A 72,089-nucleotide genomic window follows, 5' to 3' on the forward strand; every position below is an offset into this window, starting at 1 on the left:
TTTGGATGCACTGGTAGAGGTCTGTGTGATTTGACAAGGACTGTTTGACAGTGGTAGAAACAAGATGGCTGAACAGAGTCAACAGTGTGTTGCTGAGTCAACACTGTGATGCAGCAGCTAAAAAAGTTCCATTTTAGGCTACATCAATAGAAATATAGTGTCTAGAATGAAGGAAGTAATACAGTCGGCCCTTCTTATACACGTTTTTTTTATACATGGATTCAAGCATACACGGTTTGAAAATGTTCCAAAAAAGTATAAATTTACCTTGATGTTCCATTTTTTATTAGGGACACCATTTTGCTATGTCATTATATTTAATGGGACTTGAGCATACACGGATTTTGTTATACACGGGGGATCTTGGAACCAAACCCCAGCGTATAACAAGGATCCACTGTAGTGACACAGTATTCTGCTTTGGTCAGGCCTCAACTAGAATATTGTGTCCAGTTCTGGACACTACAATTCAAAAAGGATGTTGACAAGCTGGAGTGTGTCCAGAGAATAGCAACCAAAATGATGAAAGGTGTGGAAACTTTGCCCTATGAGTATCAATGTAGGGACCTGTGTATGATTAGATTGGAGAAGAGGAGGTTAAGAGGTGATATGATAGACCTGTTTAAATATTTGAAGGGGTGCCATGCTGAAGATGGAACCAGCTTGTTTTCTGCTGCTCCAGAGACTAAGATATGGAGCAATTCAAGCTACAGGAAAAGAGATTCCACCTAAACATTAGGAAGAATTTCCTGATAGAAAGAGCTGTTCAACAGTGGAAGACGTTGCTTCTTTGGAGGCTGGTGAAATCTCCTCCTTTGGAGGTTTTTAAACAGAGGTTTGACGTCCATCTGTTAGGGCTGTTGTGATCCTGTATTCCTGATTCATGGTCAACTACTTTGCACTGATCTCTAGAGCACAGTTCTAGTAAGCATTGCTTGAAGGTGAGGATGTTCTTAGACATTGTCTAAAGAGCTCCTGAAATTATCTCGGATGCTGCCATCTACATTTCTCTCAGTACTTGGGAGCAGTCCTAAAGTTTCATTTAGCAACTCATTACTCTAAGCATTACACAGCACAAAAGGCATTGCCTAGAGTATTTCTAGCAGCAGTATTACCCATCAAAGGTAGCAGACCACCCCCTTCTGGCAATGTGAAAAGCATTGCCTAGAACAAAAGTGGGCAACTCATGGGACTGCAAGCCATCAGAAATAGCCAGCAAAACTAATACCAAACGTGAGGGGAGTTGCATTCCAACAATATCTGGAGGGCCATGCTGCCCACCCCTGGCAACATTAACCCTGCCCAATGGAAGGAAAAGGTTGATGCATATTTGTGAACTGATGTGCAAAAGGAGTTGACTGTTGTTGTTGAATGCCTTCAAATAATTTCTGTCTTACAGACTCTAAGGTGAAGCTATCATGGATTTTTTTTTTTTTTTTTTTTTTTGGAGGGGCAAGATTTGTTCAAAGGAGGTTTGCCATTGCCTTCGCCTGAAGCTGAGAGCATGTGACTTGCCAAGGTCACCCAGTGGGATTCATGGTCAAACTGGAAATCAAGTATTAGTGCCACTCTATACTGCTTTGGTCAGGCCCCACCAGGAATACTGTGTCCAGTTCTGGGCACCACAATTAAGGTGAAGGAAGCTCGTTTTCTGCTGCTCCAGAGAACAGGATCCGGAACAATGGATGCAAGCTACAGGAAAAGAGATTCCAGCTCAACATTAGGAGGAACTTCTTGACAGTAAGAGCTGTTCAACAGTGGAATACACTCCCTCAGGGTATGGTGGACTCTCCTTCTCTGCAGGTCTTCAAGCAGAGGCTGGATGGCCATCTGTTGTGCATGCTTTGACTGAGAGTTCCTGCATGGCAGGGGGTTGGACTGGATGGCCCTTGTGGTTTCTTCCAACTCTATGGTTCTATGATTCTGTGATTTTAAGAGGGTGACCAAAATGGTAAAAGGTCTGGAAATCATGTCTCATGAAGAGTGGCTTAGGGAAGTGGGTATGTTTAGCCTGGAGAAGAGAAGGTTAAGAGGTGACATGACAGCCTTGTTTAAATATTTGAAGGGATGTCATATTGAGGATGGAAGCAAGCTTCGTTTCTGCCGCTCTAGAAACTTGTACATGGAGCAATGGATTTAATCTGCAGAAAAAGAGATTCCACCTGTGTTGATGAGTCTGGTCTGATGTTGAGTGGTGTCGGTTATCTCCCCACAGCGAAGCAGAGCGAAGCCTCAAACACAAGCCTCTGGCTTGCTTGGAAGAATGCCTGGAGAAACATCTGCCAGATCAAAGAAAACAGCACTCTCCAGCTTATCACTCCTAAAAGGGCTTTATTTGTTCTTAGTTCCAAACACACGAGCTAATACTAACCACTGTACAAATCTCACACCAACCGTCACATTACACTATCCCCACACAGTATAAACAGTATCTGGGCTTATATTCACAATTACCATGAGGCCACCACTTAGCCCAACCTCTTCCTGTACATGTCGCTATGTACCACGGATACCAATTCCTCTTCTGTCTGATGACATAGCATATTTACATTTACTGTACATGCTGTCCAGCACATTCGACCTTGAGCATTCGGCTGCTGCTCAGGGCTCCAGGTGTAGCCAATCTAGGTTTCAGCAGACATTGCCACATCTGAACATTTTCCACTTTCAATACTTTGACAGCGTGAACATTAGCAAGAACTTCCTGACAGTAAGAGCTGTTCGACAATGGAACATGTTGCCTTAGAGTATGGTGGAATCTCCTTCTTTGGAGGTTTTTAAACAGAGGCTGGATGGCCATCTGTTGGGGTGCATTGATTGTGTATTCCTGCATGGCAGGGGGTTGGACCTGATAGCCCTTGTGGCGTCTTCCAACTTTATGATTGTATCATTCATTGTATAAGAGTTTTTGGTCTCTGAAATAGCTGCCGTGCAGATAAACTGTCCATGTTACAGTCAGAACATGGCAGTAATAGGTCACAAGGAAGCTTCCCATAATGAATTACTTTATTCTTGGCAATAAGTTTGATTTAAGTTCAGCATCAGAGCCTCTGCAGTCTGGCTCATCGTTAGAAAAGATCCAATGTGTGGGAGTGTCAACAGGAACATGGCCTTCCCAGCAGTGGCACCATCATTGTAGAATTCTTTGTCCTGATCTCATCCTGGGAGATCTGACAAGCTTTCTGATTTACTGTTTTATATGGTCCTTGAAATTTTACTGCAGAAAGCATTTTTATGATTAATTGTGCCTGCTGCCTGCCCCCCACCCCTTTATATCCCACCATGCTCCCAGTACAGTATACATGTTGTATCATTACACCTTTTTAAAAAAGAAAAAAGAATTACTGTTCTGTACTTAGTGTTCTATTTGATTTTTAATATTGCATTTTTCTGTGTGGTTTTCTTTCAATATTGTTAATATTCAGCATCAAAAAATGACTTAGAGAAATGGGGCATGGGCACGCTGAATAAGGCACTTGACTGTTAAGCCTTTGCTAAGGAGAACATACAGTTCTTCTGGTGCAGTCCTGTGCATCTTTGACACTGATTTTTTCCCCCTCTGCCTTCCACCATTCCTGTATCAGTATCAACTCCATTTTTGGAGCCATAGTAGTCTGAGTGTTGGAATCATAAAATCAGAAGAGACAACAAGGGCCATCCAATCCAACCCCCTTCCATGCAGGAAATCTCAGTCAAGGCATATCCGACAGATGGGCATCCAGCCTCTGTTTAAAGACCTCCAAGGACTCCACCACTCTCTGAGGAAGCGTGTTTCACTGTTGAACAACCTTACTGTCAGGAAGTTCCCACTGGCTTATAAAGCGGATCAAGATGTGGATTATGGGGGCATCATTCCCATTTGAGCGTGCATTCAATCCTCATTGTGCCGATTTCATTCCCATTGGAATTTGGATCTGATCCCCATGTAATCTTGCTATTTGATGTTCGTTTGTTGCCTGTTTTATTGAATCATTTCCTGTATTGTTATGTATTTTATATGTATTATCCTATTATTTCTTTGACTGTATGCCATAGGCAGGTTTACTCTTTTATATTTATTGTTTTTATGTACAGCACTGTGCAAATCTACAGCGATATATATATATATATATATAGATAGATAGATAGATAGATTTTTCCTAGTAAAACCCAAATCAGTGGTGGATAATCTGGGTTAATTTAACTGTACTTTTTTTGAGGTTTTTCCTGCCCCTCCCAAGTCTAATTCGGGGCAAATGAATGGGAATGACAAGGGTGTCTGATTCGGGAACTTGGGGATGAGAGGAGTAGTGCTCAAGGGGCTGGCCTGGGGGTGTCACCCGCTTGTTCTCTTTCCTGCACTGCTGGCGCCATTTCCCCCCGTTCGCATAGCCTTTCCCCCAGTGGAGTGGGAAGCAGGGTAAGGCGATTGCATGTGAAGACAATTTTTTTTAAAAAATTAAGCTTTCGATCGCCTAGGCGCTCTGTCGGGTGTCCAAACATAGCAAATTCCTACACTGACCTCCAAACACAGTAAACACATTACGCCCCCCTGCAACCTCCTCCCTGCTCCACATTCATAGATCGATGTGTGATGAGAGCCATTGAATACCATTTTTAACTATTTTTCTTCTTCTTTTTTTTTTTTACATGCCTGCTTGATCCCCCCCCCCAAACAGCCCAGAGAGCAATGGGGGAGCAAAAGGACTTGGGGGGATGGAGGCTCCTTTCCCCTTTCCCAAAGGGACTCTGGGAAGACACAGGAGAGCCTGGGAGGCAAAGGGACCTGGGGCAATAGAGGCTCCTTTCCCCTTTCCCAGAGGGACTCTGGGAAGACACAGGAGAGCCTGGGAGGCAAAGGGACCTGGGGGAATAGAGGCTCCCTTCTCCCTTTCCCAGAGGGGAAAAGTGCCTAAGCGATTGATTGGCTGTGACGTCAAGTGACTAGGCGCTTGATTGACAGCTGCTTTTTAAAAAAAGAGGTTCCGGAAGGGCAATGGGAACAGGGAGCAGAAAAGTCCGCTTCAAATTACAACCAAGAAAATTTCAATGGGAATGAGAACATGGGTCAAAAACCCCCGATTCCGTTTGCACCCTTTCGTAATGGGAACGAGGGACTGGATTCAAATACGACTCAGAAAAAAATCTGAGCCAGAATCGCAGCAATATAAGCCGCTTTTTTTGCCCAGTGGGAATGGGGCCCTAAACTACTCTCACTTAGTGTGGCCCATACAAAACCAGACTGACTGTGAGCAGGACAAGGTTACTTTTTTGGAAGCACAACTCCAGAACTTCCCAGTCAGATGATGGATTCTCAGAGCTGTTTCCAAAACAGTGATTCCCCTCCCCCTCCAAGCTTTGAACAGTCTCAAAGAAGCATGTTGTTGTTGTTGTTGTTGTTGTGTGCCTTCACTTTGTTTCTGATTTATGACGACCCTAAGGCAAACCTATCGTAGGGTTTTCTTGGCAAGATTTGTTCAGAATGGTCTTGCCATTGCCATCCTCTGAACCATGGACACCACTTTCTGTTCATAAAATTACCACAGAAAAAAAGATAAGAGCCTTCACTCAGAAGGAAAGATACAGTTGCTTAGTTATAATGGAGTCAGTACAGCATGGTTGGCAACAGAATCCGAACAGCCTTACTTTCCTGACATTTTGTAGTAAAACAAACCTGTCGAAGAGAGAATAATTTTTAATTAAACTTCATACATCTCGTGTGTTAAGGAACGTGAGCAAACTTCTTGGTGGCTCAATGTCAGACTCCAAAGTACACACACTGGTTATGCTCTCCACAAATAGACTGGAACCAGGAGGTGAGCAGCACAGACGGGTGGGTTGCTATAAATGTGCCTGAAGTGAAAACAAAAAAAGCAGTTTCGCCAGTCCTATGTTGATATCATTCTCTCCTCTCTCTCTCTTTCAGTGCCAAGCACAATGTATGAAACAGAAGCAGCCAAACAGTGCTGAAAAAATTCCTCGAAATCTCAAGGCTGGTAGCGAAACATATATAGACCTTTTGAGAGTCAGTGGCTAACAATATGAACTGAAATTGTCAGCAACTCCAACCTGACTTTCAGCCACAAGCTGACTACACTGTGTCAGGTGAGCCAAGGAAGGAATGGTGAGAGAATACCAAAACTAAGATGAAAGAGAGACGACCTCAAAAGAGAACAGGATGGTGTTTGTTTGTTTTTTACTGAAATACGCCAATGGAAATTTCCTTCCCAAGAAGTGCCAAAGGCTGGAGATGATTATTTTTTTCTGGATTCCAGGGGTGAGGAGTGTTAAATCTCTCCTCCCAGCATGCCAGAGCCTGGAAACATTCATTTTGTAGAGTTATACATCTCCCCTGCTCCAATTTCTCCACTGGCTTCTGGTCTGTTTCCAGGCACAATTCAAAGTGGTAGTTATGACCTATAAAGCCCTATACATCTTAGATCCAGGCTATTTGATCAACTCTATCTCCCTGAGCCAGTCCAGGCCCTGAAATACTCAGAAAATGGCCTTCTTTCAGTCCTACTTCCATCTCGGGTGGCAAACATGAGACAGGGCTCATGAACACCCCTCCAGGGAAAATAGAATGGCTCCCTTCTTGCTGTCCTTCCTTTGGCAGGTAAAGACTTTTTTTAATTCCTATTCTGACAGGCTTTTAGGACTAAAGGTTTTAAGAAAAGGTATTTTAAGATAGTCCAAGTCATTGTATTTCCCATTACAATGTATGGATGCAAGAGCTGAAGAAAGCCAACAAAAGGAAAATCAAATCATCTGAGATGTGGTGCTGAAGAAGAATGATGAAGATACTGTGGAGAGCCAAGAAGACAAACAAATGGGTCCTAGAACAGATGAAACCAGAAATCACCCTGGAAGCCGTGATGACTAAATTGAGACTGTTATACTCTGGCCACACCATGAGAAGGCATGAATCATTGGGGGGGAAAAACAGTGATGATGGGAAAGACAGATGGCTGTAGAAAGAGAGGAAGACTATAAATCAGACAGTTAGACTTGATCAGGGAGCCATGGACCTGAGCATACAAGATCCGAGAAGGGCACTCATAGACAGGGAATCTTGGAGATGTCTCATCCACAGGGTCACCGTGAATTGAAATCAACTCGAGGACAGCTAACAACAACGTCATTTGAGATGTAGTGCTGGAGAAGAGTGCTGAAGATACCATGGACAGCCAATAAAAAGACAAATGTTCTAGAACAGATCAAGCCCGAAATCTCCCTGGAAGCCAGGATGACCAGAGACTTTTATACTTTGACTACATCACAAGAAGATATCATTAGATAAAACAATGAGGCTGGGAAAGGTAGAGGGCAGTAGAAAGAGAGGAAGGCCACATGCCAGATGGTTGTTCTCAATCAAAGAGGCCATGGGCCTGAGCCTGTAAGACCTGAGCAGAACAGTTGAGGACAAGGAGTCTTGGAGGTGTCTCATCTACGGGGTCACCTTGAGTCAAGGTCAACTCAGGAGCAGTTAACAATATTAACAGCTCAATAGGTGTGACAGTTTTCATTCTAACATTTTCTTAAAATATACCACTTATACAAGGAACAAGGCACCTGATAGCTTGGAAAGTTATTTTTAAAAAGCAATTTATTCCCCTTACTGATGATAACATTTGTAGGACTTTGAGTGTTGGACTATGACTAGAGACCAGGTTTCAAATCTTGACTCAGCCATGTACACTCCCTAGATGACCCCAGGCAAGTTACACTATCTCAGCCTCAGAGGTTGGCAATAACAAACCCCTTTTGAAGACTTGCCAAGAAAACCTCATGAAAACTTCACCTTAAGTTCTCCATAAGCTGGAAACAACTTGAAGGTACACAACAACAACAACAACAACAACAAATTACTTGTTACAATATTGAAAAGTAACCTGTGTTGCCTGGTTTATATGTCTATTTTGGTAACTTTGCAGGAGAAGAACCCTTAGTAATGAAAAGAGAATAAAACTTGGAAAAAACATCAAAATGCCTATAAAATACCTTCAATAATAACTTTTCAAAGTAGATAGAAAAATATTACTTTTTACAAGAGGAATAGGCGAAGTCTGGCCCTCTAGCTGTCACTGAAGTGCAACTCCAAGCATTCTTCTCCATTGGTTGTGCTGACTTGGGCTCATGGGAACTGCACTGCAATAGCACCTAGAGGGATACACTTTGTCTACACGTGTGTTACACCAGTAAAATGACTATATCCCATACTTTATGTGACTTTGAAATGTAACACTTGTTACATCCTTATTCTACTCCCTATAACCTATTACAAGTTACTGTGTACCCTTTCACACCACACAATTACCACACTATGATTCCACATTAACTGCCATGGCAACCTCCTGTGGAATGCTAGGTTCATAGTCTGGTGAGGGACTTGAGCTCTCTAGATGAGAATTCTAAATAGCCATCCTTAAATTGTGAATCCAAGGATTTTGCAGAATGCTGAAATAGCTGTTCAAGTGGAATAACAGCACTACGGGTTGAGTATCCCTTATCCAAAATGCTTGGGACCAGACATGTTTGGGATTTCAGGGTGTCCTCCCCCCCCCCCCCCATTTTGGAATATTTCCATACACAGATATTTTGTCCAAATCTAAACATGAAATTCATTTATAGCCGGACAATAATTTTACATGCAGTATTTGTAATTATTTTGTGCATGAAACAACATTTGTGTACACTGAACCATTAGAAATTAAATGTACCACTACCTCAGCCACCCATGTGGATGATTTTGGAGTACAAAATGGGTGCATCATACGCAGCTTTCAGCTTATGCTGAAAGCTGCCTGCCAGAAGAGGTAATGGTGCATGCGCCCATAGCACGCATGCTGCATCACATCACAAGCACGAGCCCCATTGTTTTCAATGGGGCTCCAGCATACGCAGTATTTCCCTTATGCAGGGGCTTTTGGAATGGATCCCCACGTAAGGGAAGGGTGAAATTTCGTAATTCCAGATAAGCGATATTCAACCTGCATAACTATATAGTGTGAAAGGTCCTATGCTGATAAATAAATCAATTCATCATTAGGTCCTAATTCTGGTATTTATTCATTCCATTGGAGGGAATGATAGCAAGCAACTGACCCCATGCTGCTTGTTCTATTACTTCCTCTATCATCCCATTCTTTGTTTCTCCTCGTAAATGTTGCTCTTGAAAATGCTAAACCCTTGCACTCAGCTTTACCTTGGAATTCAGTTTTGAGTTTTGTTTCTGAAGCAAGGAGCATTAAGTTTCAACACTGCTATTTCTTCCCCACCCCTTCTTCCCTTAATATTAAAATAAAATTTCCTGTTGCTGGGTTGTACCTTTAAAGGTTTCCTCCTCCCTTTTTCATTACTTTATGGAAGATGAAAGTTAAAGAAGCCCAATTACTAACATTTTATGATAGCCTAGAATATTATGAAAGCTCTTAAGAGGTTATTAACACCTTTTCGGTACCTCATTATTTAAAAACCTGCCACGCTTAATCATTTTAACACCATTAAATTGGCATTAACAACAACCTCATGACTTTCGCTCTCCCCTCCCCATTCCAAAATGCCACACATTTGACAACATGATGGCAATAAAATATCTCAGAGGAATCTGTAGGCATCAGGTGAATTGTAAAGCCATGCATTCACACGCCTTAAAATGGTAATGTTTGATTACTTTTACTAACAGAGAGCTTAATAAAGGGGATGAAAGGAAATCACAGAAGTTTTGCCTTTTTAAAAAGAACTTTCCCCCATGAATTTCCATTATTTTCCAAGAGCTACTGTGCTTGAGAAAATAGATGCTTGGCTCTGGGACAGGCAACATTGGCTCAGTGTGAGAGGAAAGACCTTTGTATGGAGAAAATCTCAATTCCAATTTTTAGCAATTTCAGTGTTCCTAAGAGCAACATGGGTACCCCACAGGTTTTCCTTATGCCATTTCTTCCCTAGGGAGATCATTTTGGCCTTTCTCTCAGTCTCACTACCTCAGGTGGAATCACAGGATAGGGCCTTCTTGATGGCTGCATTTGAAATCCCTCGCTAGGGAGACTAGGATCTCCTTTTGGTGGCAAGTGTTTTTTGTTCTGAAACGCTTTCAGAAACTGACTACAAGAGCCTTTAAGAATCTCATCTTTTATTGGCTTTTAGCTTCCTGTCATTCATGGATTTATTTTAATTGGTTTTGAACCTATATTTTTCACTGGATTTTCACAATCACTTTCTGTATGTTTTTACTTACAGTTCTATGTGTGCTATTATCTATCCTCTTTTTTGTTGTTATTGCTGTTAGCTGCCCTTGAGTCAGCCTCAACTCATAGCAACCCTGTGGATGAGACATTCCCAAGAACCTCTATCCTCCACTGCTCTGCTTAGATCCTGTAGTGTCAGGCCATTTTGAATCTGTTAGGTGCTATAGATTCACTTACGGTATGTTTAGCCTGGAAAACTGAAGGTGAAGACATGATAGCCATGCTTAAATATTTGACAGGATGACATATTGAAGATGAAGCAAGTTTGTTTCCTGCTGCTCCAAAGACTAGGACCCTGAACAATGGATTCAAACCACAAGAAAAGAGATTCTACCACAACATTAAGAAGAACCTCCTGACAGTATAAGCTGTTTGACAGTGGAACACACTCCCTCTGAGTGTGGTGGAATCTCTTTCTTCGGAGAGTTTTTAAACAGAAGCCGGATGGCCACCTGTCAGAGGTGCTTTGATTCTGTGTTCCTGCATGTCTGGGGGTTGGACTTGATGCCCCTTGAGGTCTCTTCCAACTCTATGATTCTGTGTAACATAAATGCACAAGAAATGGTTTAAATTGGTGGTCATTTAAATATGATGTCCTGTTTAACCATGTTTAATGTCTTAACTTTTTAAAGATATATCTCTGTCTTTTTTTAAAAAAAAAAAATAATGTCATAAATTGCCTTGAGTCCCAATCCAGAAAGAAAGGTGGGGTATAAATATTTTGTTTTTAAAAAGGTAGCATGACAGTTCTTTAACCCTATGTTGTTGTTAATATCATCCTCCATATGTGGAAAGTGATGGCTTAAGGAGGAGAACTTCCACTAAGCATTGGAAATCACCACTGGATTCAGAATGGAAAATCAGCATGGAGAATCTCTGCGAATACAAGAGGCTTTCTGCTTCAAAAATTTAACCATTTCTAAGAGGAGAGCAACAAAAGGGGAGATGGTCTAGTGGTCTCTCCCTCTTTACATGCCCATACTTTCAACACAACCCTGTGGATAATTTTTAATTGTGTTAATGTTTAAATACAGAATGTCTTACAATGCTGAACATTTTGTTCTGTGGATTGTATGGTTTTATACTCTACTTTGGATGTAAATTGTTTTTATAGCTGCTTATGGTAAGATGACTCAAGACCTTTACTGGAGTACAGAATGCAAGTGTTGTTAACAAATAAAACTATAGTACCATTGCTTTGTGAGAGTCACTGTGTGTAGTACTTTGAGTGTTGGACTAGGACTTTGGGAGACCGGGGTTCAAATGCCAGCTCAGTCATGGAAACCCAATAGGCAGCTTTGGGTGATTCATGTTCACTCAGTCTTAAATGAAAGCAATGACAAATTGTATCGGAATCAATTTTGCCAAGAAAGCCCTTGGATAGAGTTGCCATAAGTTGGAGTCAATTTGAAAGCACATAATAACTATCACCATTACTTTATGGGGGGTAATTTTTAATTATCTGCCACTTCGAGTAATTCTAAAAACCTTAGAACTCTTTCAGAAAGGAAAATATTGATATCACACAGAAATATTGTGTCAGGTGCCATGACCTGGTTGAATTCTACAAACCTTTGAAAGAACTATAATGCAGAAAAGAGTTATTCCAGTTCTGGAATCTTGAAAGGAAAGAAGCTTTCCTGCCTCTATGTTACAATTAGAAAAGAGGTTAATGCATGTGATTTACAGTGGAATTCAGGATGGCATATCATCCATACTAAATATTAGATTACAAAATGTCCTCATAATGTCTTTCTCAGTAATGCAATCTGGCTTCTGTTCTAGGAGGGAGACAATTCCAGTTTCCATGGTAGTTCTCAAAAGAGACAGAAACATTATGGGACATGGTGCCAGGTATAAGTGATTAACGTCATTAACCGGAGACCTGTTCCATTAAAATGGGCATGCTAAGAGAGGATTCCACAAAGCAATTTCCTACCGCAAATGCAGGAATCTCTCAGTACAACACAGGATTCAGACATAGCACCAGCAAGGAGCTCTTTCAAACAGTAGCATGCACCTCAACACCTGGATGAAAGATTATGGGAGATGTAGTGTGAAGAAATAACCTTTCCAAACTCTGTTGCAAACCAGGCACTACCAGCTTACATGACAGTCATGGAAGAAAAGGAGGATGAAAAAGCAGATCTTGCAAATCCTTCTCCTTCTGCTCCTCCTCCTCCTCTTCTTCAACTACCTCAAATCCCCTAGTCAGTATGGCCGGTAATCATGTTGTCTGGGGATTCTGGAACTTGTAGTCAAAAAAGTAAGGCCTGTTACAGACTGCCAAAATAAAGCTGCTTCAGGTCTCTTTGGAGGTATGCTATTTAAATGATGCATTGGTCCTAATTATTCGGAAGCTGCACCAAAGCTGCACTCCAGTGCTTAGGAATGGAGTGTGGCTTTGGCACAACCTTCGGACTCTTAAGACCCATGCATCATTTAAATAGCATATCTCCAAAGAGACCCGAAGCAGCTTTATTTTGGCAGTCTGTAACAGGCCTAAGTTTTAAGTGAAGATACAGCCCTCTCACGTTAGTCAATGACTTCAGTGTGGTTCACATGCATTATCAACAGATGACTTGGGAAGAAAGTGTTTGCCCATGTGGATCCAATACAGTTGAAGATCTAACCCATTATTTACTTGTATGCCCAATTTATAAAGATATTAGGGGTGCCTTATTCAAAGAGCTAGTACTTGAATGTAGCACAACTGATTTGATCAGGGGTAGGCAACCTGCGGCCCGCAGGCCGGATGCGGCCCGGCAAGGCCTTGGGACCGGCCCCAGCCCGGTCCTGCCGCCGATTGCCGCCGGAGCCTTTGGCCTCTCACGTGAGGGCATGGGGCCTTTGGCCTATCAGGAGGAGGTGGGCATGGGGGGGCAAGCGTCAGGCAAGGAGGGCAAGCAGTGGGCAAGGGGGGCAATTGTCTATAGAAGCCTCTGAAACATGCATTTATATTAACATTTTTTAAAAAATCAGCAAATTTTTTGCGCGTCCTCCATTTGTTATAAAAAAGTGTCCTCCATTTGAAATTTTTGTCCTACATTTGTCCCGGTTTATTTATTTATTTATTTATTTATTTATTTATTTATTTTAATTATTTATTTTTTGGCTTCAGCCCCCCCAGTTGTCTGAGAGACAGCAACCCGGCCCCCGGCTCAAAAAAGTTGCCTACCCCTGGATTTGATGATTAGGTTTAGGATAGATTTGAGCCTATGAGAATTTTTGGATTATTTTCTCTTTGTGAAGTAATGTAATGTATTTGTAATGTATCTGATTTTTGTGCTTGTTTGGTTTGATTTAAACCTATAGGATCAACTTATGATGTTATTAATGTTTTGTATATATAAAAATGTAACAACATGCTATAATAATCTTTGTTGTCAAAAATAAAAAAAATGTTTTTAGATGATTTAGAAGATGTCAGCCACAGATGCAGACAAAACATCAGGAATAAACTCTTCCAGAATGCAGCCACATAGCCTGGAAAACCCACAGAAAACCATAGACACCAGCTGTGAAAATCTTCAACTTCATGTCTCATTTTTGTGTTTTACATGGTTTCTGTTTTTGTAATGGCTTATGCTACACAAATAAATTTGCTTACTTACTTTAAAAAGTAACTTTTCACACAATGTTAGAGAGTCAGTGAAGCTTCCTTAGCATGAGAGAGTATTTATTTTGTGATTGTGATATATCTTTGGCTGCATCTTCACTGCAAAATTAATGCAGTTTGAGACTACTTTTACTGCCATGGCTCAATGCTATGGACTAGTGAGATTTGTGGGTTGTGAGATGTTTAGAGAGCTCTGGTCCCACAATAAACTATTAATCACAGGATCCCATAGGATGGAGCCATGACAATTAAAGCAGTGTCAAGTTGCATTAATTCTACAGTGTAGAATTTTATTTACAAGTGTAGAAGTTGATCATGGCAGAGGAGTGTCTACCTAGAGAAACAGTACTAGTGCAAGGGTGTATCCACACTAAATAATTACAATATTTTAATACCACTTTAACTGCCCAGGCTTCACCCCATGGAATTCTGGAGTTTGGTGAGGTACTTAGAATTCGATCTTCTGTAACTCGGAAGAGTGGAATAAAGCCCTCAAGAAGAGAATTCTAAGCACCTCCCCAAATTTACAAATCTTGGGATTTTGTAGGGTGGAGCAAAAGCCATTAAAGTACTATCAACCTGCAATAAATGTGCAACGTGAACTCATTCCTAGTCTTAAAACAGCATCATGTGTCCCCAAAACAGAGTTCCCAGTCAGCTGAAAAAGTTCATACTTCTTTCTCCTTTACCAAATATATTCAAATGCCAAACAACTTCTGCCTGTCATTCACACAGGCAAAAAACTACTCTCACTGTATTGTACAGTGGATAATAGCCATCAGTCATCATGCATCACTAATGCATATTTAAAGCACACATCATCCAACTTCCATCAGTGAAAAGAAATCTTCAACTCTTAGTTCTACAAATACTCTGTTACCTTGAAAAATGTATGGTTCCTCACTCCATCTCTTTTTAGAGGAAGTAAATGTTATTTGCCTTACACTTGTCAAGCTGTTTGTTGTTAAGTACCTTCAAGTTGGCCCCAACTCATAGCAACCCTGTGGATGAGACACCTCCAAGACTCCATATGCTCCACTGCTCTTCTTAGGTCCTGCAAATTCATAATGTGATCTCCTTAATTGAGTCTTCCCATCTAGCATCTGGTCTTTCTCTCTTTCTACATCCCTCCACCTTTCCTAGCATTATTGTCTTTTCCAATTATTCATGCCATTCATGATGTGGCTGAAGTACAACAGCCTCAGCTTAATCATCTTGGCTTCCAGGGAGATTTCAAACTTGATCTATTCCATAACCCATTTGTTTGTCTTTTTGGCAGTCCATGGTATCCCTCAGCACTCTGGCACCACATCTCAAATGAAATTATTTTCTTCTTATCCACTTCCTTCACTTTCCAGCTCTTGCACCCACACGTGATGATTGGGAATACAATGGCTTGGAAGATTCTAACTTTTGTAGAAGTTATCCAACTGTACATCCTTACTTTCTGGATCCATTTCAAACTGGATTCAGGGCAGGATACGGAGTGGAGACTACCATGGTCGCCTTAGTCGATGATCTCCGTTTGGGCATCGACAGGGGAAGTGTGACCCTGTTGGTGCTCTTGGATATCTCAGCGGCATACAATACCATCGACCATGGTATCCTTCTGGAGTGACTGAGAGAGTTGGGTATTGGAAGCACTGCATTGCAGTGGTTCTGGTCCTACCTCTCGGGCAGTTTCCAGATGGTGTCGCTTGGGGACAGTTGTTCAGCCAAGAGGGAGCTCAAATCAGGCATCCCTCAAGGCGCAATTCTGTCCCCAATGCTATTTAGCATTTAGATGAAGCCGCTGGGTGAGATCATCCAGAGACATGGGGTGGGGTGTTATCAGTACGCTGATGACATCCAAATATACTTCTCTATGTCTCGGACTGAAGCAGTGACTAAAGATGGCATCTCTCCTCTGAATGCCTGTCTTGGGGCGGTAATGGACTGGATGAGGGAAAACCAACTCAAGCTGAATCCAAGTAAGACGGAAGTACTTGCTATAGGAACCCCGAATCCAAGAATGGAGTTGTGTCAGCCAGTTCTGGATGGGGTCACACTTCCCCTGAAGGATTCTGTTCGCAGTTTGGGGGTACTCCTTGACTCATCGCTCCAACTGACAGCTCAGATGGATGCGACCGTCAAGAGCGCCTGCTATCAGCTTCATCTGATACGCCAACTGCGCCCCTTCTTGGAGCTGAGGGACCTGGAAACAATAGTACATATGCTGGTAACCTCTCAATTGGACTTCTCTAATGCACTCTACTTGGGGCTACCCTTGTGCCAAGTTCAGAAACTTCAGTTGGTACAAAATATGGCAGCCAGATTGATCACGGGAACTTCTAGGAATGACCATATAACACCGGTCTTGAAGTCCCTGAACTGGCTGCCTATTAGTTTCCAGGCAAAGTACAAGGTGTTGGTGATTATCTTTAAAGCCCTACATGGCTTGGGCCCAGAATACTTGAGGGAACACCTTCTTCCCTATTGTCTGTCCCGCACACTAAGGTCCTCTGGAAGAAATCTACTACAGCCAAAAAAATCTAGGCTAACATCAGTTTCCCAGAGGGCCTTTTCTATTACTGCTCCTAAACTATGGAATGACCTGCCGGAGGAGATCCATCACATTCCCACTCTGACAGCTTTTAAGAAAGCACTCAAGACGGATCTCTTCCGGCAGGCCTTTCCAACTTAGTTACCCTTCCCTGATATAGAGATATTTGCCTCCTCATCTGTTTACTCTTCCCTGCCTATCTTTCTGCCTATTTTTTTTTGTTTAATGTTTTTAATGCCTTTAATGTTTTTATATTATTACTGTTTAATTCTGTTTTAGTACTGGGAATTGGGGGGGGGGGGGGTAGGTCTAGGGTTTGATTTTTTAACTTTATTGTAACGTGATGTATTTTATTGTTGTAACCCGCCCAGATTCTTTGTGATTGGGTGGGCTAGAAATAAATCTTTATTATTATTATTATTATTATTATTACTTTTTAAGATTTTTTTCAAGTTTTTTCATAGCTGCCTTCCCCATTCCTAGTCTACTTCTGAATGCTTAACTGCAATCCCCATTCTGATCAATGCTTGGCCCAAGATACAGGAATTCTATTCCTATTTCCTCATTGTCTAGGTTGAATTTGTGTAGATCCTCCAAGGTCATTATTTTTGTTTTCTTTATGTTCAGCAGTAATCTTAATTAAACTTAGGCTGTTGCACTATGGCCACTTTATGAGAAAACACAACTCATTACAAAAGACAATGATGTTGGGAAAACTGGAAGGAACTAAGAAGAGAAGGAGACCACCTATTAGATGGATGTACTCAATTAAGGAGGTCACGTATGAATCTGCAGAAACTGGGATAGGGAATCTTGCAGATGTCTGATCTACAGGGTTAACCACGCTTGAGATCGACAATAACAAAAATTACTTAAATGGTGTCCCTTATATAAAATGGCAAAATCAAGGATTGTTTGGGGGTAGGGGGGTTAAAAACCTATTTTGAAGCCATAAGTGGTTAAATCCATAGAAACAGAGGACCAACTGTATGTGTAATAAGTGTTTTATATGCTTCTAATTTTTTTATTAATTTAAAATAATACTTTAATTTGGATTGACTATATAACATGTTTGTAACTTTTGTATCTCCTATTGTTTTAGCCATTTTGTTTTAATCTTATGTTGTTGGCCCCCTTGAGTCACATTTTGAGAGAAAGCAGGGTATAAATCAAATGAATAAAATTTCTCTCTCTTTTAGCTCAAATGCCACTTTGGCTTCTGACAAGCACATCAGAACCCACATTGTAGGAGTAGGCCAGTACCTAATATACTTGCCTCGATGACAGACACACATACTATTTAGACATCCCCAAAATTCCTCCCTTTCATCAGCATATACTCACCCATTCATTTAAAAAATGGATCCTATGGCACCCTTGAGACTAAGAAATTTCAAGCAAAACTTATATGGGCTCCAGATAATTTCATCAGATGAATAGAATAAAGATTCTATGGACAGACAGACATATCAATGGAGGTGAAGGATAGTGTGAATTGTCATAGAAATATAAAACATGTGAGTATGGTAATGATGTGACGTATTCAGTCTCAAGGGTGGTTGCAAAATATAGTTTGCAGATGTGTTACAATAAAACAAGCATGAGGACTCTACTTAGTGGCTGGGATGTATAGTAGTGTTTTAATATGTGTAGTGTGTCAAGAAACTATTGCCTTCATTCAAACCTTTGCCACTGGACTGGAGTTTATAGATAGATCCTAATTCAGCTGTTTCTCTTTCCAATCCCCCTTCAAAAATTGTTCAAAGACTGTTGCTTGGAGGGCCAAGATAGAATGTCCAGGAAGTACGAAGTATTCCATAACTAGGTTTTGAGTATTCCCATTCCTAATATCAGATTTGTGTCCATTCATGTTGCCTTTCCATATGGTGTGAGAGGGAAGGAAGGAGGGCAGGCAACATTGTGGTACTTTCCAAAACCATGAGAAAAGAAGCCCAGTGGACTGGATGAAGAAACCCTTTGGGCCATATCTATGTCCTGGACTGCAGCCAGCACACAAAAACACCACTGAAAAGGATGGTAATTAGCAAAGCAAGCAGCTGAAACAGTCCACAAACCTTGCCAGGAGTGAAAGAGAGAACAAGCCAAAAGCCAACGTCAGAAACACAGAGATCACTGTAGTCAGTCCAGTCCAGGGTCAGGATAGCCAGAAGGTAACAAGAGTCCAGTCCGTTTCAAAGTCAAGGCAACGAGGAGTCAGGATACACGAAGGCAGTGCCGGCAGCAATCACACCAAAGGATCATGCAATAAACTCTGGCATCAACTTGGCGTCTCTCTGCTTCCTAAATAAGGGACACCCTCCCCCGTACCAGGTGAGGCTGGTTAGCTAATTGCCTCACAGCAATTCTCTGGGATCTGCATCTGCCAGCACTTTCAGCCCTGCGCTGCCTGAAGGAGGGAACCTCCAAGCCTGGTTTCTCCCCAGTCACCACTAGGCTGCTGTACCACCAGAGGAATCCCACCAGCACTAGGACCTGGCTGAGCCTCCTCCTCTGGGGCTGGGAGATATGGGCTAGGCTCTGGCAGAGCAGGATTAACACCTGGTACAGCCTCAATTAACTCTTGCACTGGAGCAGGATTAGCACCTGGTGTAGTCTCAATTACCTCTTGCACTGGAGGAACCCCATCCTCCTCCTCCTCCGAGACCTGCTCTTGGCTGGCCATGACAATCTATGTCAAGCCTCCTTAGAGAAGAGAAAATCCAGAACCAGCGAAGGAACTAGAGAATTGACATGACAACCTCCCTCTGGAACTATTAATGTCGGAACCTGGTTCACCCATGGAAGATCCATCTTCCCCTCATTGCCAGGGAACTGATGCAATTTCTGAGGCAGAGATGCCCCCAAGGGCTCAGAAGGGCTGGTGCTGGGAAAGGCAGCATAAAAGAATTCATCTGGAAAGGAGTTCAAGAATCCAAAAAAGGCTTGACTTAGCAGAATTGGTCCTAAAGAGTAAGCCATTGGCCTACAGACTGCTGCACATAAATATATGCTTCTGAGCTGCCAATTTGCTGAAATTATCACCTATGTTTGCCTATAGTGAACTCTGCTTCCAACATCCCTTCATTCCATTTGACTTCCTTGATGTCTCTGACTTTAGTATATTTCCCAGATTGCTCTTACTCCTGCTACCCACTTGCATTATGAACTGTTATGCCACTTCTCCACTTGTATGCCCTTGACCTGTCTATTGACAGCTCTCTGTACTGGCTCTGACCCCACCCTTGGACACTTACCTTTACCAGCTGTTGATAGTTCCACTAATGAGAAGATACACCATTCAGGGATATGGGAATGATCCTTTTCCCCTGTGGCACCCCACTTATGGAGTACCTTCCCTTGGAGGCCCAGTTGGCACCAACATGGGTCTCTTTTAGTGCGTGACTTATTATTATTACTTTATTACTTTTTAAAGTGTACATGTCCATTTCAACTGTTTGAGTGTCTTTGTGCTGCTTTAACCCGGAGATTTGTTTAATGTGCTTTTATCCCAATTAAATTTGTTATTTTTTTCTATAATGTGTTTAACCTGTTATTGTTTTAATTGTATGCTGCTTTGTGATCTCATGACAAAGGGCAGGACAGAAATGTTTTAATTAAATAATTAAGTCATTAATTAAATAGTGAACTTTCTAGTGCCATTGGGCACTTGCAACCATGGAACAAGACAATCAGCAGGATGTTGCTGAATGTAAACTTGAACACTTTGCAGGAAAAAAGAGTAGAAGTTAAATCTAGGGATGCATCTACACCACGTTAACATTCTACAGAATCCTGGGATTTGCAGTTTAGTTAGGCACCAACACTCTGTGGCAAAGAAGGCTAAAGACTTTGTAAAACTACAAACCCTGTGATTTCATAGGATGGATCTACAACACTTAAAGTGGTAATAAAGTGCATTATTTCTACAGCATAGATGCACCCTAAAATAGCATTACAATTGAACATGATATAGCAATATGTCAGAGTGCGGACCAGAATCCTGGACAATCAATCAGTCAGCTTGTTTATTGTTTATTGAAACAACTGAACTTTATTGAAGGCTCCAAAATCAGCGATGTCGCATCACTCAGCTTCTAAGCTGAGACTGACCCCTCCCAGCCAAAGCAATGCATAAGTTCCCCCCGAATCCAAAGCACTCCACCCCTAGCAAAAGCCCGCGCAACAGGACCTCTCCTTCCCAGCACTAGTTCCCATCCTCCATCCCTATCCCCTGAGAAACAAAACTGCATTCCAAGTCTCTGCAGGCCAGCCTCTCAAGGACACTAGATAACTCACACCTGGTCCAGCCTAGTACTCCATATCACCATCTCTACAAGCTATGCAAAGCGCAATCCATCCCCCCAGCATCCACAGTAGAATACATCTGGTAGAATACTACAGGATTCTAACACAATAATATGATGATGATGATGATGATGATGATGATGATGATGATGATGATGATGATAGAATAGCTCTGAGACACCCAGCAGATTGGCATAAGTGTAATCAGACGTGCCTGACTTGCCCTCCATCCCCACTTAATTTGCATCACGTCACTTTTGGAAAGAAACGGCTTGGTAAAAGCCAGAAAGTTCACATCCATGGCTGCCAGATTGTTATGAAATATTCACAAGACATTTAGTTTAACTCAGTGCTAATTGAACACTGACAGCATAAGTTACTCCCACCTGAAGCAATTGTCTATCATGTCTGGGTAAGAGCCAGTTCCCCTGTTTTTCATACTATCACAGAAGTAGCTTGAAAACAAAATGCTACTAAAATCTGTAAATACCATCAAGCATGAGAAATGGATGAGATTTTTAGTGATGCAAGTCTGCCTTCCCAAGTCTGGTGCTTTCCAAGTGTGCTGGACACATTAATGTTGCCATCCAGGACATCTGGGAGGCACCAGGATAGGGAAAGCTGATGGAAGGCCTTTAACAGGTATGGATACAAGCACAATTTTGGAAGATTGCCAATTAATATCAGTTGCTGTGGGGCAGTGGTGGCAAACCTATGGTATGCATGCCCTCTCTGGCACTCAGAGCTCTCTCTGTGAGTATGCAGCCTGTTCCTCCTCTTCCCCTGCCCTCCTGTCCCTTCAACTGTCTCTGGGCAGGCAGTTAAAGGGACAGGAAGGCAGAGGAAGAGCCACTGTGCACCCGTTCCTCATCTTCCCCCACTCTCCTGTGCAGCGATGTATACACTGCTTTCAGCTGAAAGCAGCGATGGAAGAAGCGGCGCCGTGCACCAGAAGGAGCAATGGCGCATGCACTCGTGGCACGTGCACACTGCTGTGCCGCTGCAAGCATGAGCCCCATTACTTCTAATGGGGCTCAAGCATATGCTGAATTTCTTTTACGCGGGAGGTCCAGTATGGATCCCCCGCATAAAAGAAGGGACCGCTGTATTTAAGAGGAAGAAACTAGCAAAACACTTCTCACTATTCCCTTCCTAAGAAAACCCTATGAAATTCCTTGGGCTGCCATAAATCAACAGAGGACTTGAGGGCACACACATACAAACAAGGTAGAAAGCAGCAGGAAAAAAGGAAGTTTGCATTTTTGTTGTTGTTAGCTACCTTCAAGTCTACCTCAACTCATGGTGATCCTGTGGATCAGACATCTCCATTTCCTCCTATCCTCCACTGCTCTGCTTAGTTCTTGTAGATTCAGGTCCATGGTTTCCCTGACTGGTCTATCCATCTGGCATGTGGTCTTCCTCTCCTCCTTCTGCCTTCTATATTTCCTAGCACTATTTTTTCCCAATGATTCATGCCTTCTCATGATATGGCCAAAGTATGACAGCCTCAATGTAATCATCTTGGCTTCCAGAAAGAGTTCAGGCTTTATCTATTCAAGAACCCATTTATTTCTCTTTTTGGCTGTCTACAAGTGGATAAACTCAAAGAACCCACATTCCTGAACATGCAAGACATGTGGGTTTGATGATGTTCATTCCTCACAACATGTGGATTTTGCATGAAAAAGAGGTACCAGGGATGATATGGTAAGAAGTCTCTGGTCATGTGGGTAGCCCTCCTCCCACAAACATTTGCTTTAAAAGGCTCCTGCAGACTAAGCATCATCTACACTGCCACTTAGACATGTGACTTAGACTACACAGAAGACAATGGCCACCAACATGCAACAAAGTCATGTATACTGGATAGCAGCCAATGACCTGAAGATGCTTATAGAAATGTTCCTTAGACCAAGATTTCAAAGAGAACTATATAAAATGCCCTCTTAATAAAATTCTATTTCCTCTATGGATATACTCTCACTTAATTTTCAAATATGATTACAAGATACCATGTAATGAAAATTTAACATTGGACATAGCTCTGGGTGGTCTTTAATGATCTTCTGAAATTGTTCTTTCTTTATGGAGTCTAAAACAAAAAGAATTAGAAGAACACCAATAAAACACCTTCCTTGAGCTCCTTCAAAAAAGAGGATACCAGAAGATAACGCACTAGCAAATTACAGCATATTTTATATTTTATAGTTAAACTTTCTGTATTGGGTATCTCGCCAGGTACTTTGTGGTGCCAATGCAAATGTGATACAGATGTTTACTTGAGATGGCAAAGAGGCTGTAATTCGTATCTGCTACAAGTCAAAGAACACACACACACTATCATTTAGCAGGAATAAGAGCAACTAGCTTCACACACTGTTTTAAGCAGGAAAATGGGGGAAGGGGTGGGATTACAACACACCCATATTTTGAAGAAGATGTAGGAATTAAAGATATCAAGGAGTATCAGATCTTTGATAGAAGACAAGAAAGGTTCCTTGAGTTAGGGATAGTAGATTACACAGATATATTGAACTTGAATCAGAGAAAACTGGATGCCACTTCTCTCCACTTTCTTCCCTTCCACATTTCCACTTGATTTTAATGATTACTTTTTCAAGACAAGTTCAGGCTTTCAACTATCAAGAATCCATTTTCCTCATAAAATTCTTAAGGATCCCACATGGACCCAGATGCCTTCTGGGAAGAAAAAACAATATTTCAGTCCCACAAATATTCTTAGAAAATGGGGGAAGAGCATAATTTTTGCCATGGTTTGACATTTATAAGGGAGGAGGTATGTTACATCAAGCAATTTCAGGTGAAGTACATCAGAATGGGCCAAGTAGATCTACTCGAATTCACTGTAAATCAGGTCCAGTCTGGTACATTAGATTAGGGTCAATACGTTTCACATGTCAAGGCAAGTGAGTTGACCTCCACCTTGGTCTTGGGTGATTTGGGGCCCAAACAGACAGGCCAGAATAAAGCTGATTTGGGTCATGCTAAAGTCACACTCCAGTCCTAAGGACTGGAGCGCAGCTTTGGTGCAGCTTCCAGTCACTTAGGACACATGCATCATTTAAATAGCATACCTCCAAAGTGACCCAAAGCAGCTTTATTCTGGCCTGTCTGTTTGGGCCCGCAGTCATCCAAGACCTCAAACAGTTCACAATATCCTTAGTTTCCCGAGACAGAGAAAGATGGTGGCTCAGCAAAAGACTGGTGACAACGTGGATCTTATAAAGGCTTATAGGACCTGGTCTCTCATTGGCTCCACTCTGAATGGAAGGTGACTCCAGTTTTTAAGGATCTCTTCCTTGTTACTCAGTCTAATGTTCCTGCAGCACTGTGGGACAATAGGAGCTGAAGGAAAGTCTGGTAATAGAACCAGAGATAGTGGGAAGTGTTTTGCCCTCAGATTGGGATAGTATAGGAGGAAATACTGAGGAGTCCTTTTCCCAACTATGATTATCTATGAACTGAATCTCAGCCATCATTAGGATGATGATTAGGATTACACTGGGATTAAGAAGTAATGAGAGTTGGAAACAGAGCTTTGCTTTCTAGTATACCCAGGTAAACTGTCATTTTTAAAAGGACTGATCAAGACTTCCTACTGTTAAGAAAAAAATAATTCTCATTAGTCTAATTTTCAGGCATTTTCATACCCTGGGTCACACACACACATGGTAGAGAATATGTGGCTCTCCAAGTATTGTTGTAATGCAATTCCCATGACACATACCTTGAACACAGCCAGTTTCATATGATTTGAGAGCTATGCAGGGTCAGGCCTGGTTGAGTACTTAGATGGGGGACCACCAAGGAATATCAGAAATATCAAGGTAAGACTAGGAAAGAATTTTAATTAAAACTCAGGGAAGCAGCTAAAAATCAGAGTTGACAATACTGATTAGATTAGTGGTACTCAAACTTTTAATCCTTGGGACCACCCTTTACATCTACATGCGGATGTCACTCACACACCCATCAACATAATTTAAATTAGAACAGTTTTATTTAAGTAAATTTAATATTTAACTCAATGCATGTGTAAATTTTACACATTAAACATGTTTGGGAGGAGGAGGAAGAGGAGGGATCAAAGCCTCCAAGTCTTATGCCCCCCTTGAGCAACTCTCACCCCACCTCTGGGGGCCCTGCCCCACCACTGGAAATCCACTGGGCTAGGGATGGACTAATGATCTGGCTGCATCCTGTGTTCCTATGTTCACTTGCATTTCCTGTGGTGGCTAGAGGTGGTCGGAACTGCAGTCCAACAGTATTCACATAATCCTCATCCCCTACATTAAAAGATCTTAAGTCTTCTGCTCTTGATTAATGCACACTTAATGAGATCACCTGTGTGCCAGATGAGTGAGGAATTTTATATGCAGGGTTATGCCTGTGGTGGGCCACTCCCACAGGCAAGTTATCACCTGGTACAGCAGGGAAAAGGGATGGGTGGTTTTGTTGCACTTCAGACTATTTTAGGAATAAGATTGATGGTTATTGGTAGAAGAAAGAGGTTGAATTCCTCCCTGCCAATGAACTGTGTGTGTGTATTTAAGCATTCAGGGCTTGAGACTGTTGATTGGTACAGAATAAATGCATAAAATACTGACAGTGTGATAGAATGCCACTGGGTTCTTGGAAGAACAGATTTAGCTAATAATGACAGGCTGTGATTGCCCCACATATGTTACATTTTCCATCTTTTCCTTCCCTTATCCCTTCCTCTCCTCCCTCTTCCTGTTGTCCTCCACACACATCAGTCATGCTCGTTGCTGGATGAAACATTGTTTTATGAAAACAGTCTCTCTTGCAGATGTGTTTTGCAACTACTGCTTTGTATGATCAAGCCTGTGACAGGCATAATAGCACTGATGACATGTCAGGCATGTTTGAGATGAGCCAATACGGAAGTCATGCGACGTAAACAAATATAAATGGAAATCTGAGGCGTTGCTTACATTCATGTTGCATGGCTCAATTGTCAGAGGAGCACAGGAAATTGCTGCATACCAGATCAGAACAATTTCTGTTTATCACAGTATTCTTGATCTGCCTGGCAGCAACTCTCTAGTCTAGAGCCTCAAGCAAAGAATGTTTCCATCTCCAGATCTTTTCCAATTTTGCTCCACCTAGGCCAGCATTTCCTGTTTCAGGGCTGGGCAACACACTCCTGCAGAGGTACCTGGTGGCTCCCAGGTCAGAAAGGTGGTGGTGGTGATGATGACGACGTTTATTTATATCACCCTTTCCACCAAAGGCCAGAACATCGGACATGTATATTCAAAATCGGATGATAAAATATAACACTATAAAATATTAGAATAATATACAAATGATCTGTTTTAATATTGTAAAAGTTTAATTCCATTTGAATTGTCACTTTTCTAAGTTTTTAATTGTACTGTATTTTTAGAATGCAAGCCACTTTGAGTCCCAATTTTGAGGGGAAAGTAGGGTACAAATAATTTTAATAATAATAATACTAATAAACTAAAACCAAAATCTTTATCAGTCACTACCCATCACAGACACTTTAGGCATATTCAGCAACTTAATTTGGCGATTCGAAGAAGGTCTTCAACCCTTTATGAAAGTGGTAAGATCCTCCTCGAGTTAGAGGTGCAAAGGAAGACTGTTTCACAAACGCAGAGACAGATCCTGAAATGCACAGAGCCTTGATAGACTTGTACATGTTGATGGAACTGCCAATAATCCTTTGCCTGTTGATCTTAAATTCCTAAAAGGTACATACCATACTAGCAAGCTGCCAGATCTGGGTTAAAGCCTTAAATACCAGGGCCAAAAACTTCTAAGTAGCCATGGCCTGAACTGCTAGCCAGTGGAGGGATCTATGATGGGAAAATATATGTATTTGCGAAGATTTAAGACTACCCAAACTGTTCTGGATCAAAACCAGAGAAGTAAAAGAGCACCCCACGGGCTGCCAACACTATAAAAACATTTTATCTTCAAAATGGGGGAAGTCACTCTAGTACCAGCACAGAAGATGTTGAACTCAGTTTGATGATAGTATGTAATGCCTTTCATAGTTCTCTTAAAGTGTGGATTAAAACATAGCTTGAATTCATTGTCTTCCTGATATCAGAGTTGCCGATAGTGGTGGTGGTAATAAAACAGTGACTGTGAAGAATATGGAAGGATTTGTATCACTGCCTGTAAGGCATCCTGGGGCCTGGCAGTGGTTGTGTTCTTGCTGACTGTGCCACTAGGGCTGCTGAAGGGGTGTGGGAAGGTACCTTGTGTTTTTCTTTCAAGGAGTGTACGCACTAATACATGGATGTAGGTGTTATTAGCACAGAGAGCTACAACTGCCTTGGACACTCAGCAGATTTATCACTCTGAAATATTACGATGCCTTGAACACTCCTCATCCTGAGACTCTTTCACTGCACAAGATAAGAAAACTAGTATTTAGTAAACACATTTGTGACAGGAAAGATAATAGGCAGCCTAGTTCTAACTGAGCCAGTGTGGCATAGTGGTTTGAGCATTGGACTATGATTCTGAAGACCAGAGTTTGAATCCTGCCTCAGCCATGGAAACCCAGTGGGTGACCTTGAGCAAGTCGCATTCGCTCACCCTCAGAGGATGGCAGTGGCAAACCCCCTCTGAAGAAACTTGACAAGAAAACCCTGATAAGTTTACCTTAGGATCGCCATAAGATGGAAACAACTTGAAGGCACACAACAACAAAGTTCTAACCAACTAAAGTGGTGATGCAAGGAAACATGCTTGCTTCGAGCATTGTAGGAACAAGGCCAGGATGGTTCCTCTCCAAGGACAGTTTCAAGTGTGAATATATCAATCTTCAGCAAACCTAAGATTGAACTGCATAATACACAGCATAAAAAAGACAGGCTAGGACGCTTTACAGACCGCCCAAAAAGGACGGTCTGCCGGTGCTGCTGGTTGCTGCATCCAGGAACCACAGTGGAAAAACTGCGTGATTCCCGGACGCAACAAAAAGAAGCCAAAAAAAGCGGCTTATTTTTGCGCCGTGGAAATGGTACCCCAAAATGCCAATGGTGCACTGGTGGCATCATTTCTGTCATGCGACATGCAGACGCTAGGTGTCTGCAATGTCAAGATGGCGGTGCCCGTGTAGAACAGGCGGCACCATTTTGTACGCAGCAAGCGCGTACTAGGGTTAGCGGCGTCCGGAAAGGACACACCTTTCTAACCCTAGTACGTGCGCCGCACATACTTTTTGCCCGTTTGTAATGGGCCTAGGATATCTCAGAAGGTACCTAGGTAGTACTCTCACCCCACTCCTCCTGCTATCATGCAAAGCATGTACATCTTCTGTGCAAAGTGAGTTGCACCTCTATCATTTTCCAACAGGTGTGTCACTTGTCATGAGTTTACTGGTTCCATTCAATATGGATAGCACACAGAACCCTGACCATGACCTATAGCAATACATAATAATAATAATAATAATAATAATAATAATAATAAAAAAATTTATTTGTATACCGCTTTTCCTTAGATCAAAGTGGTTTACAGACCAATAAAACCATTACAACATCTCATGAAATAGATAAAATTCAAAATACAAATTATATAAAATCTAAAAAACAATCATTCAAGAGAGTAAGGCAGAGAGTCATTGGGATTGGGAGTGCACAACTTCAGTTTTCAGTGGGGAAGGCTAGACAGATGAGGAAGGTTTTAAGCCTCTTTTTAAATGTTTCCAGGGGGGTCACAAGACGGAGCTCCTCAGGAAGACCATTCCAGATTTGTGGGGCTGCCACTGAAAAGGCCATCTGGGATGTAACAACGTATTTGGAAGATGGAATTTCCAACAGGTTCTTCCCAGATGTCCTAAGTGTGTGGGGTGGATTATATAGGGAGATGTGGTCCCTCAAGTAGCTCGGGCCCAAGCCATGTAGGGCTTTATAGGTGATAACCAACACCTTGTATTGCGCTCGGAAGCAAATAGGCAGCCAGTGAAGATCTTTCAGAATAGGTGTTATATGGTCAAACGTGGATGCTCCAGTGACCAATCTAGCTGCAATATTTTGTACTAGCTGAATGACACTAGAGATGTCTTCCAGTGAAACTAGAGATGTCTGCCATTTTTACACATTTTTTTAAAAAAAATCTTGTGCTTTCTCCTTTCTTCCTAGGCTGAAATACATTAGATCAGAGCTTGCAAATGTTATTTTTTTCCAGCCTACAACTGGGACTACCAGAGTTGTAATCAAAGGCCAAAATTCTGTTCACTCTGCTGGTGATAGAAATGTGCTCATGGAAATGAGGTGCCAGTGGGAAGAAGAAAAAAGCTGCAGATGTACTGGCAATAACAGGTTTCCTGAATGCTTGACTTTTGGTGTAAGGAGGGTCTTGGAGCCATATCACTCAATAAAAGGATGGCTTAGTTAATAACCGGTCCTGTAGCACAGGCAATTAACCAAGCCAACCCTTCCAGAATGCCTTTATTCCAAGAATCCCGACACATGCCAAGCATTCAGGAAATATAGTTGCCCTTCCATGGATTCCTTATTCGGGAGTACAAACATCCACAGCGTGAAAGTAATTTTAAAATATATAAATTCCAGAATTAAACCTTGATGTTGACATTTTATATAAGAAATACTATTTTAGTATACCATTGTATTTAAAGGGACTTGAGCATCCATGGATTTTGAGATCCATGGGGGGTCCTGGAACTAAACCCCCATGGGTACCAAGGGCCCATTGTAGGTGGCATTGGACCTGCAACCTTTTCCTGCTGTTTCCTCTTTCTTCTGTGAGCACTGGCAAAGTGCAACTGCATATGTCATGGATTCTGACAAGTTTGGTGCATGCCAACTAGATTCCCGCCCACAAATGTAACTTTTTCAAAACCTGTATTAGATACAGTAGCCATTCTACCAGCATAACAGTAATGTATCTTCTAATCCATCCCTCAAAATAATAAAATTGCCTAGTAAAATTCTCTTCTCTTTGGGCCTATTGCCGCATTCCTTAAAGCCAAGGCTGTTTTAAGACTCCATAACAAAGCTCTAAGGAAATTTTCAACAAGAATTTATGTCGTTCTGTTATTATTTTTTTCCTTAAGCTAAGGGAACATGACAAATCTCCGCATTTCAATCTGAAGCAAACCAATTTATGTCATGAATACTAATGCACCTTTGATATTATTGCATAAATTCAGGCCATTTTTGGAAATGTGAGGGAACCCTCCCCCCCACCTTATAGTATGTATGTATGCATGCATGCATTTGGAAGGCTTCATTTCTGCCCTTCAACTTTACTATTTGCTGAGTGAATGACAAAACTATAATTGCTACTCCTTGGTAGCCATCCACATAATCCACAGAGGCAGATGATCTAGTAGGTGGCTGCTGAAGATGAGAAATTACATTACAAGTTGAAGGGCCCTAAATACCCTAAAGGCACCAGAATCTTTCTGATCATGGAAGTGAAGCAGGGTCAATCTGAGTTAGTACTTAGATGCCAAAATGTCAATGAATACCAAGTGCTGTAGGCTATATTTCAGAAGAAGGAACTGGCAAAACCATTCTTTAGTATCCCTTGCCTAACAAAACCCTATGAAGGTAGATATAGCCATGTTAGTCTGTAGAATCAGTATGTAGAGAGATCTTGTAGCACTTTTGAGACTAACTGAAAGAAAGAAGTTAGCAGCATGAGCTTTCGTAGACTTGAGTCTACTTCCTCAGGTGCATATAGTGGAGTGGAAACCAGGGTCATATTTGGTATGTCAAAATGTCAATTGAAATTCAAAATTCTTTGTCTATGGAAACTGGACTTGCTTTTTCATTTCCATATACAAAGGATTTTGAATTTGAATTGACATTCTCACATGCCAATGGCATATATATGTCTGTCCCAGGTTTCCACTCCACAATATGCATCTGAGGAAGTAGACTGAAGTCTGTTAAAGCTCATGCTGCCAACTTCTTTCTTTCAGTTAGGGGTTGTACAGACAGCCCCAGAGAGGTGGCATGCAGCCACCCCTGTTTCAGCCAGATCAGGGCCTGGGAACCGCATGCTGTAGCCCTGATCTGGTCTTTGCAGGGCACAAAAAGGAGCTGCAAAACGTGGCTCCTTTTTGCACCCTGCAAAGGGTGCAATAGCTGCAATCCTGAGGATTGGCAGTGCTCCTTTGGTGGTGTTTCATATGTATGCAGTGCCGGAGGAGTTCCATGACTCCGTGCGCCATGCAGTGCATGGCGTCATGCCACCCTGGGGGTGGAACTGGGGCATGCATCATGGATTTGCAGTTTGGGGAAGGATATTCAGAATCCTCAGCCAGAAAGAGATAAACCTCAGCATTTCATGGAAAGTAGTCACAACAGTTAAAGTGGAACCACAGTGCTATAATTGTGTGATGTGGAAGCCAAGTCTCTAATCTTCAAGAGCTGAGCTGAGCTTCGGGTACAAGGTCCATGTCAGACCAGGTTGTTTTATTTAGGAAACTTTTGCATAGATACTGAAGCTTCACAGGGCCCAAAGGTGTAGCCATAGTGGAAAATTAAAGCAGTTTAACACCCCTTTAATTGCCATTACTCTAGCCTACAGAATTCTAGTATTAGTAGTTTGGAGAGGCACCAGAATGGCATCGTGGTTTGAGTGCTGGACTACAACTCTGGAGACCAGGGTTCGAATCCCAGCTCACCTATGAAGCCCATTGGGTGACCTTGGGCAAATCACAGGCTCTCAGCCTCAGGGGAAGGCAATGGCAAACCTGATCTGAACAAATCTTGCCAAGAAAACCCCATTATAGTTTCACCTTAGGGTAGCCATAACCACAAAGATGACAGAAACTGAAAGCAGTGATCTTGTGCCTTCAAAATATGCACTCTGCCAAAGAGTTATGCTCCTTTTCCAGTGTACTGCTCTTACTCACCAAGTACACACTCTTTTCTGGATATCTGGATTTCAAGTAAGTCTCCCTTGAATAATTCCATATATGCTATGTGCTGCACTTGGCACAGATGGAAACACCTCATTCCTTTTGTCTGTAACCATCATACTAGTGCTCCAGGCAACAGCAGCTGAAGCAGCAGAGAACATTTGTTGTTCATTAGAAAGATTTGCTCTCTCTTGTCTGATGTGGGCCCACTATGGCATGGTCATTAGGGGATTCAAATGAATTCCAAATATTTCATAGTGCTGGTGAGGCAGAAGGTGGAAAAGAATTTTGCAAACTGCATTCCCAAATGGGAGAGAAAACAAGGAGTGGGGAACCTTGGGTATCTTCAATTTGATACATTTCATTCCTTTAATATTCCTTTTGGAGTTTTAACCTCACAGCTGGAACAGATGTTAACAGTGATGTTTCTAGGGGAAATGAAGGCAGCTGCAAGACATCATCCTATCAGAGTCCTGTTTGCATCAGCAAAAACAGAAATCAGGTCCTAGACATGGAGTTACTACAGCTTCCTCTTATACTGTAACAGTTCCAGGTAATGCAAATTCAGGTCATAAAAAGAAACTTAGGTGTGAAACAGACCGCCCCTTTGAGCTGGCTTCTGTGTAGCATCTGAGCGCAGCGTTTAGATGCTGCATGCAACGATGATACCCCAAAGCCAGCATCACACTGCCCGTTCAACCACATGGGCGGCAGCTTTGCGGTGCTCTGGCAGTGTGGTGTTTATATGCCACATGCCGCAGGAGCACCTCAAAGCTGCAGTGGTGGTGGAAAAGTCGGCTTTTTGCCGGCTCAAAAAGGAATGGCAATTTGCTGCTTCTTTTTGTGCTGGCAAAAAGCTGACACAGGACCACAGCATGCCCACCTCATCCCCACAATACTGTAAAATGCATTTACTTTCTAATTCAAATAACAGGCTCAGATGTATTTGGTGAGACATAGGACACAACTCTAGCATATATGTATTGTGAGTGTGTGTGTATCAGAACAGTAATTTTAATTAAACTTTGTCAAATGAACCCCCTCTCCAAAACAGAACACAAGACAAAGTTTTGAATTGTTTCAACATGGGCTCTGAGAAAGTGCAGGGGCATATTAGTTTCCTTGGAAACATTGGCAATGTATTAGCTATATCAAATCTACAAAAAGAGGTTTCCAGAAGTAAAGCCTTCTGGCTTCAGACAATGCTATAACTCTTTCTGTTTTTCAAAATCAGATTAATGTGGGCTTTCTTGGATGAAGTCACTTTTTTCCTCTCTCTGAACATTCCTGTTGTTGTTGTTGTTGTTGTTGTTGTTGTTATTCATTCTATTCATTATTATAATTGTATTTTATTTGACTGTAATTTTTAAAAGAACAGAAAAATATTTTAAATTTTAAAGTTCTTGATACTAAAGTTTTATTAAAATGTGACTAGAAAAGTTATTTGCTCTTGTTCTATAGATTTCAGGCAAATTACCCAGGTTTTGCAGAATGCCCTTCTAAAACAGCTCTTTTAAAGCATCAGCTTATAATCACTTGAGATTTTATCCAAAGTCTACCTGACATTTCTATTCCTTATTTTTTCTTTTATTTTTTCTTGTTACTTTTAGCAATTGTAAAATGATTTACAGTAATGATGGGACCAGTCCTGACACAACTTTAAGCAGGGCTATCAATCTTTTTTTTACCAGGTTTATTTTTAAAAAAAAAATAAATGAAACTAGAAGGCTATCTTTGTTTGGTTTTCAGACTTGATGCCTTGGTCACCTTATATCAGAATCATGTACACTGTTTCAGTTCTCAGTCTCTATGTATTCTAATCACATGCCAGCCCTGATTTGAAAGTCTGATCTTTCTGACTTCCAAGTGACAGAGAAGGTGATCCTCTGCATGTTGTTGCTGTTGTTGTGTGCCTTTAAGTCATTTTGAACCTATGGTAACCCTAAGGCAAACCTATCATGGGGTTTTCTTGGTATGTTTCTTCAAAGGGGTTTGCCATTACTATCCTCTGTAGCTGAGAGAGAGTGACTTGCCCAGGGCCACCCAGTGGATTTACATGGTGGAGCCATGATTCAAACCCTGGTCTCTGAAGTCCTAGTCCAATGTTCAAATCATTATACCATGCTGGCTCTCTACCAGCCATGTATTTGAGGCCTATCTTGAACTGGAACATTCTGTCTGGGTCATTTGACAATTCACATAGCAAATAAGAATAAGGCTATCAGACTAGGATTCAGAAAACCAAGGTTAAACTCACTGTTCATCTATTATACTCAGTGTATGTGGCAAGGGATACTCACAGGTGGTTTTGCCAGCTCCTGCCTCTGAAATATACCCTATAGTACCTGATATTCATTGTCATTTTCCTATCAAAGTACTAATCAGGGCTGACTCTGCTTAGCCTCCATGATCGGGCAGAATCAGGTTAGAACTTGGATGGAAAACTGCCAATGAATACCAGGTGCCATGGACTATATTTCAGAGGAAGGAACTGGCAAAATCACCTCTGAGTATTCCTTGCTTAAGAAAACTCTGTGAAATTCATGGTGTCACCATAAGTCAACAGGCAATCGGAAGGCACATACACACATGAGGCTAAGGGCTGGAGCAGACAAGCAGGAAAAAGAAGCTTGATACCAGCTTTTCCCAAAGAGGTTTGAAACCAAGGCAGCCCAAATACCCACAGGCAGGCAACACTGCACTGCATCAAACCTCAGGTCATAATTATTCTTTTCTGCTTCCCTCACAATGCATGCACACTATTGCACAAACACCACTAATTACCTCTGTCCCCCCAGCTGTTAGCCCATTGCCTGACCACACAGCTGCATGTGTGAAGTACCACCAGTACAGTACATCAGTGCGCCCAGTGACACATTAACAAAGCAAAATCATGGAAGCCTCCCATACATGCCCCCTTTTCCCCTCCTTCTCCCCTTGCCTCCCTGTTGGATAGTCTAGTTTGTGTATGCTGTGATTACATCCATTATTGGTTACCTGCCCTGTTTGTCACACTTTCACATTTTGCTTTACCAGATTCCCACATTTGTGCCTTGATGTTTATATGCCAGGATGTTAGTGCTGGCATAATAATAAATTTAAAAAGATCCAGTTAAAACATTGATTTACAAAAAAATTAAACAAATTAAAAATCAACATTATTTAAAGCATCACTAAGACAGCAAAAAACACTTAAAATGTAGTTAAACTATAATTACAATAGAAAATTTTAAAATACAGCACACCAAACAGAAACTGTTCTAGAACATGGCCATATAGCCCGAAAAACCCACAAAAAACTACCGCACACCAAATACACACTACAGTTCCATAATTAAGGAGAGGCCCCAGGCTTTTTATTTATTTTTATTCTTTGTAAATTTTCTTTAGAAAATCACATCTTACCAAATTTATACTTTAAACACATGAAGCTAAGTAGATGTAAATACAATTAGGCTGTGTGTATGATACTGTAATTTTATGACACTGTATAATTTTAATGTTTCTAATTGTTTATGTCACAAATTGCCACTGGATTCAATGATATACAGGAATTATGATTTATGGGTAACATTGGCGCTGTACAGACCCTTTTATCTCCGGATTGGGGGCAGGGCAGCCTCACTGGCAGCTCTATGGCCCCAATCCGGAGTTTTTTCGGGCCATGGAGAAGCAGCAAAATGCCACTTCCCCATGGCACAGAAAAGGGGTGTACTTAGGGCTTCATGCCCCTGGACACCCTGGGAGCCATAGCCATGGGAGAAAGGGGCCACCCAGCCCCTTTCTCCCTGGCATTGTTCCCACAGCCATTTGGTTGCTGCAGGAATGATGTGGAGCTGAAAAGGAGCTCTGTTTCTTTACCAGCCAGGCCACCATAAGCAGATGTGGCGCATATATTACGTCATCATGGTGAGCCATGTGTGGCCAGGAGGCCGCCATGATGACTCCACGGCCATGTACTAGGGTTGTGGGGCATGCAGATGCTTCGCCCCTGCACAACCCTAGTACGTGGCCAGTCCGGTACAAAGAACCGGTCTGCACCGGTCCATAATTACAAAATTTTTTACTAAGGCTTCTGTATGGTGTGGTATGGAGGAGTTCAGTGGTGGGGTGACATCATTAGTTACTGCAACAGGTGATGCCAACCCTAGTGACATCATTGGCTCCCCACAAGGAACAACCCCCTTTGGTATCACCCTGTAAATGGCAACTTCAGGAGAGCAGGGGAGGGATGATATCAATGCTGGTTCACCAGTGGCTGGCTCAGTGCCAGGGAAGCTTGGCGCCTGCTCCTGCAAGTATGTAGATGGTTCTTCTCTGCAGGCAGCGGGCAGATAGGCAGATAACAGTTTTTGGAGAAGAGAGGTCACAGCAGTGGATGATGGAACAGCTATAGACTTCTCTTCAATTCTCTGCAGGAGAATGAATGGCACAGCTGGCATGCTAGCCATAGCCTGACCACCACTAAAACCTGGGCATCCAACATCAAGGTTCAATCAGGAGTGTCATCAAGTTGTGAATCTTAACTCTTCAAGGGCAACATACACAGACTGCCAAAATAAAGCTGCTTCGGGGCGCTTTGGAGGTATGCTGTTTAAATTATGCATGTGTCCTAAGAGTCCGGAAGCTGCACCAAAGCTGCACTCCACTGCCTGACTGCATCCCACCTAAAACTTGTCTACAAGCCGCACACAGATGGCTGCTTTTCAAAAACGGGAAGCTCCCAACTTTGCAAATCAGCCAGCTGAACATGGTTGAGAGCTGGGTTTTAGGTGGAATCATAGAATAATAGAGTTGGAAGAGACCGCAAGGGCCATCCAGTCCAACCCCCTGCCATGCAGGAAATCCATGAATGAAGTCGGGCAGCAGCATTGGTGGCATTTTCCATGCAATAATACCCAACTGCATCCTTGAATAGATTTGGAAATGGGAGGGGTAAGTCGGTTTTTTTGTTAATGCAATAAACCCCCATAGAAGTGGGTATTATCAACACACTAGAACTCACAGACTTGAACAGCTTTTCCCAGTATTTTCATATATAAGTTAGGGGCGTGGGGAAAAGATAGAATACGAGGATCCATAAACCAGGAATCCTAGTTTATCCTTATATTGTTCCTGTGAAGAATGGTTCCCAATTGGCAAAGGGGTCTGCTAAGGATGCATCTTATCTCCCTATCTGTTCAACCTGTATGCAGAAAATATCATACTATGAGGAGGCTTAGACTCAGAAGAAAGAGGAGTGAAGATAGGAGGAAGGAGCATCAATAATCAAAGGTGTGTGGATGACACCATACTACTAGCGGGAAACATCATAAAATTGGAACAATTACTAAGGAAGGTCAAGGAAGAAATTGCAGGATTACTGCTAAACATAAAGAAAGCAAAACTAATGACCATGGAGAATCTACATAAATGCAACCTAGATAATGAGGAAATCAAAATAAAGAGTTCCCGTACCTTGGATCAAACATTGACTAGAACAGAGACAGCAGTCCAGAAATAAAATAATTAGAAATAAGAAGGGCAGCCATGAAAGAACTAGACAAGAACCTAAAATGTAAAGATATACAGCTGAGCACTAAAGTCAGAATCGTCCAAGCAATTCCCCATCATCATTTATAGATGTGAGAGCTGGACATTGAAGAAAGCCAACTGAAAGAAAATAAACTCTTTTGAGATGTGGTGCTGAAGAGGAGTGCTGAGGATACCGTGGACAGCCAAAAAGACAAGCAAATGGGTCCTTGGACAGATCAAGCCCGAACTCTTCCTGGAAGCCAGGATGACAAAACTAAAACTTTTCTCCTTTGGCCCCATCGTGAGAAGGCATAAATCACTAAAAAAGGTAATAATGGCCTGTACACACGGGCCCTTTAGCAGATCCTGGCGATGTACTAGGGTTGCCTCAGGGCACCGTTTCCAGATGCCCCACAACCCTAGGACATCACAGCTATGCAGCACCGTATACACGGCACGCACAGCTGTGATGTCACTGCCGCACACCTTCCAGATGGGTGCGCACGGCAGCGATATCCTCACGCCGCCACAGGCAGTTTGTGGTGGTGCTAAAAGGAGCCTCTTTTTAGCAGTCCTTTTGTTTTCGCGTAGCCACGCTGCGCAATTTGGTTGGTGCGGCACGGTTACGCGGAAAAGAGAGGTGGCCGCTGGCCGCCTCTTTCTGGCAGTCTGTACCCTGCCAATGCTAGGGAAGGCAGTAGAAAGAGAAGACCTGATGCCAGAGGGATAGACTCAATCAGGGACACCATAGGTCTGAATCTTCAGGGCCTAACAGAGCAGTGAAGGAATCTTGCACTTCCCAGTAGGCTCTGGCAAAAGCAAACTGCTGCAGCCTCTCTTTCCTCAAGTGTTTCATCCACTGGGTCACCATGAGTCAGGACCAACTCAAGAGCAGTGCACAACTACAACTTAAGCGAACCTAGCTGCTCCAAGTTTAAAATTCGATTCTTCCCAGCCAAACCTAATCTCCATAGCAACAACTCTGAAGTGAAGATGATACTCAGAAGCCCTCTAAACAAAAATAAATTGTTGAGTATATGCAGCTCAAAATGATATTCCATTTGTTAATTAAAGTGACAAACCTCAGGTGTTCACATTCATTTTCAAGTCCCCAATATTTTGGTCCACATGTTGGATTTTAATTGAGACCTATTTCAAATCATTTTTGATTCTCTGTTTAATATTTAGTGATGGACCACTCATAAATTATGCAACCCAGGAGAAGTAGCACAGTTTTGTCAGAGAAGTTTGACATTAGGATAGCACTTTACATGATCCAAAGTCTAAAAATGGGGGAAGGGATTTTAAATTGCTTTGAAGATATGGTGTACTTACTTAATCAACAGTCATTCAAAGCTCCACTTTTAATGTCACAGATTTGTTGTTGTTTTTTAAGCCTTCAAGGCATTTTTGATCTACAGTGACCTTAAGGAGAACCGAGGGGCCTAAACACATTCAAAAGCATCAGATCCCATCTGATCTTTGAAGCTTAGGCAAGTCAGCCTTAGGCCTGTTACAGACAGCCAAAATAAAGCTGCTTTGAGTCACAGTGGAGGTATGGTGTTTCAATGATACATGCGTCCTAAGAGTCCAGAAGCCGCACCAAAGCCACCCTCCAGGCTGGAGTGTGGCTTTGGTGCAAATTCTGGACTCTTAGGACGCATGCATCATTGAAACACCATACCTCCACTGTGACTCAAAGCAGCTTTATTTTGGCTGTCTGTAACAGGCCATCATTAGTACTTTGATAGAAGCCTACCAATGAATACCAGTTGCTGTAGGCTAAATTTCCAAGGAAGGAACTGGAAAAACCACATCTTGAATATTCTTTGCTAAAGAGACTCCTATTAAATTTGTGAGGTCACCATAAGTTGACAGGCAACTTGAAGGCACATACACAAGACAAACCTATAATGGGATTTTCTTGGCAAGAATTGGGCTAGACAAAGTAACTGTTACATGGATTTGTAATTGGTTGACTGGCCGAAACCAAAGGGTGCTCAACATTGGCTCCTTTTCATCCTGGAGAGAAGTGACCAGTGGGGACCCACAGTGCTCTGTCCTGGACCCAGTGCTATTCAACATCTTTATCAATGACTTAGATGACAGAATCGGGGGCATACTTATCAAATTTGCAGATGACACCAAATTAGGAAGAGCAGCTAATATCCCAGAGGAAAGGATCAAAATTCAAAGTGACCTAGATAGACTAGAAAGCTGGGCCAAAGCTAACAAAATGAAATTCAGTACGGAAAAATATAAGGTACTGCACTTAGGGCAGAAAAAATGAAATGCATAGATATAGGCTGGGGGACACTTGGCTGAATGAGACTATGAAGATTTTCACACGACATCGTTATACCATTCCGTTATTGTCCCAAAGTGTAGTGGAATTGTCATAGCAGATAGACGATTCCAAAAGATTTTCACATGAGGCTGTTAGTGTTCTTAAAACGTTGATATATCAGAATTCAGCAATAAATGATTACAAAACAATTTCAAAACAGTTGAATTGCTGAATTCTGATATATCAACATGTTAAGAACACTAACAGCCTCATGTGAAAATCTTTTGGAATCGTCTATCTGTTATGACGATTCCACTACACTTTGGGACGATAAAGGAACAATATAACGATGTTGTGTGAAAATCTTCTATGTGTGAAAGGGATCTAGAAGTCCAAGTAGACCACAAGTTGAACATGAGCCAACAGTGCGATGCGGCAGCTAAAAAGGCCAATGCGATTTTAGGCTGCATCAATAGAAGTATAGTGTCTAGATCAAGGGAAATAATAGTGCCACACTATTCTGCCTTGGCCAGGCTTCACCTGAAATACTGTGTCCAGTTCTGGGCACCACAATTCAAAAAGGACATTGAGAAACTGGAGCGTGTCCAAAGGAGGGCGACTAAAATGGTGAAGGGTCTGGAAACCATGTCCTACGAGGAACAACTTAGGGAGCTGGGGATGTTTAGCCTGGAGAAGAAAAGGTTAAGAGGTGATATGATAGCCCTGTTTAAATACTTGAAGGGATGTCATATTGAGGAGGGGGCAAGTTTGTTTTCAGCTGCTCCAGAGAACAGGACCCAGAACAATGGATGCAAGCTACAGGAAAAGAGATTCCACCTCAACATTAGGAGGAACTTCCTGACAGTAAGGGCTTTTCGACAGTGGAACACAATTCCTCAGAGAGTGGTGGAGTCTCCTTTCCTGGAGGTCTTTAAACAGAGGCTGGATGCCCATCTGTCGGGTATACCTTGATTGAGAATTCATGCATGGCACAGGGATGGACTAGATGGCCCTTGTGGTCTCTTCCAACTCTATGATTCTATGTTCAGAGGGTGTTTTCCATTGTCTTTGTCTGAGGCTGACAGAATGTGACTTGCCAAAACATAAGTAACTGGTTCAAGCAGGAGATTGGTCCTGGCTACTGAAACATACAACCACTCCTTTTAACATGCCAAAACTGCTTCAAAACAGAAAGGCAATCTGGTGAGAAAAACTATATTCTATTCTGTATAGTGCCCAAAGCTGGAGTCTCTTTTGAGTCCCTTCTAAGTTAGAAATGACTTGAAGGCACATGCATAACAACCATTGTGCAGCTATTGTGTAAATGGGTACACCTGAATGGTAACCATTTAATGATTGCACCTGGAGCACTGTATCCAAAATATGTCTGGAACTCTTGAACCCAAATATCAATGCAATTAGTATTAGAAGCATATACCTTGAATGAGAGCAGTTGGTTTTATAAGGTCAGATGCTTGTGTGTATGTGTGTGCTGTGTTCCTTCACATGATTTCCAACTCATGGCAACCCTAAGATGAACCTGTCATGGGGTTTTCTTGGCAAGGTTTGTTCAGAGGATGTTTGTCATTGCCTTCCCCTGCAGCTAGAAAGTGTGATTTATCTTAGGTCACCCAATAGGTTGCATAGCCTAGTGTGGAATCAAACCCTGGTCTCCAAAGTCATAGTCCAGCACTCAAACCAATTTGCTACATTGGCTCTCAGAAGCTTTTACTTACTTATAAATTACACGAACAGCTTTTTAAAATAAATCATTAATGCTTCAGCATTTGATTTTAGGGAGCTGAATATACAAGGTTAGACTATTATCAGTCTTTCTACTCTAAGGGCTCAAACAGACCGGCCAAAATAAAGCTGCTTCAAGTCACTTTGAAGGTATGCTGTTTATATGCTGCATGCATCCTAAGAGGCTGGAAGCCATGCCAAAGCCACTCTCCAGTCCTAAAGACTGGTGCGCAGCTTTGGTGCAGCTTCTGGCCTCTTAAGATGCGTGTGTCATTTACGCATCTTAAATCTGGAAAAGCCCCAGGGCCTGATTTAATCTTGCCCGAGCTTTTGAAAACAAACATCTCGTGGTGGGCACCTTTACTTGCCTCCCTTTTTACACTCATTAATCAGACAGCCAAACTAACTATTAGCTGGCCACAAGTGATTATAATCCCTATTTACAAGAAGGGAAATAGGAATGATCTATCCAGCTACCGTCCTATAAGTTTACTTTCAGTTGTGGGTAAACTCTACGGCCAGTTTCTTAAGAATCATTGATAATAATAATAATTTGTTTTATTTAAATACTGCTATTCCAAAGATCATAGCGGTGAACAGCAAGTAAGCTAATTAGCAAGTAAGTAAGCTAATGGTGTGTGTCAAGGTTGCATTTTGGCACCTTTATTATTCAATCTATATCTTAATGATCTTTCAACATTTATCATTTCAGAAGCCCGTCACCCACCCAAATTGGGCTCGGTTAGAATTCCTTTACTGCTGTATGCAGATGATGCAGTCATCCTCTCATTTACTAAAATAGGCTTGAAACAAATGTTGAGACCTTTTGGGGGTTACTGTGAAGAAAACGCTTACTCATGAATTATAGTAAAACTAAAATAATGTGTTTTTTTCCAAGAACCAAAGTCTGTCCAATTGGGTCATAAATGGACATAAGTCAGAGCAAGTTAAACACTTCAAGTACTTAGGAATAATATTTCAATCAATGAGTGGCTGGGTATCTCAGTGGTCTGCTGCTATTCAGTCAGCAACTAATAGTGCTAAAACACTAGTTCAGTTTTTTTACACTAAAGGAGGCCAGTTTTTACCTGTTGCAATTAGGGTGTTCCAGGCTAAGGTCTTGCCACAACTGTTATTTGGCATCCCTATTTGGATCCTAGGTTTTTCTTTAGTATTAGAACAGATCCTTTTGGCCTACCTTTGGAAACTATTTGAAGTATCCAATTGCGTACCATCAGCTGTTTTACGACTTGAAGCAGGTTGTCATTCAATTGAATGTACTGCCTGGACATGGGCCTTAAAGTATTGGTTTAAACTTTTCTATGCTGGCCCTGAGTCAGGATATTTGTACCTTGTAATGAAAGACAATTATACCACACTCTGGTCTTAAAATATCAAGGAAAAATTGCAGAGAGTGGGCTTTTCAAACAACTTCCTCATTATACATGATTTGCCCAGGGTGCAGCAGATTCTGGTACGCCATATAAAAGATACTGATACACAATATTCTTTATCCTCTGCCCGCACAACTTGTTCGCCCATCAGTCTAGGTTTGCAGTTCAATCTTGAGAGAGAGGCACATTATTTACAAAATTTGACCATCCCAAAATACCGGGCTATGTTTACTAAAGCATGATTTAATGTTATCCCTTCTGCCTTGCCGATTTAAGGGAATCCTTTATAACGAACGTGTCTACCCTTGCAGTGAAGGTTCTGTTGAGTCTCAGAACATGTCCTATTTTTCTGTAGTTTTTATAAGGATGAGAGACTAAGATTAATTTCACCCTTCCTGCTTAAGTTTCCAAATAGATGAATCAGTTGGTACCTGGTATACTGTTAAATGATTCTGAGAAAAGTAAAACAGAAGCAGTGGCAAAGTTCTTCCTCTCCACTGCTAAAACTCGTAGGATTATGACCCACGCATAACAAACAGTCCTGTTTATTGTTCTCTAAATACCCATACAAATATCCACCTTGTCCCAATGTCGTGGCCTAGTGTGTGTACATATGTACGTACTACGAGTCTGTTATGAATATATGTTTTATAGTCCTTTTTTAACATGTTTTATATGTTTTATATATATTCTGTTGCCTAATGTCCCATGAAGGACAGCATGGACTACCCCTAACCAAAAATGGTCAGCAAATTATCTATGTGAGTGGTTGTTCCTTGCCTGCAAAATATTTGCAGCCACATAGGCGACAGAGACAGGCTAGATCTCAAACAATGTTTATTTTGTAGCTGCCAATTGGAGACTGAAATTTTATTGCTCGGTGCTTATCGCTTTCATTCTCAGTCCCTTCAGGGCCAAGAAGCACAGTGGCCTCTACCTGCATAGTCCTCCTGTCAGGACCATCTTAATCATGATCTAAATCAATATTTCAGACAAGATGGCAGACTCATGAGTCTGGCAGCATGAGGGTTGCCAGGCTGAAAACTGGAGCAGGCTCTTCTCCCTTCAATTGTTGTATCAAAGGAGGGATTTTCAGCAGGTACCACTTGTGTTATGCAAGCAGATATGAACAACACCTGTTGAAATCCCTTCTTCTATACAACCCTTAAAGACGCAGGAGCCTTGTCTAGTTTTCACTCTGGCAATCCCAAACACATGACATTTCTTCCATGTGATATTTAATTTCTTTGCCTGACGAAGAAGTCTGTGAATTCTGAAAACTTGCATATATTTTTTATTCCTTTTGGCTGTGCTCATAAAAGTATCAGCATGATATGTATTGTGGTGTATACTGCTGTTGTTCTTGTTGTGTGCCTTTTAAGTTGTTTTGGACTAATGGAAATCCTAAGATGACCTATCCCAACAGCTGCTGTAGACATCACACATGGGTTTTCTTGACAAGATTGGTTCAGAGAGGGGTTTGCCTTTGCCTCCTTCTGAAGTTGAGGGAATGTAACATGCACAAGGTCACCCAGTAGGTTTCCATAGGTGAATGGGAATTGGTACCCTGGTCTCCAGGACCCTAGTCCAATACCCAAAGTATGTTGACTGCCTTGGTGTATGTGTGTGTGAGACACACACAGTGTGTGTGACACACACAGGGAGGCAGAGAGAAAGAGAGAGAGAGAGAGAGCAGGGAAGGCTGTAAATGGTAAAATATGGATTGCCACTCTGAGAGTCTTCCAAGAAAGGCAATTCAGTCTTTTCTTTAGACCTACTCCAAAGGGTTGTTGTGAAAATAAACTGGGAAGTTGTCAACAAATCTTATTTATTCATTCATTTTTATTTATTTCATTTTTATGCTCCCTTTCTCTCAGAAAGGGACTCAAGGCAGCTCTCAAATCTTGCCAAGACAACTCCATGATAGGGTTGCCTGAGGGTCACCGTAAGTCAGAAATGACTTGAAGGCACACAAAACACACACACACACAGTCCCCTGGACCTTTTTGAACTTCCTGGAAGACAGGTGCCAGAGAAATGCAAGAATATAATTAGTGAATGAATTAAAAAACTGACATTTTTCTCAAATACAAATACCTGGGTTTGTGGGCCAAGGGGATGGGTTTAAGTGGGACAAGGCCGGCTCTGCACCTTTCAATTACAGAGACACAGAAAGGGGTGAAGGTCAAATATTTCAGGCCATTATAATTTAAAGGTATAATTTTAATATTGCTAGTTGTTTTATGTCACAACTATTACCATTATATTCAGTGATATATCCATGGGAATTATGATTTATGAATAACCTTTGTACAAAAAAACATCACTAAGGATTCTGTATGGCATGGTATGGAGAAGGGTGACACCATGAGTTACCACGCTGGGTGATGCCAACCAGTGTTACCACTGTGGGTTAGATGGTGCAGAAGGCAGCCCATCTCAGTGGGTTTCCTGTAGCAGAGGCTACATCTGCACTGCAGAAGTAATGCAGTTTGATACCGCTTTAACTGCCATATCTTCATGCTATGGAATTCTGGGATGTGTAGTTTTGTAAAGTATTTAGCCTTCTCAGTCAGAGTGCTCTGGTGTCACTGCTAACTACAAATCCCAGGATTCTATATGGCAGTTAAAGCAGTGCCGAATTGCATTATTTCAACAGTGCAGATGCAGCCATAGATAGTGGGGAAACTGCACCTTATGTGCCATCATATAGCCCTGCTTTGTTTTGGATTTGGGCAACAAAATGAACTGTGCACATGCCTTTTCGCTTGAGAGGCAACAGTAAATGCAAAAACACATGTGACAAAAGGTAGCCAGAATTTGAAAATGTTAACTTTGGGGGCCATTTGTAAAAATATAACTGCTTTCTCCAGCTCAGAATGTAGCTATTATGTTCAAAGGAGTTAGCTGTATCAATTTGATAGGTTTTTTTTAAAAAAAAAATGCCCCAGGACTCTTTGTTGTTTCTAAAATATCACTCTTTATGTATGCTAGGTTTCCAGATGTCTCTAGAGACCAGGGTTTGAATCCATGCTTGGCCATGGAAACTCACTGGGTGACCTTGGACTGTCAGGAAAAAACAACATGGGATATATAGTCACAAGAAATATAATATGTATATGAATGTATTTGAAAGTAACATGACACAGCAAAAGCTATTGAAATGGCACATAGGTGTTGCATATAATGTAATTAGAAGTTCCTAAAAGCCAAGGACACATGTGGCAAGGACAGAGTGAAAAGGTGCAAATTGATATCACCTGAAAGTCATTGAGTGGACAGTAATGTATGATGCAATGTGAGGTAAAGATTGAGCCAAGTATGATATGTCAATCATAATGTATGTACACGCCCAGGAGGTGGCAACTGTATAATGAATGGAGAGACAAATGCCTATATAAGTAATAATGTATGGCAATATTTTTGTGGGTATTGAGGAGTATAGTAGTGTGAGTAGTAGTGAATTGTTTTGTGCATAGTGTATATATTAGAATAAAAGTAGATCTTTTATAGAAGACTACTGTGTTGACTGGTGTCTTGAAAGCTGCACAAGAACCAGCAGACTCCAGAGAAGATTGGAAAACATCTTCAGCCAATTCTCAGAGCTACTGGTCAAACTGGTTGTTCTTCCGCTGACCAGGGGGGTGAGAGTGAAAGCCAGGAGAAGAGCTGCAACTCCCATCATCCCTAACATGGACAAGCCACACTTTCTCAACCTCAGAGAAAGGCAAAGACAAAAACTTCTCTGAACAAATCTTGCCAAGAAAACACTGTGACAGGTTTGGCTTAAGGTCATCATATGTTGCAAATGATTTGAAGGCACACAACAACAACAAAAGCCCCTTATTTGAGGGCTAAAGAATTTGTTGTAAGACTGATATGTGTTCCTTATTTTGAGTGATACCCACCTCGATCCAATACAGGGAGAGGCGGGATACAAATTATTATTATTATTATTATTATTATTATTATTATTTGAAGACTCCTTTTGTATAGACTGAACAAGATGCCAAAAAAAATCATATATTTTGGCCTGTGAGCCCTTCATAAAGACAGAAATGTGTGCATCACAAGATGTATGAATGTGGATAATATGTTGATTTTATTGAGAAATACATGGCTAAGTTAACTGAAACCAATATTTACATTTGGTGTGTTGGTAAAACATAATCTTGTTAATAACTCCCTTCCTGATTGTCAACACTGCATGTCATGAGTTTTGACTGTCCCTTACTGCTAGTTTGAAAACCTGGCAACACTACTGAATTTCAAGATTGTGACCTTCCCATCTTGTTATCTTCTGGTTAAATAATGAGTACTGAAAAAGAAGTGGCTGGAGATTTACTCTCTAAAAACTGCCCGCCTTCTCCTGACAGGTGAAAAGAAGAATAAGCCAAACAGGTTTTTCCCTTATTTTTCTTTCTTTGCAAAGCTCAGAATGTTAATTAAGGCAAGAGAGAAGGTGTGAATGTACCTGTTGCCAATTTAGGACCTCATTTCTCCCTCCTTAAAAAAAAAAAATAATGCAAATTTCACAGCTGAAAGGGGGAAGAGCAGCCTACCTACAGTGATAATGGAACCCTGTTCAAAATAGCTATAGTGGTATGCGCTTTAATGTTCCTAAATGGAAGTGACTCAGAAATGCTACAGCTTTTTTTTTCTTCCCAAGGTGTAGTGGGACAAGAAGACTTTATATAAATAAGTCTTCATATTCCTCTCTACCCAAATGTCAGTTATTTGTGTTCAGTGCTTAAAAGACCACCCAACTACTCAAGTGTTCTTAAAGAACTCAAAAGCAAAGTTGTTGTTGAACAAAATGTAGGTAACATGTCCCTAAGACCAGCCTCTGTACAAGATGGAGAGCTGCCATTGTGATACAGTACTCCTTTTTAGATATGGATGCAGGAAAACTAGGCCAGTTAGCTTAATATCTGTCAGATGAAATTGTAAGAAAGATATTAAGAATAAAATCATCACACATATAGAAGGGCAAGCCCTGCTGGACAAAGAATCAACCTGGCTTCTGAAGTGATAAATCTGTCTCAGTAACCTTCTGGATATCAATAATTGTGTGAATAGGAGAGATCCAATAAATGTGGGAAGAATGTCTACTTTTACTCCCAAAGGCCTTTTAATAAAGTCTCACATCAAAGGTTCCCGACTAAACATAGCCATGAGATAAGAGAAGTCCTCCTATGGATCAAAAAACAGTTGAAGAAGGGGAAGAAGAAGATAAATGATCAGTTCTCACACTGAAGGGGTGGGAGCACTAGGGTCCCTCAGAAATTTGGATTGAGACTGGTGCTTTCAAAATTTATTCATAAATGATCTGGAGTTAGGGATACCTGTTGGAATGTGCTGAGTGCGCAGCCTGCATGGATTTACGCAGAAGCTTCTTGCCAGAAGAACCACCAAGCAGACTGTCATGGAGCTGTGTGACTGATCCTCTAGATGCTGAGAAAGCACACTGAAATAAGTGTCTCTTCAAAGAGGATCTTTAATCTTCCAGTTGCTATATACAGAAACCACAATCCAAAGCTACATATCCACCACCGACAACTAACAAACCTACACTATACAATGAGGCTTGGGCTTTATATACACTTTAATAATAATAATAATAATAATAATAATAATAATAATACATTTTATTTATAGACCGCTATTCCACAATGATCATAGTGGTGTACAGTAAAAAATTGCAATACAATACAAAATACAATGTGACAGTTAAAGGAGGGAGAAGTCTCGTCCTTCAGGCAGTCCCTGATGTTGCTGGATCTGCCTGATCGCTCCCTCTGAGGCCAAGATGACAGTTAAGGAGGGAGGGGCCTCTTCCTTCAGGCAGTCCCTGATGTTGCTGGGTCTGCCTGATCGCTCCCTCTGAGGCCAAGATGACAGTTGAGGAGGGAGGGGCCTCTTCCTTCAGGCAGTCCCTGATGTTGCTGGATCTGCCTGATCGCTCCCTCTGAGGCTGAGATGACAGTTAAGGAGGGAGGGGCCTCTTCCTTCAGGCAGTCCCTGATGTTGCTGGGTCTGCCTGATCGCTCCCTCTGAGGCCGAGATGACAGTTGAGGAGGGAGGGGCCTCTTCCTTCAGGCAGTCCCTGATGTTGCTGGATCTGCCTGATCGCTCCCTCTGAGGCCGAGATGACAGTTGAGGAGGGAGGGGCCTCTTCCTTCAGGCAGTCCCTGATGTTAGCCATGCAGCCACTAAGCTCAGCCTCTTCCTGCTGTGTCACCTTAACTCTCGTCCCCCAACCAAGAAGACCAAGCATATTTACATTAGTTTTTCAACAGTTCACAGTGCTTTCTGGCACATGATGACCTTGTAGATACATCACATGTCGTGTACCAGCTGCAACCAATTCCTTGGTTATCAGGCTGCAAGTGACCCATAGTTACCTTTGTCACTTTCTCCACATCTGGACATTTTATTTCAGGCTTTATTCTCTAACAATACCAACCATTGCTGACACTAAAATAGTAGGTTAGAAGGGGGGGAAAGATTGTGAAAAGCTCCAAATGCATCACTCTAAACTGAGAGAACAGACACTAGAATGGCAAAAGAGATTAAATTTTCGCAAATATAAAATGATGCATATTAGGGCAAAAACATATAACTCCATATATACCCTGGTGAGATCTAAACTGGTAGCTACTGACCAAGAAAATCAACCCAGAGTGCAGTTGCTGTTTTAAAAGAAGAAGAAGAAGCAGCAAATTCTGTGTTGGGCACTGATAAAAGGGAAATGAAAATAAAATACCAATAACATGCCATTCTTATGCAAATCCATTATGCAACCATATCTAGAATAATGTGTACATTCTTGTCATTGCATCTTAAAAGGTATATGGTAATGTTTGGAAAAATGCAAAAAAATGTATAAGCTTACCCTGATGACTGAGGAACTCAACTGACCTATAACAAAATCTGGGGGCTGTTTATGTCAAAGAGGCAACTCAGACCTCTCAGCCATGTAAACCTGCTTAGCTGCCCAGAATTGAAGTCATATAACAATAGGCCTGGTGAGTTTACAGGGGTGAGCAGTTGTTCCTGGGATCCAGAGTCCTCTACTGCCAAGTACTGTGTGGGAAAGAATGGAAAAGAACTGTTTGCAGGATGTTCTTAAAAGTGATATGCTGTAGCCTCAGATCTGGCAATGAACTTGCTACTGTGCAGAACCTATTCTTCAATAAAACACTTTCTAAATTCACCCAAGAAGTCTGTTCTTTGAGTTAGGTAGAGACAAGCCATCATGAATTGCCAGATCTTCACTAAGTGTAGGGTTTTTTCTGAAGCTAGCATGTCTTTGAAGAAAGAATCCAAATTAAGCTTAACTAGTGAGAGTAAAAGAACCAGCGTGGCATAGTGGTTTGAGTGTTGGACTGTAACTCTGGAGACCAGGGTTCAGTTCCCAGCTTGGGCATGGAAACTCATTGAGTACCTTGGGCAAGTCACATTCTCTCAGCCTCATGGGAGGGCAATGGAAACCTCCTCTAAACAAGTCACACCAAGAAAACCCCATAATAAGTTCACCTTAGGATGCGATAAGTTGGAAATGACTTAAAGGCACATAACAAACAACAAAACAAACAGTGAGAGTATAGACCAGGGCACCAGACCGAAGGGCCAAAGGGAAAAGCATGTGACTCAGCTGAAGGCAGCTTGGAAAGATGAGTAATTGCTGACCAGCCTCAGAGCTCCTTGGGTTGAGGCCAGAGGGTCCAGCGACCAGTGGCCATGGGTTCTAGAGGCCAAGAGAGGCACTGGGATCACTGCTCTGAGAGATTAGATGCCAAAATGAGTGGGGCTTTTGGTCTATTTTGCCTGTGGGAAACAATCCACAGAGATTGGAGTAAGAGTTACAGAGCATGTGTACTGAGATGAAGGAACCTCTAAGGGTTGCCTCCAAGGGATGCCGAGCTAACTATCAGGATCTGGGAAGTCAGTAAAAAAGAAAAGCTCAAGGAGGAGGTGTAGTAAGAAGCCTTCAGTGATGATGGAGACATGGGAGATGAGAAGGAAGCCTCAGGTGATGATGGGTCTGGTGGACAAAAGGGTAAGAAAGTCATGGTCTCTCCCAGCCTACCCAAGCTATACCTGTACACTGAAGGCTGCTTTTGATGGGAACTCCAAGAAGCTGCTATTCTTTTTGACCCAGGTCAAAGGATTCATACACAAGTGGGAGCATATCTTGAGGCTGGAGGTTTACAAAGTGTGCTATGTGTCAGCGCAGCTAGAATAAGAAGCCACAGAGTGGTTGGTTGATCTGTACAACATGGGGGCAGTGGAACTAGATGACTACAATGCATTCATGACCAGCCACTGAAACTAGTTCAAGGACTCATTCCAGCAAGAGAAAGCATTCACCATCATTCAGCAACTGTGGCAAAAGAGTAAGTCAGTGGCCAAATATGCAGTAGAGTTTTGAGGCCTGGCAGGCTGCTTCCTGAGTGGTCAGAGACCAGCTAGATCCAATACTTTTGAAATGGGCTAAATCTGAACATCCTGAGTTGCTACTGCAAGATAAACCAAACACCCTGCTCAGATGGGTGCAGCTAGCTGAAGGCTATGAGGCTGACAATGAAGTCTGTCAGAGGCTGACATGGTGGGCAAAGCTGTGGGGAGGAGGAGGTGAGAACCAGATGTGCTTGGGGCTGTGTCTGCCTCAGTATCAAAAACTTGCTTGAAGACTTTCATATATGATGTTATAAGGACTATTCTAAGGCATGAGAAACTAGGAGATGCTAGGGACTAAGGCCCTGTACAGACCAGCCTGAAAGGCCAGCTGGGGGTGGAGTCGGGACATAGCGTCTCCATGATGCATACCCCGGCTGCACCCCCAGGGCAGCATGATGCTGCACGCCGCACCACACGGCGCAGTATCTCGGTGCTCCTCTGACACTACATCCGGATGATGCAGTGCCACCAAGCCATGGCAAGACACCTATCGTGCCCTTTGCAGGGTGCAAAAAGGAGCCACTTTTTGAGCTCCTTTTCATGCCCTGCAAAGGCTGCAGCGTGCAGTTGCCATGGCCCCAATCTGGCAGCCTGGAGGCTGCCCCTTCAGGGCTGTGTGCACAGCCCCTAAGACTGGGATCTTTTGCATGCAGAACATATTCTCTGCAATTAGGGCAGGCACAACATGTTTTACAGACTTAAAGTGCAGCAGCAAAGAGCCCCTCTACTATAGGGGTAGGGAAAATGCAGCCCACGGCCCACATGTGGCACCTTTGTCTTGCTTTTGCAACTCCTAAAGCCTCCTGCCAGACCCCTAAAAACCTATCCCCAAATTTAAAAATCGCATGATTTTTGAGTGAATTTTGCCCCAAAGCCACAAAGACAGCCCTTCAAACATACAAAATCAATGAGCTCTCCCAGAACACCTTACATCCCACCCCACATTTTTCTGTTTTACTGGGTACTCTCTTAAAATGGCAACAGGAAATAATATGTCATCATTTCTATTTGCCATTTTGAGAGGGACTATAAAGCAAAAATTGTATTTTGGCATTCTGGGTGCAGAATTGGCCACAGGCTTCCAAGAGGTTGCTCACCCCTCCCCTATACCAGTCAAGGAATATAGTGTGCAAGGCTGGACAAGTTATTTTTGCAGCTGACATGAAATTTCCCACTGATGTACCTCTCAAATTCCAGGCTGTAAAAATACGTATTGCAATCAGTCAATTTTATTCTCCAAGTTTGCTTTTCCTTCTGGTCTTCTTTCTTCAAATTCCTCAAGTATCAGCATTCCCCAACGCATCTTCCTTATTCATTCCCTGCCTACCATTTCTTAGGCTTTCTCTACCACTTTCCAGAATTTCAGTAGTTGATCCCCTCCAACTGTCCTGATTTGGCAAGGACAGACTTGATTAATTCTTTGTCATCCCATTTTTAGCTGCTTTTAAAATGTCCTAGTTTCTGACTCCTCCTCCACTTTTCCCCTTCAGTCATCTTTACTTCAATTGCTTCAAAGTGCAAAAATAATTTTGTATCAGGTGGAGGCTGGGAGGGTTGGTCAGGCAGCCCAGGAACAGAAGGGGCAGGAGGACCCAGAGGTCCAAGGGGAAGGTGGAAGGGACCTACCCCAGGGCAGGCATATAAAAGAAGAGGGACAGGTGGACGAAAGGAGGAGGGGCCGAAATACTGGGTTGCAAGGAGGCGGCCGTGGCAGGGACAAACAGGCCTACGAGGAGCCCTGGGAGAAGTGGGTGTCCCGTGTCCCTGCAAGGTAGGCGTAGCCTAATTCACGTAGGACCTCACGAAGGGGTAGTACTACCCAACCCCAGGAGAGAAGGAGACTTCTCGTACCCTCATGAGGAAGACTGGTGGAGTAGAGAGAAGGGGACACTGGAAGGAGAGTGGTGGGACCCCCAAGGAGTCCAGTGGGAGCAACGCCCCGGACCTGTAGTGCTGGAGAAAGATGACATGGAGCGTCTAGAGAAGCATATGAGGCCCGTGACCGTGCCGGAGCACGCCGCCCCCACAGCAGACCCTTAGAGGGAGCGGAAAACCCAAGACCCGCCCGGGTGAAGTAACCAGTTCGGGACTTGTGGGCAGTTGGGGAAGTTTCTGTTTGTTGAGACTGTTTGCATTAAGTAAAGTTTGGAAGCATCTGCCTGACTGGTTCCTTTTTGGGTGAAACGAAACCAAAAACAGCTGGGGAAGCTGCACACCATGTAGCAGGGAATGCACGCCCCACCCACAAATTTGCATTCAGTTAACTGAGCAAGGTGGAGGGAAAAGGGAAAAGATTCTTGCTCTTCCTAGTAAATTCAAACAAAAGCAGACTGCTGTGGCTCTCCTAGGTTGTTTGTTCTTCCTCACTCACAACTTTGCTACATTGAACATACAATGAAGTTGCTTGGTCCCAGATTTAATCTGGCAAATGTTGGGGGGTTTAGTAGATCTGCCAGGCAAAAGACATTGTGGAGTTTTTTGATCTGTCCCACTCTGCCTTCAAGAGTGTTCAACCAATCCTTTCCAGTGAATTTTCCATGCAACCGCTGCCAGCACGTCCATGTGTCACAGAAAGGTTGGTAACTACAGTATATTGTAAAGTGCTAGTTTGAAGGGCTAAAAGAAACAGACCTTGGGCAGAGATCAGGACAGGATCCCTGGAATGGTACATAGTGAACTACATGGATATCATGTATTTTAAACCCTGAGCCAGAAAACAGCAGTCCCACATACTGTTGCATAAGCTGCTCCGCAACCTTTAGAATAGCAAAACCAGTTTGCTAAGCAACTCAAATAGCAAGAGAAGTAAAAAGTAAGGAACACGACTCTTATGTGCACATAAAGAGGAGCATGCCCACTCTTTTGGAGTGTAGTCTTTAGCTGGGAACAAGGCACATTACTGGCAACATATATTAGAATAATTATTGTGGTCTGTATGCAGTGAGACCATTGAAATCAAGTAGGTTCTGGTTGCATCTTCCCTCCCCTCCCATTTGAGAAACAAGCTGTCCTATTGCAAGTAATGGAATTAAATTAAATGCACCCTAAAGCGTTTCTAAGGCAGGTTACAGACCACCGCCGCCTGCTCCGTGAGGGAGCCGTAGCAACCACACCGTGCGGCTCCCGCGTGGAGCAAAAAAGGAGCTCCAAAATGGAGCTCCTTCTTGCGGCGCCTCTATGACGTCGCGAGGCGCCACTGGCGCATTCGCGACGTCATAGGCGCAGTGACACATCTGGACGCTATGCGTCCGATACGTAAACATGGCGGCCCCCATGTGGAAGGGGCGCTGCCATGTTGTACTTATGGAAGCACCGCCCCTTCCTAACCCTAATACGTATTCCATATGTATTTTTTGGAGGTCTGTAACCCGCCTAAATTTCTTTTTCTGTGAGGAATATGGTTGAGTGCTGAACAGGCACTAGGTCAGCTCCTCTCAGTCGCTGTCCACTGACAAATATCACAAATACCCCTCCCTTCCCCCCCCCCCCCTGTCAGAGTTTGTGCCCCATATGGCATTGCTCTGCCTGACTGGATCACAGGGATGACTGCAGTGGTGTCTTCAGAGGGCAAGAAATGAGAAGTACAACAAGGGTGGGCATGAATCATTCAAGATCCTGTGATGGGTTTTATAGCTTCACAAGTGCATCTAGAGTGACTTTAAATATTCATAGTTAATTTGTGGTACAGATGGGTTAGTGGATCTAAAAGCTAGATCTAGCAGTTCCATTTTAAACAGTGTGTTAAACCCTGCATTTTGTAGAAGGTTTAATGGGAAAGCACAACAAATGAAGCCAGTGTTGCAGCTAAGACATTGGGAAGGGCTGCAAAAATGTGTTCCTCTACCAATCAACAATTGAAGCCAGTTAGCCAATTAATGCATTAAAAGTTTGTAGCCCATAAGGAGATGCATACTGTGCTTTGAGGTTGTACAATCAAAATAGGGAGGCATAAGAGGGGAACCCACAGGAACAAAAGTGTAGGTACGCTGAAGGTCCAGAAAAAGGACTCAGTTCTCCAAAAAGTGTGTTATAGAGTGAACTAATTGTAAGAACAAAGGCAGCATAATTGCATTTTTTTTAAAAAAAATTCTAATTAATCAAGTAGACCCAAATAAATCAATAGGAAAGGTTAGTCATGATCTACCTAAGTGCTACTAATTTCAATAGGCCTTCTTGTAGAGTCTTCATAGCAGCTATCCTTAAAACTCCTCTCTCTGTGTGTTTGTGTGTTTGTGTGTGTGTATATACATAATGCCTCTCCCCACCATTGTGATACTCCTGTCGGCAGGCAAATACTTTTTTATTCTGATGGGCTTGTGAGAACTGACGCTTTTGAAAGTGAGGGCTTTTAAAACTGTGCTATATTGTTTTTATTTTACTGCTTTTTTTAAAAAAAATACTTTTAAATATATTAATTTTATGTTTGAAAATGAATTTAGTGGTGTTACAGGCTAAGTATCCCTTATCTGGAATTCTGAAATCTGAAATACTCAAAAATCCAAAATTGTCCCCGTGACTAGCTGAGATAGTGACACCTTTGCTTTCTGATGGTTCAGTATACACAAACTTTGATTCAACAACCATACCTTTATTTCAGCCAACAGGCCAATAGGCAACACAATATATAAAATAGCACTATAAAACATACATTCATAGTAAACATACTCCTAAGAATAAGTGATGTTTAAATATTAAAATAGCATTATAAAAACAAATATTGCTTCATGTAGAAAATTATTTAAAATATTATGCATAAAATTACTTTCACGCTATGCTTATAACGGGGTGAAACAGGCATCCAAGAGTGACCAGAAACTGCTCTTGGCCCAGGGATGTAGCAAGGATTTTGGGAAGGGGGCGGGGTCCAGACTAAGTGCCACCATTATAATGGGGCTTGGGTGCAGCAACACGGCAGCACACACCATTCATTGTATCTAATGGAAGGAGGGGTTCTGGACCCTAAGGACCCCCCCACCTATGTCCCTGCTTGGCCTAATCGCCCCAGGGCTGTGATGAAAACATGCCTTCTCCCACAGTCCCAAATGGACCCCAGCGAGGAGCAGGAAAAAGCTGTTCCTTTGGGGGCTGGTTTTGAGCCACCTTAGGTGGCCCGGGGTGGCTTCCAGGCACTTCAGAGGCATACATCATCTAAAAACCACACTCCTGGAGCAGCTGGAAGCCACCCCAATCTACCCATCTCTTTCGGGCCAATGTGAATTTCATGTTTAGACTTGGGTGCCAACTTCAAGATTACATATATGCAAATATTCCAAAATTTGTAAAAATCCAAAGCACTTCTGGACCAAGCACTTCAGATTAAGGAAACTCATCCTGCAATATAATTCAGTTTCAAACTGATATTTCGTATTATTTGTGGTAATTCTTTGAATCTGTAAGTTTTATTGAGCCCCGTTTCTCAGGAAAAGCTCCCACTGCTGTTGTTAAGTGCCTTCAAATTGTTTCTAACTTATTATGAGCCTAAGGCAAATTTATCATTGTTTTTTTTGGCAAGATTTGTTCAGAGCAGGTTGGCCTTTGCCTTCCTCTCAGGCTGAAAGAGGGGCTTACCCTAGTACATCCAGTAGGGTTGAATGGCCAAGCAGGGATTCGGATCCTGGTCTTCCAGTGTCCTAATGCAGTGCTCAAATCACCAAGCCATGCTGTCTCTCTGGAAAAGTCAGGGTACAAATAAAGACCATCATCATGAAAACAAAGTTGATGCTTGATCTAGCCCATTATGTACTGCGGGCCCTTGGTTCCAGGACAAACATACATACATACTCACCATGGAAACCAAAATCTGTGGATGGTCAAGTTCCATTATTTACAGGATGAATAAAAAAGAATGGTGCAAAAGTAAAGCTGCTCTTACTTAGTTTTGCACCATTCATAGAATCATAGAATTGTAGAGCTGGAAGAGACCACAAGGGCCATCCAGTCCAACCCCCTGCCATGTAGAAATTCTCAATCAAAGCATCCCCAACAGATGGCCATCCAGCATCTGCTTAAAGACCTCCAAGGAGGGAAACTCGACTACACTCTGAGGGAGTGTGTTCCACTGTCGAACAGCCCTTACTGTCAAGAAATTCCTCCTAATGTTGAGGTGGAATCTCTTTTCCTGTAGCTTGCTTCCATTGTTCCGGGTCCTGTTCTCTGGAGCAGCAGAAAACAAGCTTGTTCCCTCCTCAGTATGACATCCCTTCAAATATTTAAACAGGGCTATCATATCACCTCTTAACCTTCTCTTCTCTAGGCTAAATATCCCCAGCTCTTTAAGTCGTTCCTCAAAGGGCATGGTTTCCAGACCTTTCACCATTTTAGTCGCCCTCCTTTGGACAAGCTCCAGTTTCTCAATGTCCTTTTTGAATTGTAGTAATAATAATAATAATAATAAATTTTATTTTTACCCCGCCTTTCCATAAATATGATCAAGGCGGCTTACAAGATTTAAAACATTACAATACAAGATAAAAATTCAATATAAAAGTTAAAAACATTACTACAAAAAACAGGAACAGGAAATCAATAAAATACACATGTCAAGGGCAAAGAGAAGAAGAAGTTAATTTACAACAGTCCGGGGTCAAAAAGGGAAAAATAAGGGGCAGGAAAATAAACAATTTAACTAAGGTGGGAAGGCCAACCGAAATAGATACGTTTTCAGATTTTTCTTGAACATAACTAGTGAGGCGGCGGAGCGAAGCTCTACGGGGAGCTTGTTCCAAAGTGAGGGGGCAGCAATGGCAAAAGCCCTCTGTGAGGTCCGTGCAAGGTTTGACCTAGGGACCTCCAACAAATTTGTCCCGGATGTTCTGAGTGTGCGTGGCAGATTATATGGGGAGAGGCGGTCCTCCAAGTACCCTGGGCCCAAGCCATTTAGGGCTTTATAGGTCAAAACCAACACCTTGTATTGAGCTCAGAAGCGAATAGGCAGCCAGTGAAGGTCTTTTAAAATAGGTGTTATATGGTCCGATCTGGAACTGCCAGCGACCAGTCTAGCTGCCATATTCTGCACCATTTGCAGCTTCCGGGTTTGGTACAAGGGTTGCCCCATGTAGAGCGCATTGCAGAAATCCAATCGAGAGGTTACCAAAGCATGTACAACAGATTCAAGGTCCTTACGGTCCAGGTAGGGACGCAACTGGCGTATCAGCCGAAGCTGATAACAAGCACTCCTGACCGTCGCATCCACCTGAGAAGTCAGCTGGAGCGACGAATCAAGGAGCACTCCCAAGCTGCGCACCGAGTCCTTCAGGGGGAGCGTGACCCCATTCAAGACCGGATGACAGATCTCGCCACCCGAAACTGGGGAACCTATCACCAGTACTTCCGTTTTCCCTGGATTTACACTGAGTTTGTTCTCCCTCATCCAGCCCATTACCGACGCCAAGCAGGCATCTAGAGGAGAGATGCCATCCTTAGTTACTGCATCAGTCGGAGACATAGAGAAGACTATCTGGGTGTCATCAGCGTACTTATAACACCGCGCCCCATGTCTCCGGATGATCTCTCCCAGCGGCTTCATGTAAATGTTAAATAGCATAGGGGACAAAATCGCTCCCTGAGGGACACCAGATGTCAGGGCCCTCCTGTCGGAGCGACAGTCCCCCAGCTCCACCATCTGGGATCTGCCCGAGAGGTAGGAACGGAACCACTGCAAAGCAGTGCCCCCAATTCCCAACTCCCTCAGGCGTCCCAGAAGGATACCATGGTCGATGGTATCGAAGACCGCTGAGATGTCCAAGAGCACTAACAGGGACACGCTCCCCCTGTCCATGCCCAGACGGAGGTCATCAACTAAGGCGACCATGGCAGTCTCAACTCCATAGCCCGCCCGGAAGCCGGTTTGAAATGGGTCCAGAAAATCGGTGTCAACCAAGATCAACTGAAGCTGGAAAGCGACTGCTCTCTCGATCACCTTCCCCAAAAAAGGCAGCAGCGAGATGGGCCGATAATTATTATGAATCAGGGGGTCTAAGGAGGGCTTCTTTAGCAGGGATTTGACCACTGCTAATTTTAATTTAGATGGAAACTGACCCTCACTTAGAGATGTATTAATTATGCGATGCAACATAATTCGCACCACATCTCCCCCCTGAGCTGTCAGCCATGAGGGACAGGGATCAAGGGAGCAAGTCATCCTCCTAACACTTCGAAGGATCTTGTCCACTTCCTCGGTACTAACAAACTCAAAGTGATCCAGTATAACAGGGGCCACGGACGCTTCGGACACCTCTCCTACAGGATCTGCACAAATACTGGCGTCGAGATCAGCCCTTAACCGAGAGATTTTATCCGCAAAGAAGTTGTTAAAATCGTCACAGCAGGCTTTAGATGACTCCAAGATAGGGCTCAGGGAGGGAGGGAGCTGAGTTAGCTCCCTCACAACCCTGAACAGCTCTGCCGGACGCGACTCTGCGGACGCAATACGTGCAGCATAGAACGAATTCTTTGCTGCACCTATTGCCACTCCATAAGCTTTCAAATGAGAGCGAAGGAGTGTCCTGTCAGACAAGCGCTGATGTCTTCGCCATTTACGCTCTAGTCGTTGCGCAGCCTGCTTCCTTTCCCTGAGATCTTCCGTATAACAGGGTTGTTTATTGGAAGCAGGCCGAAAAGGACGCTTGGGAGCGATACTGTGTATAGCCCTAGAGAGATTGGTATCCCAAATGTCAGTTAGGGCATCAACAGAATTGCCGTCAGAACCAGTCGTATACCCCTCTAGGGCTTCTTGGAACCTTATGGGTTCCATCAGCCTTCGAGGGTGGACCATCCTAATAGGTCCACCACCCCCGGGGGGGTTACTGGTAGAAGCCTTGATTCTAGCCTCAACCAAGAAATGATCCGTCCATGACAAGGGAGAGACATTAGAGATCTCTACCCACGGAGCCTCCATGTCCGTACTGAAGATCACATCAAGAGTATTACCAGCACAATGTGTTGGCCCTGAGACTAATTGAGACAGGCCCATGGCTGTCATGGTAGTCATGAACTCCCGAGCTGCACCTGTTGGAATATCACTGGCCTCGAAAGGGATGTTGAGGTCCCCCAGGACAAGAAGCCTAGGGGACTCCAACACCAGTTCTGAGACCAGCTGTGTCAGCTCGGCTAGGGAGTCTGTTAGTGCACGGGGTGGCCGGTAGACCCACAGAATCCCCAGACTGTCTCTGGCCTTCAGGGACAGGTAAATACATTCGATGTGATCTGTTTTCCGGACTGGGATCCTGGTTAAGGAAAGGGTGTTTTTATGGACCAAGACAACACCGCCCCCCCGCCCACCTAACCTGATCTGGTCCTTAACTGAGTACCCGGCTGGAAGGGCCTGGGCCCACACTGCCTCGCTCTCAGACCCCAGCCAGGTCTCAGTAATGCACGCCAGGTCGCAGTTTTTATCCTGCAGAAGGTCATACATAATGTGGGTCTTATTTTTTATGGACCTGGCGTTGCATAGGAGCAGTAACAGGGTTTGTGGTACGACTGGGCTGACCCTCAGGCCTCTTTGGTTAGGAGAGTGGAAGGAAGGAGAGATAGGTATCACACATCAATCTCTCCTTTCATTTAAACACCAATCCACTAAAACTGGACACAATATTCCAGGTGGGGCCTGACCAAAGCAGAATACAGTGACACTATTATTTCTCTTGCCCTAGACACTATACTTTTATTGATGCGGCCTAAAATTGCATGGGCCTTTTTAGCTGCCACATCACACTGTTGACTCATGTTCAACTTGTGGTCTACTTGGACTCCTAGATCCCTTTCACATGTACTCTCTTTTTGAATCACTCTGTACAATGGCATAATAAAATGGTGTTCTTTATAAAAATGGCAAAATCAAGGTTTGCTTTATGGATTTTATATATATATATATATATATATATATAGAGAGAGAGAGAGAGAGAGAGAGAGAGAGAACCCATTGATGTAGAATCAGTGGTTACAGAGTGGAAATTGTATATATTGTATTTTTAAAGGTTGCATGCCGCTTTGATTGTGGTAACAAAAAGCAGGATATAAATTAAAGTTCTATTTATATTTTTTATAGGGCCAACCGTGCATGAAACAAATACCAAAAAACAAACAAACAAAAAAAAAAACCCAAACCCAAAAAGTAAAGATCTATGGAGCACTTAACTCAGGGGAGGGAAACACTTGGCTCATATATGCTGATTAGTTTGCTAGGTATGCACTGAAAGCTGGCCACAATTTGAAGCCACAAATGTGATCTCTCCAAAGAGTTGAATGATTTCATCAGCTGGGCCTTGGCTTTGTTTCCATTGCTAGTCCATCACAATCGAACTGTTGGACTGTGGGATGTGGGACAAGTATTTGGGTGAGTGTTGGGGCTGGGAGCTGAAAGATCCAAATTCTAATCCCCATAAAACACCTGGGTTGACCTTAGGCCACTTATTATCTAAGTCTGACCTACAGCAACCCTAAGGTGAACTTATAATGAGATTTTCTTGGCAAGATTTGTTCAGAGGAGGTTTGCCATTGCCTTATCCTGACAAGGAGAGTATGGTGGGTTACAGACCGCCGCTTTGCGGCGGTCTGCCGCCACCGCCGCTTGCTCTGTGAGGGAGCCTCAGCAGCCACACCGCGCAACTCCCTCGCGGAGCAAAAAAGAAGCTCCATTTTGGAGCTTCTTTCTGCGGCACTCTTATGACGCCATGAGGCGCCAATGGCGCACTCGCGAGATCATAACCGCCGCGTGACGTGCGGACGCACAGCGTCCGCTACGTCAATATGGCGCCCCCCATGTGGAAGGGGCACTGCCATATTGTACGTATTCCATACGTACTAGGGTTAGGGGGTGCGGAAGCACCGCCCCTTCCTAACCCTAATACGTATGGAATACGTATTTTTTGGCGGTGTGTAACCCGCCTATATGACTTGCCCAAGGTCAAAGGGTTGCCTAAAGTCCAAGAATAATATTATTACCATTATCATTATTATTGTCCCACCTTGAATTCCTTGGGTCCCAAATTGGGACTCAAGGCAGTTCAAAAATGTTAAAACAGATACAGCTAAACATTTTACATTTTATGAAAGTTAAAAATAAAAGTAAACTATCAATAAAATTAAAAGCAGTTAAAAACAATTAAAAATACCAACATCAAAGATAAACAACATAGCACATGAAAGGCCCTTTCCCCCCTCAGCAGTCAACCCTCAAAGACCTGCCAAAACAAAAAGGTCTCCACTTGCCTTGAAAAGGATTACAAGAAGAGCAGCAATCTGACCTCTCATCGAAGGTAGTTCCAAAGCCTGGGAGCAGCCACAAGAAGTTCTTCTCCTGTGTTGCATACTATACAAACTATTGTAATTGTGCCTATTATTAATTTGCATTCCAATTATGAAATACTGTATGAACACACTGATACATGTAATAGAAAAAGGTAATTATTATTGTGTTGATATTTAATAACTGGAATGCAAATTAATAATGCAAACAAATACATTAATAAGGCACCTAAAACTTCCATAAAAAAATAGTTGTGATGCATCCAACCTTCCTTCTCCTTCTCTATTCCTTATTTCCCTGAAGAAAGAACATGCCTAGGCTGCTGTAGACCCCAGTTTACAAATGCCAGGCTTTCGCCATGTCCCATCTTTGCCTTGACAGGTACTGTACAAATAACCTGAGGGATGCATGAACAAGTCCTCACAGGCTATTGAAAGATCAGGTTGAATTTCCTTCTTGGGGTGACTGTTTCACTCCCGCAGAAGTTTCCTTTTCCTTACGTTATTTTCAAATTATACAACTAAACTACCGTGATTCAGTTTTAATTACTTGGCTAGATCCTATGGAATCCTGGGATTTGCAGTTTTGGGGCAGAATATTCAAATGGATGCGTGGGAAGAAATGTGTTCCAAGGATATAAAATTTACTTTGTGCAGTAATTTAAAAGAAAACCTATGTAAGATGATGTATAACCCCAAAGAAGTTGTCAAAGGGGTGAAATAGACGGCCCCTCTGTGGCGGCTTGGGGCATGTCATTTAGATGATGCATGCCCTCAAGCAGGCATTTTGCCACCAACAAAAAACTGGATTGGGGCCGTAGCATGCGGTTGCCATGGCCCTGATCTGGCTTTCTCTGGGGTGGTTTGAAGTCACCCCTTCAGGGCCATCTGTTTCAGCCCAAAGAACTACAGAATCATAGAATCGAAAATGTCTAAGAATGTTTCAAACCAATGTGGCGGTGTCGAGTTAAGGAAGTCGCCTTCTTTCATATATGGTGGACTAAAATTTGTATGCCAATTCAAAAAAAAATTTTTTTTAATTTGTAATGTTATCAGATATGTTTCTGTTGGAGATTACAGATAAGGAACTATATGATAAATATGGATTACTTTTTCAGTACATTATAACAGCAACATGATTATTGTTTGTACAAACATAGAAATGGATTCAAGTACCAATGATGGAAGACTGGTTTGTTAAGGTTCTTGAGTCATCCCAAATTGCCAAATTATTGTAGTTCTAAAGGATAAGCCAATTGAAGTTTTATTATTTTGTTGGATGATAAATGTATGAATTTTTAAATATTTGTTTTTGTGTTTTAAACTTAATAAAATTTATTTTAAATTTTTTTAAAAAATAACTTTTTGCAAAAAAAGTAAACCCCCATGATTGCACCCGGGATGACACTGCATTAATCTTCCAATTTCTTCCATGTGATAACGTCCTATGTATTTTCTGAATGTATATTATTTTGATTTTGATTGCATATTAGACTGTTCATGGTAAAAAAATCAGTCAATCAATTACAACAACAAGAAGAGTACCCTCTGTATACTCTATGACTACAGCCATTCTCAAAGTCAACGGTTGCCCCTGGGGCCAGTAGAATGATCCAGTGGCTGCCCATGAAAACTCACTCCCTTAGCCTTTCACTAGTATTTATTCATTCATTTTTATTTTATTTTCTTATCCCGCCTTTCTCCTAATATAAGAATAGTAGTGGTGGCAGTGGTTGGGACACTCCTGCAAGGCTTGGGCACAGGGCATCAATTTTGGGGTTTGGAGTAGAACCGTTCTGAGACAGACAGACAGACTGACTAGAGTGAGAGCCCATGATAGCAGGAGAAAAGTGGTGACAAAATTGCGCTTTCAGATTAAAGCTCTGCTTGAGCTCTGTGAGCTTTGTTGGAGCTGTAATGCTGCTCCAGTTTTCTTTTCTGGGACAGGCTGAAAGAAGAGGTAGCAGAAGAAACAATATTTGTATGGAGGGGACGAGTTGAAGCTGTGTGGAGAAGGGACATCTCGGGGAAAGGAGAGGGAGGAGTATCTGGGGTCAACGCTTGGGAAGTCATTCACAATGGAGCAGCTCTTGTAGTTAAAATCTCTTCTTTTTCCCCTACATGTCACTCTCCAGTGCAGAGCTTGTGGCCTCTGTAAAACCCTTACACACACATCGGCTGTGCCCCTCTTAGCCCTCTTCCTCACCAGGGAGAAAAGTGGGAAGCTAGCTGTGCCCCTCTCACCCCTTGCAAAGAAAGACTGAGTCCTTCCTTGCTGAGGACAAGCTTCTCCTTTTGTACCCGGTCAGCAACCCCCATCCTCCTTGTCCTAGGATAAGCATTGGGGGCACTAGGGTTGTCACCCAAGAGGAATGGGAGTGGGGACCACTGATCTACATTTCAGTTGCCATGGCTCCATCCTACAGAATCCTGGGATTTGTAGTTTTTTGAGGCACCAGTACTCTGACAGAGAAGGCTAAATACCTTGTAATATTATTACAAATGGAATAGGATGGAGCTATAACACTTAAAGATGTGTCAAAGGGCATTATTTCTACAGGGTAGAGGAACACATAGTGTTATAACTGTAGCATGAAAGGATCCCTGAGGCCTGTTACAGACAGCCAAAATAAAGCTGCTTCGAGTCACAGTGGAGGTATGGTGTTTCAATGATGCATGTGTCCTAAGAGTCCAGAAGCCTCACCAAAGCCACGCTCCAGTCTTTAGGGCTGGAGTGTGGCTTTGGTGCAACTTCTGGACTCTTAGGACGCATGCATCATTGAAACACCATACCTCCACTGTGACTCGAAGCAGCTTTATTTTGGCTGTCTGTAACAGGCCTTAGACTTCTTATGGCTAGTAGAGTGAAGCAAAAAAGTTTTGTTCTTCTCCAGTTAATCCTTCTCTAGCTGTGTGTGCCTGACTACAGCTGGCAAGGTAAACAGCAGCTGCCTCCAGAATCCTTTACTAAGTATGTGTGAAAACCAAAACAGAAAAGGAGAGAGCAGGTAAACCTGCCTTGCCAACTATCCCTAGCATGTTAAAAAATAGACCTGTAAGTTTGTCCACAAAAGTAGAAATCATAAGAAAAGTGGCCGCTGGTGAAAGCAAAAGTTATCCCTGGATGCATTTTTAAAAATGTTGCTGTTTACTTATATAAGGCTTATGTAATGACTGGGCCCTCCAGTCATTTAGGGACTTCCCCTGAACCACAAAGGGTTAGTCTGGGGGGAGGTACATGCTAATGAGAGCTGACATCACATGCTAATGAGCAGCTACATCATAGCTGACGTAAGGCTCACCTGGCCAATCAGCAGTGCCAGAGCGGCCTTTCCAAGAAGGTTCCAGGAGAGGACTTTAAATACCCTGTAGGACCATGCTTCCTTTGTTCTCCATCTTTGGGTTTGTTTGGGGGAACCAGCTGTGTGCTTGCACGGAGGCAGGCAAAAGTGATGCAAGTGGAGCTAGGCCATGAGGGCCAACTCCTTGCATCTGAGAACTCAACATGAACTGCAAATCCCATCACTGTGTGAGTAGCTAGGGAATGTGTTAGTTAGTGCGTCTAGGCTTTTATTATGTTATCTAATAGCTTGCCTGAAATGAACTCTTTGTAACTATGCTTTCTATACCTGCAACGCAAGAAAGCTTTGCATGAGTGATGTCCTCTTATCCTAATCTATTTCTTTAAAATAAATATCTTTCATTAAAAGTACCTGCTGTCTCTCTCTGCTCCGGTACACACATCTTAAGCTCGGTTTACTGGTTGCTGTAAGCTAGCAAGGAAAGACTCTAGAGATCCCTAGCAAGTCTCAGTGTGTGCTTAGGGAAATGTAGGTTGGTTGGAAAATTCACTGAGCAGTGGCAGCGACAGATAGGACCTCAAGGGGTCTGATTCCGCTCAGCAGGGAGTGGGAATAGAGACCTAGGAGATCCTAGAAGGGAAGTGTTAAAGGGACTCCCTGGGAGTAAGAGCCACGCACACCACAGCTTATTTGACCTCATTTGTATCATTTCAAATGTGCCCAATGTTAGTTTTGTATCAAATGTTTGCTGAAACATGTAAAACTGGTTCCCCCCTCCCCCCGATTGTTTATTGTTTTCTAACATTTGTGTTTTGTGGCTTTTTTAAGTTTGTTTTTAATTGTAAGCTGCTTTCAGTCCCAATCTGGGGAAAAAAGATGGCATATAAATGAATAAAATAAAATAAAATAAATAAGCGAAACCTAGGGGATCCCAGATGCTTCCTTCAGTTTTACTGTTAATTTAATGAGTTGTTGTTGCTGCCGGTGTTGTTTTTGGTTTTTTGTTCCTGATAAGCTTTCATTAGCCAGTGTTTCTAATCACTTTCTTATACAGGACATATTATTTCAGAATGTGTGCTTGCTAAATTCTTTAGTAATTTCATTGAATGAGAAACTGGAATCAATTTGGTTCTTCTGCTAGGTCTTAGGGTTTTCTTCACCCTTTTGCTAATATTGCATGACATCCTCCCTTTGCTGCCAACACCAGTATTTTCTTGTATGCATGCTATGATAATTTTAATACATTAACATTTGATTTTGGCACCAAGTAGGGCCAGACCTAGTTAGTACCTGGATGGGAGACCACCTGGGAATACCAGAGATCTCTGGATCTAGAAAAGAATTCTGTTTGGACAGTATTTAACTGGATAGACCAATGATTCTCTCCAGTATAAGGCAATTTCCCTTGCTTTTAACTTGTGGAAGAAGCAGTGCCTCTGAGGCATATAGAGAGTGAGCATCTTGTAGCTTGTCCTACCTACTTTATGGGGCTAGAACAGAGTTGGGCAACTTATATATGTGGCAGCATGGGTTGGATTTAGCTGAAAAAATCTGATCACTCTCAGGTTCTAGTCTCTGGACTTGGGAACCCACCAGGGCCACACACTCACTGCAAAACAGTCAAGATACCCCCCCCACACACACACACACTTTTTGCCTCCAAATGCTTCCAGATGACGTGTTGTCATGTTGAGGACATGTGAGGGGGTGGGGATTTTTGCAATGATTTTCGGCCCAGGGAAGCCTGTTTTAAGAACAGGATATGACCAGAAGTCATGTCCTGTTAATTTCCCATTTTTTAAAATGGGATCTAAAATGGCAGGGGGTGGGGAATGGCAAAGTGTGTTGAAAATCTCCCATGTCCGCTAACTGTGCTCTTTAAGGGATTTTTTATTTCAGCTCCCAGAATCCCAGACTATTGGCCAACATGGCTGAAGCTTCTGGGAATTGAAGTCCAAAACTGCTTAAAGGGCATAGTTTGGGGACCACTGCACGAGAGTGTCACAGAAGGAGATCCTAAAAGATTGTCCTACAACACTAAGGCTATGTCCACACTGCAAAAATGATCCAGGGAATAGTAGTTTGTTGTGGTACCTCAGCTCTCTGACAGAGAAGGCTAAATATCTCACAAAACTACAAATCTCAGAATTCCATAGCACTGAGCCATGGCAGTTAAAGTGGCATCACCCTGGATTATTGCCATTGTGCAGATGCAGCCTTGGTTTGGTTTTGTATCTACAGGCAGGTGAGCTATCTGAGATTGCCCTCGTTCCAGACCTACTACCCATATAATGTTTGTTCATCTATCCAAGAATAAAAAACAGAAAAGCACTGAGGAGAGATTATGTTATGTTAATTGACCAAAAATGGCTACCCCTCAGGATATTTCATTTGCTTTAAAAATCCAAATGTGGCAAGTTAGAGCAGAAACCATTTTAGAACAGATTGAGTAAAATTGCTATCAGTCCTGATTTTTGGATCACTCTTCTACAGAGTACCAGATAATCTAGAATAAACCAGTACAGTGACCTTGTAGAAGTGTATCGCTCAGGAAGCTTCTCAATGGTTAATTATAAAGTTAGCATAAGTAGGTCACTATTTAATGGTTTCCGACAAAACATGAGCAAATGTGTCTTGCTAACACAGTGACTTATTTATGACTCAGTTCCATACTGTAAGTGTGACACTATGCATTAGTTATATATGTAGTAGCATAGTTCAGATTTAGCTGAAAAAAATCTGATCACTCTCAGGTTCCAGTCTCTGGACCTCACTGAAACCAAACCGGAAACTGGACTTTGAGAGTGATCAGATTTTTTCAGCTAAATCCAAACCATACTGCTACATATATAACTAATGCATATCTTCACACTTACAGTATGGAGTTTTTTGTTTTTGTCTTGTTTTTTTGGTGAGGGGTTGTGTGTGTGCAGTGTCCTTCTCTATAGCAATTAGCTCAAATCAAGATGGAAGTAGTAGTAAAATGATGAATAGGATTTTTTTAAATCATCATTCTGGAATGATTTTTTTAATGGCAACTTTAAATTAAAATAATTAAAAAAATATGCCCCTCTCAACAAAACTGAATTAAAATTTAAATTTTATATATATAAATGATGCACTGTATGATCTTGGTCAAGTCACATTCTCTCAGCCTCCGAGGAAGGCAAAGGGAAACCCCTCTGAACAAATCTTGCCAAGAAAACCCTGTGATATGGTGACCGTAGGGTCACCATACATCAGAAAAGACTTGAAAGCACACAATAACAACCATTTTACATTCATGTGTGTACAGTCTTTTATTTAAAAAATTATCTGTCTTGTTATTTCAGATCAAGATTCAAAATGATCATGTCAAGTGTACTGACTTTACATCTCAAATCTGTTTCAGGTGTGTCCTGTTAACTCCCACTGATCAAAGTTGGGAAATAATGATACTGATTTATTTGAATTCCACTTTTGTCTTAACAACAAATACTTTTAGACACCATCTGGTCCTAGATATACTGGAGAAGGATATGGTAGGAAGATCACCTCAAAACTGGCTAAAATGGCTATAAAAGTTTTCCTTTTCTGTCTCCAGCCCCTATGGTAATAATTCAGAACCTTTCATCTGCTTAACTTCCAAAATCACATTTGTCCTTTGCGATACAAGACTTTTCGTCTTATTCCCAATAGATTAACAAGTATTGTTAAAGCTAGGCCTAGACTGTCAGGTGGCAAATGTGTGAAGATTAAACAACCTTCTGGGAGTTCGTTGCTGTTCAAGAAAGCCTTTTCATCAGAGAGAGCTGGTTTCCAAACAGACTGGGGAGACTGTAAAAGCTTATTTAATACTATTTTTAAATCCCATTTTCCGTGGAAGGCAATAAAAGTTCATACTCACCCTTAAGATGGGGGAAAACATGGTTAGTGCTTAATTATTTTTATTGGCTTGCAATGCTTTTGGTTCTGCGTATCATTTCATTACATGCCCTCTCCATTCTAAACACTCGCGCACACACATTTCCCTTCTATTAGCACATTTGGCATTGTTTCTTCCCCAGAGAGTGGAGGGGCAAGATAAAGACCCTTTAACTAACTCCAAGTAGTAAATCATAGCTATCAAGAATTATGGGGGAAACATTCCTTTTTTACAAGATAACCCAAAGCTGTCTTTATCTCTGAGTAACAGGATTCACCAAGTATTTTAGCAGCTTGTTCACACTGCTATGGTTAAGCTTGCATCAGCATTTTGTATTATAAATTCCTTTCTTCACACAGGTTTATTTCTCTGCTTAGGGAGAAAAAAATCATTTTGGATTAAATCTTGGTGCAAAGTGGGGCATGGGTTTAGGAGTTATTCCCCCTCCACCAAGTACCTAGCAGTATGTTAAGAACAAACTAAACTAAAAAAATATGTTTTTAAAACAGACATTTAATACTCTGAAATAATAACAACAATGTCTACTAGGGATGCTGCTATGACTACTGGCTGTTTCCAAAAGCTACATGAAGATGATTAATTTATCTGATGTCTCCCCTACACTCTTTTTTCATATGCAAGTATAATGCACCAGACCTTCAAATCACAAAACTGTTGGCAAAGGCTAACAAAGAGGGAAAACATTACACTTTAGCCTTGGGCTAAATCCATTTGTTAATCCCAAATAGAATATTGAATCAATTGGATTTGTGATAGCCACACTTATGTTAAGCCCCATTGACTCAATCTGTCTACCTTAGTTGGCACTAAAGATTGGACTTAGTTTCTTGTCAATAAGCAACACAGTCCAAAGCATCATGATGAAGAGTCTTACCCCAGCCTTGGAACTTTGAAGTCCCATTCCCAACGCTATACTGACCATTTCCAAAAACTGAAGGGAATCACAGAATCCCATAGTGGAAGCGGGCCTTTTAAACACTGTGATCCAAGGCATCGTTCGGTGAGGATGTCCAGCATTTCAGCACTTCCATCAATTGCTCTCCAGCAAACTATAATTCCCAGAATTCCATAGCATTTGAGCCATGGCAGTTAAAGTGGGAACCAGTCTGGATTATTTCTGCAGTGTAGATGCAATTTAAGAAGCATTTTAGGAAGCAAACTTTACAGCACTCTATAAATAAATGCTCATCATCATCATCATCATCATCATCATCATCATCATGTCCTGGCCTGAACATCCCCAATCTTGCCTTAATAGCCACCATTAATTGCGAACATTGAGGGTCTGTCTCCTATCAATCATTGTACAGTAGATAGATCGATCAATCTCCTTCCTGCCAGTGATCCTAGGTTCAAAACACTGCAGAAATAATCCATTTTGACACCACTTTAACTACACTGGCTAAGGAATCCTGGGAATTGTAGTTTGTGGTGGCACCAGAGTTCTCTGACAGAGAAGGCTAAATATCTCATAAAATAACAGTTCCCATAATTCCCTAGCATTAAGCCAAGGCAGTTAAAGTGGTGTCAAACTGCATTATTTCTACACTGTAGATGCACTGTTAGATGGCTTGTTCACGGGACAGCAGTGAACAAATCTTCGCCTTCCTTGAAACGGCCTTAGGAAACATTTAGAGACTGAATTAATGTAATACATTTTGCTACTTGAGGCAGAGGACAAAATGTCCACCATTCCATGTACATAAGACAAACTGGGCTCATGAATTAATTTTACCACTGGGCTGGTAGTTTTATTTTACACTTGTGATAAGGAAATTTCTTCTGTTGTACTTCCTACTCCCCCAGATCCACACCACTGTCCTGAAAACAAGCATTTTCTCTATTCTAAAAAGGCTGTGGAATCAAATGTCAGAATAAGGAATACTTTTCCCCAAGAGGTGTCTCTTTCTCCATAGTTCGATAACTTTTTCATTGAGTGGATTATTTGAGGAAGTATTTGTTAGTCCAACTGCAAGTTGATGGGCTAAAATAAAGCAATGGCTTTAAAAGAAAGTATGCCCTTTTGCATAAGAGGCCTTTAGATAATGACTGTAATTATCATCTAGCACTGGCATTGTCTTCTCAGTTGAACCATTCCTTGCAAATCCCAAATCACCAGACTTTAGGTTGTGGATCTCCTCCTGACTTCATTATAGTCATTTGTCTCCTATTGTTCCCTGAAACTGGCAGCATCACATGCTATGCAGTAAACACCATTTGAGCACCACTGTTTCCAAGTACATCCACAAATATTCATTCATGCACATGCAGCTGATTATTTTCAGGATACTTTCACATAAGGAAACAAAGCTGCATGTGTACACAAGTGCATGGCATCCACATTTTATATGTTCATGCAGCAAATAAAGACACAAGGATTCATAATGAGTTCATTATTATCATTCCATAGTGACCATTCATTAATATTCAAATGCTCAGGCTCCTAGGCAAATGATATAAACAGCAATATTCCCTCTTCTCCTGAAGGAAACCTATGTCCATCCTAACTAGTACCCATGAATAACCTCTTCCTCTATTAATTTACCTGTTTTTGTTTGACGCTAATTGCCATCAAGTTGGCTTTGACTCATGACAACTCTACGA

This window comes from Sceloporus occidentalis, unplaced genomic scaffold, assembly GCF_023333645.1.
Source record: "Sceloporus occidentalis isolate IW3139 unplaced genomic scaffold, rSceOcc1.0.p SCAF_3, whole genome shotgun sequence".
Lineage (NCBI taxonomy): Eukaryota > Metazoa > Chordata > Lepidosauria > Squamata > Phrynosomatidae > Sceloporus > Sceloporus occidentalis.